The sequence below is a fragment of the Pagrus major genome, chromosome 7 (assembly GCF_040436345.1).
Source record: "Pagrus major chromosome 7, Pma_NU_1.0".
NCBI classification, from domain to species: domain Eukaryota; kingdom Metazoa; phylum Chordata; class Actinopteri; order Spariformes; family Sparidae; genus Pagrus; species Pagrus major.
In genome coordinates this window covers 22,951,334-23,005,402 of record NC_133221.1, presented here as the reverse complement: position 1 = coordinate 23,005,402, position 54,069 = coordinate 22,951,334, and the positions used below count along the sequence as shown (strand labels likewise).

Below are 54,069 nucleotides of genomic sequence, written 5' to 3'. Positions count from 1 at the left end.
GGCTGCTATGAAGGTTCTCTATAGATGTGTAGTTAATGGGCCGTTAGAGGGGGGAAGAAAATGTGAAAACTAGGCTTGATGAAAACATATTTCCATGGTAAATAATAATTGTGAGAGGAAAATTCAACATTTATCTCATAATTTTGATTTACCATCAAGTTTATCATAAACGTTTTCTTCTTGAACTGGCCGAAATGGGCTTCCGTAGAGAGGCTGAGACATTGTGCCAAAAACCACTCACCATAACTTTCTTAGCCGACCTGTTCACACAGTCACTGCACCAGCCGGTGAACCCCTGCAGGGCGAACACAACCATGAACCACATTTCCCACAAGTCTTTGCTCCTTCCTTCAATCGCTCCCGCTCCGTGTGTTTTTGCCAGGAAAGCACAAATTCCAGCGAGTGTAGTCCAAAGAGTTCAGTAACACAGCGGAAGTGCTTCAGGAGAGCGTGCGTCTGTGCGAGACTTCAGCGGGGACTCGGGCGGCATGATGTGGGCTCGGTTGATGGTCGGGGTCGGGGGCTCGGGGCTCGGGCTGCGGGCTTCCAGGGACGGCTTGCTGCGGGTCGCTGGGGCTGGATGTGCGGGGCAGCAGCAGCAGCAGCAGCAGCAGCAGAGACAGGCTTCAAGTGCGGAGGTTAGTGGAGCATGACTGTAAACTTCTGTCGATGCGAGTCATCCACAGTGCTTTAACATTAGTGTCGTTTAAAGCAGCTCAATCCCAGTTTTCTCACTGGAACATGATGATTGTATGTAAGTGTTGCATTCTTCAGCCACCTTAAACTGTCCAGGTCACATGTTACCAGTAGGTCTTCCAATTATACTGATCAGTTAATAGCTTTATTTTCATATGACATCACTTGTAAACTCCTATAATATTCTTTTTGTGGCCTGTAAAAGTTGTTTACATGTGTTGATTATCCTCAGTAGTCATTTTAATATGAATTCATCTCGTGCTTTATGTCAGGTTTTACATTTCTGCATCATATTTGACATTTTTGTTGTATAAATCCAAGTTTTTTAGGATCCAGAATGTGTTTTTGGAATATATATAAATATATATTGGAGCTATATCAGCCATCACTGGCTCTTTCAGTGTTACACTACACATTACAATAACAGCATCAGGGTCTGTGTGTCAGTTCATGCAGACTTAACATGCGTCTGTCCCGGCAGACTGCCATCCTCCCTCCCTCCCTCCCTCCATCCGCCTGCCTCACTTCACTCAGCTGCACAAGATGATTTTATTAAAAGCACGAGTGACTGGCTCCACAGTACTGTCAGCGCCGTCTCTGTGAGGCTTCGTTCATCAGGCAAAGGAGGTTATGAATGAGAAAATACAGCAGCATCTCATTCATCAAGCCGCTCAGATAAAGTCCATATCAGTGGGAACCTCTCAGGTATCAGTCCCTTTTATAATGTATCTGATTTATCTCAGTGTTGCACAAAGCAGAAAGACTAAAGTCCTACCCACGCCATGTGCTCTAATCTGTTCATTAAGTGCACGAGTGTGTGTGTGTGTGTGTGTGTGTGTGTGTGTGTGTGTGTGTGTGTGTGTGTATTACAACCAGAACAACCAGCTCTCCCTCCTTTCATTCATATTAATAGCTGACTTTGGACTTGGACAGTTTTGTAAAAAGTAATAGAGTCTTATGTAAAGTGCCCACACGCTCCCACTCCACATGTCCCATAATGCATTTCTGCTGCTGCTCTGATAAGCCTAAGGGTTCAAAGGTCGGAAGTCAGAACAGAGAGAACAGTCTGTCATTTGGCTGTCTGATAGATCAGACTTGAACCTGAGCTTTATATTTAACAAAGATTTGTTATTATGTCCCTCCTCACTCTGTTATCTGCAGAACAAACTGTTGTTGAATATAAAACAATCTCTCCGAACACGCTTATTTTAGTGTATGCATCTTCTCTGGAAGTGGTTGGACTGTTGTTATTCAATTGAAAAGGGCCACATAAAAATGAAACACTAAAAGAAATGTAACGTTTAATATTTAAAGCTGCAATATGTGAGAATTGGTCACCTGGCAAACTCATAGTCCAGACAGATAAGGAGCAGCGTATCACCAGAGTAACCGCTAACTGCTGCCAACTCTAGCCGCTGATGGCTAGTTAGCTCACTTAATCATGCTGCGAGCAGTCATGTAAGCTTGTATGATTTAAACTCACATTCTTACATATTGCATGATGGATACTTAAAATCCTACATGTAGCACCTTTTAAGATGCATCATTTCAACAACCATTTTACAATTAATACATACAATTTCACTTTATCTCGACCGTGGTTCTTGTATTCTCTGTGTTTTTAATGTTTTTGCAAACTCAGTGTCGTGTTTTATTTCCCCCAGGCTGCCTTGAAGAAGACTCAGCTGTTTGACTTCCACAGGGAGCAGGGGGGAAAGATGGTGGAGTTCGCAGGCTGGAGTATGCCTGTCCAGTACAAAGACAGCCACATCGCCTCACACATGCACACCAGAGAGCACTGCTCCATCTTTGATGTCAGCCACATGCTGCAGGTGAGAGGAGTCCAAACAGACACAAAGAAATACATAAAGTAGACTCCTGAAGGTAAACAAGCAGACATATACAAACTCACGTATCCCATCCATATAGAGAAATATAGTTCACATGCAGTACTTTGTCAGTTATGAGCAATTAATTGGTTGATTAATTATAAAAGAATCAACCCTTAATAAAAAAAGAAAACTGCCATTACTGTGTTTAAATACTTGTTTTTTTCCTTTTTGTGACAGACCAAAGTCCATGGCAAAGACAGGGTGAAGTTCATGGAGTCTCTAGTGGTTGCAGATATTGCAGAACTCAAAGACAACCAGGTGAGAAGAAGGATTGTTTCATGTTGAACCTGGAATTGTGTCCACTTAGTGAAAGCTATTCTTAAAGCAGAATTCTGTAACTTACCTTACAATAATAATAATAATAATAGTAATAATAATAATAACAATAATAATAAACTTTATTTATATAGCACTTTTTAAAAACACAGTTTACAAAGTGCTTTGACAAAACAAAGCAGAAGGGAGTAGATCAATAACAGCTTCAAAATCATTTTGATGGTACAGTGTCTTGTAATAGGGTGAGTGGCGTCTCCGCCCCCCTATCACTTGTTTCTGCACTATGTAACTTCAGTGAGAGGGTGGGATCACAGTGTTACATACATGTTTACTTCAACATACACGTTTCAACACATAACATTGTTATGATGTAATGAGTTTTGTTTGTAGTTAGCACCTACATTAGGTCTGACAAATTGTTATACACCTGGGATTTGTATATACAACAGTGGTGTTGCGCTCAGGACCTGTGGGGGGCGCCAAATCGCTCAAAACAACAATTTCAGCGTTTCAACGTTTCAGCTAATCATAGAGAATGCGGTATTAAATGTCCTCTTCTGTTTCCAAACTTCACATAACATTGACTAACAAATCTGCGCTATGTGAAAGAAACCAATAGAGAGAATTAGATTGCAATAACATCACATCCGCTCTGACCTTTTAATCCTTCACCCACTCATCTTTTTCTCCGCCCAGGGTACACTGACCCTCTTCACCAATGAGAAAGGAGGAATTATCGATGATCTCATAGTGACAAGGACGGACCAGTCCTACCTCTACGTCGTCTCCAACGCTGGCTGTGCCGACAAAGACTCGGCTCGCATGAAGGTGAGTACAGACAGAGAGCGTGTGGAGACAGACAGGTACGTTTGGAAGACTAATAGAAAGTGCCTGATGTGTGTGTGTGTGTGTGTGTGTGTGTGTGTGTGTGTGTGTGTTTTACCTGCAGGCCAGACTAGCAGAGTTCAAATCTGCAGGATTTGATGTGGATCTGGAGTTCCTTGATGAAGCGCTGATTGCTTTGCAAGGTAAAGTATTCTTCCTCTCTCCTTTTTTACTGTTTGCCTTTCCTCCACTTCACTATATTGTTCTTTCTTTCTTTCTTTCTTTCTTTCTTTCTTCCTTTCTTTCCTCCCATATGTCCGCCCATTTGTTGCCTTCTGCCTCCTCTTTAATCCTCGTTTTCCTCCCTCTATATGTTGTTCTTCCTCTCCCTTCTCCCAGGTTTTTGTTTCATTATCTCAGTTGCTTTCTTTTTTTTTTCTTTTTGCCCTTGCCAGTATTACTCTAATAATTTCATGTTTCTGTTTCACTTTGTTTCAGTTCTTTTCACTCTTTACTCACTGAATCCTTTTTTAAAGTTGTGTATGTGTGCTGTCAGGTCCGTCCATGTCTCAGGTGCTCCAGCAGGGGCTGAAGGAGGACCTCAGTAAGCTGACCTTCATGACATCCACCTTGGCCACTGTGTTCGGCATTCCTGGCTGCAGGGTCACCCGCTGTGGATACACAGGAGAGGACGGGGTGGAGGTCAGCATCTCTCTGTCTTTGCTTCCTTCCTCTGCTTTTTTAGCCCTTTGAAAGTGATCTTGAGGAAAGTTAAAAGTTAGCTCAGCTTAAAAGTTAATTAACCACTTCACACATTTTTCTGAGGCCTTGAGAAAACTTTAAATGACTAGATCTCAAACAGGACACCTCCACTCAACAGTTTGACTTTGGTTCTGAGTCTATACTCGGTTATGTTTGCATTTCAGGAAACCCAATCTTTTGCCATTGCTTACTTATAATGGACACTGGTAAGAACCAAAATCAAGAGTCTACAGGTTAGACGTTCTTTGAGATTGTATTTTGGCTTTGAGTCTGATGCTAATGTTAGCATCAGACTAAAGATGTACAAACAACAGTCACAACAGAGTTAACTAAGCTAGCAGTAATGCTAGTCACTGGCTAACTGCAAAGTAAACAAACTGTACCTAGCTCACATCTGTTTGTTGACATGGTTCAGCTGTTTAAAAAAGAGCTACAAACATTGCATGAAGTCTATGAGGGTATTTTTTATTTTGTCCAGGACACGATCTGCTGTTAAGTTAATGCAATTCATCGTGAGAGGAACATGAGCACGCCAAATTTCTCTGAGACATTTTATTATATACACAAATGTGAGCCTCATGATGACACTAGAGGAACAGTCAGTCAGGGGGAAACTGTAGAGGATGTTTAGCGTTTCTTTGTATCTGATAATTGTCTTGTGATTTACATGCCCCTAAACTTGTTGCATAATGTCATTGAACACACAGACCTTTTGTTGTTACTCACTTAACATAATGATAGAGGACGTCTCTTGTTCTCACTGTTCAACACAGCTGTTCTGTTTTGCGAGGAACCCACTCCTTGATTCCAGATTAATTGTTTACTACATGTAACTTTTTCTTGTCGGCCCGCTGTGCTGGAGCTCTGTAGAAAGCAGGATGGATGTGGGTTGGTCTTCTGACAAAAAGGAATGTGGGAGTTTGCTTTTGTTTGTTTGTTTGATTCCTTCCATCAGTCATTCCCTCACTGCTGAGACTCACAAGTACCCTCAAGTAGACCGACTCTACACTGTGTAATAAATTATTTAAATCATCTGCTTAATGAAAGTCCATCTTTATTGAAAAAGTTCCTGCCAACAGATGTGTTTTTATTTCAGTATTGATGACGAGGTAAAATAAACTGTTTCCACTTCATCGTTTCCATGAGAACTCTTGGATTGAGACTCAACCTCAGTGCATCTGTCTCTCTGTCCCAGATCTCCGTCCCTCAGTCCAGAGTGGTGGAGCTGACGGAGAAGCTGCTGACTAACAGCGAGGTGAAGCTGGCCGGTCTGGGCTCCAGGGACAGTCTGCGGCTGGAGGCGGGGCTTTGTCTCTATGGCAATGACATAGATGAGACCACCACACCTGTGGAGGCCACCCTAGTCTGGACCATAGGTGAGATTTGAATGTTCAGTCTGAAATATTTCCATGAGGTTGTTTTTGAGGAAGGCTGTGATGGAACGGGTGATTTTAGGACACGTCAATCTTTCTTTCTATATCTGGACTCTTGTCAAGCAGCGCGTTAGATAAGAAGATTGATGGAAAGATCTCTCTAATTAACATGTTATAAAAAAGACAATTTGCTGTTTTATGGGGGCTGTCAATTGGAATATTTTAGTTGGTGGGACCGGTTGCCAGGTAACCAGAAGAGACCAACCAAGACATGAACAAACAAACGAGGTGTCACGTGCTGAATCAGAAATGTTCAAGTCCGACACACAAGAGATTACGCACAGGAGCTCCCTTTAGCTCATTGTTTAGCTGTCCAGCCCACAACTTTAGTTTTAGTTCACTCTCACCACGCTCTAAGCATCATTTTTAGCCATAACATGCAGCTGATTTTAGTGAAAAATCTCTAGAACTGTACATTACCTGCTCAGCACCAAACAGCATACAGATGCAGTTAGCGATTAGCTGTTGAACTTAGTGGCGCATTTAGCAGCTAAAGAGCCAAAAATATCCCTATTGATGAAGACCATTCCCATTAAATGTGAAGAAGTTTCTCTGCGTGTTGTAGTGTCTTGCTGTGTTAGTCTGTTCTGTGTATTAACTCTGTTGCTCCGTCTTCTCACGCACAGGAAAGCGTCGGCGTAAGGACAAGGATTTCCCCGGCGCTGACATCATCGTACCTCAGATCAAAGCCAAGACAGCCAGGAAGAGAGTCGGTCTGGTGTCCACCGGCCCCCCCGTCAGACAACACACACCCATACTCAGCCCTGACGGAAAGGTCATAGGTAAGAAAGGACAACCACTGACGCACAAAAAAGATTTATTAGTAGAGCCTCTGTTTGATTCTATTATTTCTATTTTTTGTCACATGTTCACGTTATTTTGCATACATGCGTCAAATTGATATATGTTAATAATCAAAAGAAAACTCCTTATGAATTTAGGTATATTCCAGTCCTAACATTTAGTGATTGTGTGAATAAGGAAGTAAATGAACATAATGTGTGAACAGTTAAAAATTGAGTCAATCAACAAGTCAGTGTGCACCTCAGGGAGGAAATCTGAAGCACAGAGTAGCTACCAAAATGTTTTTATTCTGGCTCGCTATCTGTGTTTTTTCTGAAGATGTAGCCAGAATGGGTGTCAGACAGAGATTTGTAATCAATGACCGAATCTTTGCTGTTTAATTTAGGTGAGGTGACGAGCGGCTGTCCCTCTCCCTGCCTGAAAAAGAACGTTGCCATGGGTTACGTGGATGCGGCATTCGCTAAGAACGGTACGGCCATCCAGGTGGAGGTCCGGAAGAAAGCTGTGCCCGCCACCGTCAGCAAGATGCCCTTCGTCCCCACCAACTACTACACTGGATAGACACCCAGACACACAAACGCACATAAATACACAATACACACTGTATACTCTCACTGGAACATTCCTCCGTTCTGTCCCATATTCACCAATGCTGCCCCCTTCTGTTTACCTCCAGCAATGCAACACCAATGTAAGACTGAGTCTTCAAGGTAGAGTACACTGAAAGAAAATAATACAAAATGATAAGCTGTTATACAATACAGTATGTGTGCTGGTTTGATGTGTTCAGTCACTTTATTGTGAAGCACATTAAATGCACAATAGTTTGTATTTGAGACACTAAAGCAGAGACACAACAATATAAACTGACAGGTGGTTCGAGGACACCAGCACATAATACAAAGACTATGAGCAGGACACTTTATACAGACAAACAGTGTGCTACCTGTATGTGTCAAGCAACACAGCATCCAGGTTTCCCCTGTGGATGGGTGTGCATGAAATACATTACAAGCAGTGTTGTAGAGTCTGAGAATGTATGGGCCCAGATTCTCTTTTAACATGGTTTATAGACCAAGTTGTCGGTGGAAAGCAGGTTGAACTGAATCAACTTACTGCACTTACAGTAAGAATGAAAACAGTGAAGCCCTGTGGATCCATTAAACAGGAGTATTTAATTAACTTTTTGTTGTAGGACATAGGTTTTGCTAATGAAACATGACAGCATTTACTTTGTCACCGCTGGACCAAAACAAAGAGATTCCAAATGCTTCTTTTGATATTAATTCACTACATGTTGGCAGTGTTTTTAAGGTCTTTCAAATACCACAGAGCCAAATTTCCATGTGTATTATTATTATTAGGTGTAAACAGCTTAATCATGGGAGGTCAAACAGGGCCAGCTCATAATCCCTCCGACACAAAGCCCCTAACTGAAATAAGCCAATTATTAGATTTTCTCATCAAGTTCTTGTGTGGAGGGATTTTAAGGGAGTTCTGGTTTACTCTGTTGATATCATCAATAACCTGATCTCATCAGACTGTTGGAGGAATTACACTACATGAGGTACAATGATAACCTAACATGAAAATATGTTAATTGTCATTATATGTGTTCTGTCTGGCAACTAATGAAATGTAATTTCTGTATTAAACTAGGACATTGTCTTTGGACTTTCTGTGGCGCTCTGAATGTCTGATTTTCTGAAAATAATAACATAGTTATTATAGAAATAATACTACTGATTTATAGGTTTAAAGTTTGTTAACTCTGAGTCACTGTGAGTTTTAATTCTGAACTGAATTTCAATGTAAAAAAAATAAATAATATTGTTTATTTGATTAAAAAGTATAATTTCTCTATTAAAGACATTTTCACTTACCCTGAGCCATTGTGATTTTATTTATGGAAATGGACACTGACATGAAAAAAAGGTTGCACAGATGTTTTATATACAGCACATTCCTCATCATGTCACTGTGGTCGTAATTTTGGATGCTAAAGAAGGTCTGGGGGGTACTGACATATGGAATGGGATAAGGCCACATGTAAAGGACAAAGTATGAATTATGGATATAGACACATATAGTTAGTGATATAGTTTAATATCTATGGAATTTTGCCTCTTTTTTCCTTTTTGTCTCAAAATGTTCTCATAATAATGGCTTATAACAACTTTATATAGGACGATATCTGTTAGAAGTATTTGTAAATATGTTTATGTGTTGTATTAAACGTTTAATATACAATTTTGTCTCTCATTTCTTGTAAAAACAAGGGTTTCTTCCATTAGGTCTGGGGTTGGTTTAATTTAGACATACCGGAAACGGGGGATGCTAGGAGAACTAACCTGGCAACCTCGGCTGCCGGTCTGTTCAGTAGTTACTGAGAGGAAGATGGTGGACTTGGCGACAGCAGCGTGCTCAGAACTCCGTCCAGAACACTTTGGAAAATACTTAATATCTCAACCTGGTATTAGATATAGATTACCGGGGGACAATCACAGATAATACATTGTGAAAACCGTTGAGGAAAGTGACTTTTTCGCCGCCGGACAACTCTTATTCCGAGGCAGAAGACAGCGGGGAGTTGCGGAGCTTGGTGGTGGTGGTGGTGGTTTGTTGGTGCTCGTAAAGGAAGCTAGCCAACGTTAGCCAAAGTGTCAACAAAAGTGTGAAAGAAGGTGGGAGCTTTTTGCCCGGCTGTCGAGATAAACCTCGGAGGCCATCAAGCACTGTACTGCTGCTGCCTTCACACCAACTGTCAAATCAGTAAGGAGCGGGGCTGACAGTTGGACTGGCAGCAGGCTAACTCGGCTAGCTAACGCTCAGCTAGCTTTGTTGTGAACTGTGGATCAAAGCGCCGCTCAGAATGCCACGGAGTAAAAAGGGGAAACGTGGCTCCAGCAAGCCGGGTAAGTAGCTAACAGCCATGCTACCTCACCCTCCAGCCTCCGGCAATAAAACAGTAGGAGTGTTATGACAAGTGTGATTCAAGTATTAATTCACGCTTGATTGCCACACCTAAAACCCAGACAGGTGGTAGCAGTTTGTTTGTGAACCTGCTCCATGTGGCATGAATGGTAAAAAGACAGCTTGTTGCTACCTGACATGTAAAGTGTGTTGCTGTCAGACATGTTACAGCCATGTGGCTTAGCTATAAATAGTGCTGCAGCTTAGCAGTGCAGTCTGCATGTGTCTGTCACACTTTTCTGTTGAGGCCACTCACTTCGATGAGTTGAAGGATCACAGAAGAAAAGTGTGATTCATATCAGGGCTAACTGAAGATCTCTGCTAACGCTCAGGACACCTCATGCTACACTTAAGGTTAACCGCATGTTATTTTTAGCAGCAACGCCACTTAGCTGAAAACTGTTGAAGAGAAGCAACAAGTGCAACAGAGTCCCTGATTACATTTAAATGAGTTAATTTGCATGCAGTTAGGTTGCTGGTTGCTGCTTTGGGAGTCACAGCTACACGTTTTTAATCACCATACTGTACAGTAGTGGTGTGGATCATACATGTGCCAGGAGGGCGTTACAGCCCCCTCACGTTTTATGGAGTGACGTAGCCCTGGAGCACACACGTGCCAGCGTCTAAATGCACACACATTTATTTTTGTGGAGTGTACATTTCTGCTGGTTATTAAAAGGAGAATAAGGGGCAGGAGTCAGTGTTTGTTAATCCTGCATTATATTTGCAAATGTTTGTAAATTGTACGAGAACTTACTTTAACGTAAGGTTTCTGATTGTGCAGTATTGTCAAGTGTGCATGACTATTATGCAATGCATATGTTTCACCGATGGAAAAATGGAGCTCACTTCTGCTTTTTCTTCTCCATCATGCTCATTCATTCATTTTTCCCATCTTTCCATTCATTCATTCATTCATTGATGCATCCCTGCACCATTCTTCCTCCAATCCATTCACCCTATATTTCATCCATCTTTTCATTCATTCATTCCGTCGTCCACACGTCATCTCCAGGCTCTCTTCGTCAGGAGGTTCTTCAGCTGCAGCTGTCGTCTAAAGCCTCGCTGAAAGGTAACTCCTCTGACCCCTGACCTCAGCTTCGTGTCCAGCTCGAGGCCTGTCCAGCAGCTCTTGAACCTCACGGCAGTGCATGCAGTAATCCCAGCAGCCACTCTCATGCTAAACTCACCGTGTGTTTTTCTTATTCCCAACTGCGCTGAAAAGTTTTAACCCTCCCGTCCCTCATATCACCTGCTCATGCTGTGTACTGCATTGACTGACTGGTTGAATTTCCCATTACTTCTTAGTTTTTTCAGTCCTCATGCATGTCACACTTGAACACCACAAGTTAACACCCCACCTCATGCTGAGAGTAATGGCTGTTTCACATCTGACCGTCTCATCCACCCAACCTGCTCGCTTACAAACGGCTGCTGGTAATGAAGCAAGACTAGATACTGTCACCTACTCCCATCAAGCCATTCATTTGGCATCATCAAGCCTCATTTTCTTATCTGCGCTGACACCCGGAAAAGTTTTGTTGCAGGCACTCATTGCTTCTTAGAGTGACTCTTTCTCTTTGATGCACTGAGTTCATATCACGCAAACTTTGTAATTGTGTCATCCTCAATCATTGTGGCTTTCCCATCCCACATTTCCTTATTTATTCTAAACACATATTATGTTTTACTGATTGGTTGAGTTAGAGTTAAAGTCTGCGACTTTCCAGGAATCTCTACATACAGCAAATTTGACTGAATCTGAAGAAGACCAGGACTTATTCTATTCTGCCTGTTTAAGGAGTTGTTCTGGTGGGATCTACAGTTTAAAGACATTTAATTGGATCTTTACAGCATCAGAAAAGAACATATGGCGATGACTAGAACCTCAGCAAAATACTTGTAGTGAGGACACAGGTAAATTTACTCTTGTATTTAAAGCTTGTGCTACCAGGTCATGGCAAGGGGACTCGAGTGAGCTCCCACCCCTGCGGCTCAGAGTTCTGATTTGTCAGCCTCTTTGTCAGAGGAGCTGTGTGAGTGATTGCTATGTAAGCATAAAGTAGCAAAGTGGAGACGACACGTGAGTCGTGGCAGGGAGCTCACACTCACCATAGTGAGCTATGTGTGGGTGGGCTTGCGTGGGAAGGTGTGTAGCTGTGTTTTTCTGTGTGTGTGTTTGTGACTGCAGGGGAAAAGCTTGTACAGTGGACGGGGGTTCAAGGATGATGACCTGAAAATCACTGATTGATACAGACTCGCAGGGTGCGTTATCTCTGCTGTGAACATGAGAGCCCACAGGCTGTTTCTGTCAAAGAAATAAGAATATTGGATAAGGAAAGTGCCAGGTTGATCAGGGCTGCATTCATGTTTATGTTGTAACAACAAAATGTGTTTAACCTGCTTCTTCAATACATGTATATACATGTGTATATACATGTGTATATATATGTGTGTATATATATGTGTGTATATATATGTATGTATATATATATCTATATATATATATATATATATATATATATATATATTTTACTTTTTGTCTACTTGCTTGCATCTGGCGCATGTCAGAAAAAAGAAAAACAACAACTCTTGCAACCTTTGTGTGCTGCTGGACAGACACTACAAAAAGTGTGAGAAAACTCAAGCTGTTGTTGTAAAGTATCCTGCCAAATAGTGACTCTTCTGTTTGTTTTGTGTTTAACAGTTGACTGGTAATATGCTGTATTATATTTTAAATTTAAAGTTGACCAAAAAAAATATGGCGGTTATGCCCCACTTGATAACATGTAGCCTGTCTTGTTAAAGAATAACTAAAAAATATAAATGACGGTTGTCAGGGCAGAAAACTGATTATCTGTTGATCTTTACAATTAAAGACATGACATTCTAACAATGGCGTAGCCGTCAGTGCTGAAAATCAATATTTAAATCAAAAGTTTAATTGAATCTTAATCTTAAAATCGAATGTCAAATCAAATAGAGTTGGAGAATCATGGCATCCCTAATAAGACCCTATGTGTCATGTTACCTACTAGTGTATGTTTAGCAATATTTTTGAAATTCTTCTCTTATTTGAAATGAATCTGAAAGATGTGTCTGTGTTGAGATGCTTGGATGTTTTACTCTGATCTAAGGACTTTCTTGTCCCACTTGTGTTTTCCCAGAAATAGCAACTGTTATGATTTCCAAATGGGACCAGAGGCTTAACTTTTTATCGCCAGCTCAACACTATAAGCACTCACACACCCAGTTTTACAACTGAGTGTGTAATACTGACGCATTGGAAAAGGTGGCTATTAATAGGAACAATAGCAACATGCAACTATTGTGTCATTGTTGTACAGTACAGTTTGCATATTGAGCAGTTGCCCAGCTGTTACACAGTCAGCTCAGCTGTAAAATATTTCACAGGCAGAAAACAACAGTATGTATAGGTTTTACGCTATAATGGCCAAACATTAAGTGTAACAAATATTACTGCCTCTGCCACCATTTTGCCAGACATTGACAATTTCAGAAGAATACAAAAGAACCTTTACATGTCTAATACATAGTGGTATATTATTTGTCAGCCACAACAGAAATTCAGCAGCATGTGGCTGAAGATAACGTCCACCCTGAATGTGTAACTTCTGCAGTGTAAAGAAATGGCAGGCTATGACTCTACAATTGAGTCATCTGAACTTTAGCCTGGTTCACTGAGTTGACACATTATTGCTTTTCACACTGTGCATAGCCCCGGGCTAAGGGAGCTTTTAACCCCGGGCTAAGAAAGTGTTCACACTGGTACATTCCAAAGTGGGCTAACCCGACTCTAGCCTAGGACTTGCTGGCCCTGCTCCAGAGCAGAGTTAGCCCTGACTTTGTGGGGTTATCCCCATAAAATCAACTAAGCCTGGGGCTAAGAGGTGCCAGTATTAAGCGGGGCTAAATATAAAAGGAGTAGTAAGACAACATTCTGAAATGTGAAGAGGAGCTACGAATATGCAGTGTGAAAAGCCCTAACCTGAGCTCAGATATTGTTCTTTATCCAGTTACTCATTTAGCTTCAATTGATTTTTCTCCTCTGGAATTTTCTTACTACAAGAAGACAGGTTGAAACAGCTGAATGAATTGTCATATTTACAATGTAGGCATTGAGCGTGTACCTACAGCTGAGTGGAATGAATGAATGCCACTGCTGCAGTTAGTCTACAGTTGGTAACCTGAGAAAGTAAATGCATGCTTTCATTGAGAAAGTAACTCACAGCTATAACTTCCATGTTGCATTGCTGCAAAAATAACCGTGACCTCTGGGTTACCTCAACTGTCCTGTTTGACCTGAACATGAACACACACACACACATATATATACACACACACACACACACACACACACACACACACACACACATAGTCTGACCATTCTGGATGGTACACACTGAATGAATGAGTAAATGAATGGCCACTCTGGTCTCCAGTAATCCCACCAACAGTAGAAAGTCCTGAGCCAGCAGGAACCTGAGGGTTAGCTTAGCTTAGCTCGCCTGGCTCTTAACCCCTTTTCTGTTTTAGATCCAGTGTAACAAACCATCCCACTTCTTCTCTCACACACAGGACAGAGCTGTGTTGAAACATTGAAACATTGATCACCGCCCAGTCCTAATAAAAACATAAAAGATGACGAAATTCCTTCAGTTATCTGCTATTTCCTGTCATTATGGAGGAGAACATTAGCTGCTATGTGGACGAGATTGATAATAAAATGTGATGGTGGTATATTGGACGTTGTCTTTGGTTCTGAGTGTGTCCTTGTGTGTCTGTGTATAAGTAGAGCTCTGCTGGTGTACAGTTACTGACAAAGACAGACAGCTGAGCAGAAGCCCACAGTCAGCTTAATCACTGCTGGAGAATGGCCTCCAGCCAAATTCTGGTTAATTTTGGGATGCTTCCTGTTACTGTTTTTTTATTTCACTTTCAATGTTAAACAGCTGTCATTTTGAAGCTCTTTACCATTTTATAGACATTGTAACTGGGTGTTAAAACTAAAGATTGACCAATATGATTTATTAAGGGCCAATACAGATTTTTAGTAATCAACGAGACAGAAAAATGATATTTGGAACTGATATACATTTGCAATAAAATTATTTTCTTTGGCTTAAGATTTATAATGACAAGATAGAATATAACCAAACCTGAAGTACAATTTACTCCACGTGCTGTATTTAGTATAATTTTGAGGCACTTATCCTTTTATTTCCATATTCTGCTACATTATATTTCCACCCCGCTACATCCTGGATGGAAGTATTTTACTTTTTACTCCACTTTATTTATTTGCTAACTTTAGTTTCTTTGGTGGTTAGTTAGTGCTGGGGGTGAGACATTGAGCAAAACCACAGAGCGGTGACTACAGACAGAGAGAGGCGGCTGCATCAGAGCCAAAAAATAAATGTATTTAAAAGACACCGGTTCTGATAATCGGACATCACCATAGACTTTAAATTTGTCTTATGACCAGAACCTGGACATTGTAAGCTTTGAAAAAGTATTTATTGCAGGGTTCTTATACTGGAGAAGGTGTTTCTGCTATTCTGTCCACTCCCTTGTATTGCAGCCTGGTGTGGAAAAGCCAGTACTGAACTCTGCAACATTTTGGACAGTAAAGGGAGGAAGTAACTGTTGTTGCTCAAAAACATTGTGGCTTTTTATTTGGAAACTTTGACATCTAATTTGGACCTTGTGTTGCTCATTATTTCCTACTCCCATGAGCAAGCTTTTCTTGTACTCCGTCACTAACCAAACAACAGTTGGTGGTGAGCTTGTCACTCCTCACCATACCTGTCATTTTCGAGATGATCAGCATTATCTAGATCTGATGATTTTTAAGTCCCCCTACACAGAGCAACAGGCAGGCAGAAGGACATGGCTGTCTCTGAAAATAGCATTTAGACTTGTGTCGTTTGTATCACGATTCATGGATGATTCATTCACATTTGCTCCCCTCGGTGCTTGTTCAGACTCCCATAATCTAATTTACATCTGTAGTCCCTGGGCAGAAAACAGATAACATCTCTGCTAACAGGCTGTCAGTTTGTTGTGAACGTAAACACACTCCTTGCTCTTACCTTTTCCACTCCGGTCTCCATGTCCCTCATTTCTCTTTCAATCTTCCCTGTTCTCACTGTTTCCCCATCTCTCTTTGTAGGTATGAAAAATGGGGTGAAGGGAGAGTCTGGTGCCAGCGATGATGAGTTGATGTCTGATGTTCTCAGCCACTACAGCAGCACCAGCGAAACCGCCTCTGTGCTGGAAGATGGCACAGGTTTGTACACAAATGCAGTTAATCAAGCATACATATGCTTTTCAGAATCATATTTCTTCATAGATAATAGCCAAGGCACTGCTTTTGTACTTTTAAGGAAATATGTGACAGTAAAAACTGAAGTATTAAACTTGCATACAGTTTTTAACATCCTGTTTGCGTTGACTGGCCAAACACAGGAGGGGAGCAGGTGGATGAGCAGACTGCCCAGGAGGAAACGGAAGACAAACTCAAGCAGTGTATAGACAACCTGGCTGATAAGAGGTGAAGTTGTTTTATTTTTTGTCTTGCTTTTTTCCAGTCACTATCAAGAATACAAATCTGATATGTCAGGAATAAACAGGAAGACAAATGATGGTGCGACACCAGACTAATAGATTATTGCATGAAGTGATGTTGCAAAAAAAATAAACTTAAACTCTCTCCTTCTCTCCCAGTGCTAAGACGCGTCTTGCAGGTCTCGAGTCGTTGCGACAGGCCTTCTCCTCCAAAGTGCTGTACGACTTCCTGACGGAGAGACGCCTCACCATCAGCGACTGCCTGGAAAGGAGTCTTAAGAAAGGTGAGATGAAACAGAAATTCCACTGGTTTAGTTAAATATATTTCTGCGGACTCATTGAAGACACATGTAAACATTATATACATTCACAAAAAGATCACTTAAGTTTTTTCTTCCCCCAAGTGTTGCTGAAGGTGGAGCAGAAACACAGCCAACAGCAACTGCAGTCACTGACAAACAAATACTAACTTTTTGTTGCCTCCAGGCGGCGCGGAGGAGCAGGCAGCAGCAGCCACAGTCTTTGCCCTGCTCTGTATCCAGCTGGGGGGCGGAGACGAATCAGAGGAGGGCTTCAAGATGCTTCGCCCCATCCTCACCGCCATTCTGATTGACAGCAGTGCCAGCATAGCAGCCCGCCAGAGTGTGAGTAATCACATCCTCTGGTATAGTGCACAACTTTGGTTATAGAATGGCAACTTCTGGAAACACGAAATGCACATTGGCTTGGACATACATATATGTGAATGCTGGATCAAGAAATGAGACATGTGGACTGCAGCTTAAAGCTCAGTTAGCAATGTGACAATAGAAGTTGCAGAACAACCAACAATCCAAAATCATCTGGTTCAGAGTTCACTGAGTGCAAAGTCTGCAGTACAGCTCTGTCACCCAGCTGACCTCAGTCTCACCTCCATTGTTGTACAATGATCAAGAGAGTCATAGGTCACACATTCAGTTCACAAAATTAAAGGAAAATTCCTCTTAAAAAAAAAAAAAATTCTCTGGTGGGGATTCTGAGCAAATTCAGTTTTAAGGTGGACTATCGAGTTTGTAGCTCTGATGTGTTCTAACACCCTTTTCGACTACTGTTTTCTGTCCACTTTCTGTCAGTTTTGGAAACAAACAGAAGACATAAAGACACAACACCAGACAGTGTTTAGGGGACTCTTGAAGACCACGACCATGTAACCATGTAAAATCAACAGCAGCCATTTAGGACTCTCAGAGTCACGAATGCAGGCCAGTTTGACAGAGACATGTTCCTGCATTATACTGTCATTCATTTCCTTTCTTTTGTCCCAACAGTTGCCCATCTTAAAACAAGGTTACTTACCACATTGGTGTTTTTCAAAAAACTTTAACAAACCAGGGCAGAGTAACAACTCTAAGGTAGGCTAGGTTATCTAAAAAAAGAAATCGTATTAGGATCATTGTTGCAACCCTATTGTAAAGGTTATATGAGGTTTGAACTCAAGTTTGCTTCAGAGGAATCACCGCTTCACTGTCTGTCCATTCTTGTTTAATTAAATGTGTGGATATTTGACTTTTCTTGTTTCTGTCTCCATCAGTGTGCCAGAGCTTTGGGGATGTGCTGTTACGTCTCCTCTGCTGAAGATGGAGAGGTAAGAACAACTTAGGTCCGAGGCTCCAGTATCTGCTGTAATTTGGGATATTAATTGATGATATGACTATGGCAACAGCTTCAAAGTAGTATTTACCATCAGCAGTTTGTCCTTTTCAGCCTTCATCACATTTTCTTCTCTTTTTTCCCCCTTAACATCACCACTGAACCCTCCCAGGACTTGATCAAGTCTTTGGCCCTTCTGGAGAACGTGTTCATGTCTTCCTACCCCAACAGAGAGGGAACGCTGCCCACACCCAAACCAGGCAGTCCAGGCCTCCACAGCGCCGCCCTGCAGGCCTGGTCGCTGCTGGTCACTCTCTGTCCTGCATCTAGACTGACTGTGCTGCTCGACCTGTGAGTGAAACAAAACTTAATTTTTAATTCATTTCATTTCTAAACATTTCATTTCTATGGCTGTGACATTTTTATAAATCAGGATCTCATGAGGAGTAGTGTAACCAATAATGATTCTCTCCCTGTAGTCACCTCCCCAAACTGCAGGCGTGTCTGGAGAGCAGTGACGTCAACTACAGGATCACAGTGGGAGAGACCATCGCCCTGCTGGTGGAGCTGGGGCGAGATATAGATGAGGTAAACGCACACACACAGATTGTGTTTATATGTCTTTTACCATTATACCCATATCTCCAGTTTAAGGGTTTTTCTGGTTATAATTTTGCATTTCTGTGATATGTTTATGTCAATGGTGTGTGAAGGAATTCGAGGTTGAGGACAGTGAAAGTCTGTGTCGGTGTCTGAAGGGTTTAGCCACAGACGGCAACAAGCATCGGGCTAAGAATGACCGGCGGAAACAACGCTCCATTTTCAGAGAGGTGCTACATTACATAGAGGTATGTTTTACGCAATCGCCCTGATTTTTGTTGAAAGGTTTATTCTTGTTTCCATATGTCTTTTTTTGGCTTTTTGCAGAATGAGGACTTCACAGAGGAGAGGATCAGGTTCGGAGTGGAGAGTGTTTACATCGACAGCTGGATGAGGAGAAGAATCTACGATGCCTTCAAAGAGATCATGGAATCCGGAGTCAGACACCATCTACAGGTCAGGATAACACACAGAAGCCAGCAGTGACGTTAAAAAAAAAAAAAAAATTGTGTTCCTCGCATAAAGTGTTGTGAATTTTAGTTTTTACGTCTCTTCTGCTCTGGCGTGAACATCATTAAACAAACACCAGAAGCTGAGTAGGAACACTGATATTTGCCTGCAGAGCCAATTTCAGCGGCAGGCTGTGAGAACGGCAAATGAGACACACAATGAACACACCTACACATGCACCACATACGTGTGGGTGCTCCCCACTGCCTCGCTGTTACTTTATTGTGTTTAAATAAGCTGAACAATAATGCACTCTAAAATGAGACATCCGGCATTTTAGCAAAGTGGCACTTTGCTAAAATGTAACCGATGATGGTACATTAGAAAGGAAATGCTAATGGAGGTCACACTCCAGTTAATTGAATTACTGTAATTTCTCTATATTTTAGTAGACGTTGAAGGCATGTATTCCACATCCAGCTTGATCCTACTGATTTGTTCACCCATCCATCCATGACTGTTAGAGATCTTGAAATAACATAAACACAAAATCAGTAGTTTTACTGTTATACATGCACACATAAGTTTGTCCACGCATTTTGTTCATTTAGTGTGTGTTTTTCTTTTGGTGCAGTTCAACTCACTACTGAGAGACATCTTTGGCCTCGGCCCTCCCCTCATCCTGGACGCTGCTGTTAAAGTGAACAAGATTTCTCGGTTTGAGAAGGTAACGGCTTCTTTTCTATCCTTGAATCTCAACACGCGTTACCTCAGTGTGTAATTGCATTATGTCAGTATTTGTCTTGCATTTATGTTGCATTCCTGAGCTGCTGCTGTTGTGTGGCGAAATTGTTGCACTCATCTTTCTCTTTTGTTCTTCCACAGCATCTTTTCAACTCAGCTGCCTTCAAGGCCAGGACTAAACAGAGGAGCAAAGTCAGGGACAAACGTGCCGACGTCATGTGAGAGAAGGACGGGCTGTATTGTGATGGATACAAAATGATGCCTTCAGATGTCAGACACACAAAGACGCGACACCTCTTCACAGGGCTTTTTCACTTGTGCTCTTCACCTGCAAATGAATTCTCCAAGATTGAAGATGGCCAACATTTATTGTTTGCTCCCACAGGCAAAGGCAATTACTGCTCCTACTCGTAGGCATGTTAATGTCGGATTAAAACAAACATGATCTTTGGATATGAAAAAGGTCTTTTATTCATATTATCATAAAATACAGAGAAAGTAAAGTATTAAGTGTCACTGTAGGAGTTATTTTTAAAGCTTTATGGTACATTTGAGATGTATGGAAGCCTTTCACGTTACACTCACTGAAACCCTCTGGTGCTGATGGGTATTGTTTATACTCAGCTTGAAGTGCTGCTCTGTGACTTGACAGTCAAGTCTTTTTAATCCTAATTTCCGACTTCAGTAAAGTAAAGCCACTTTTCCAGGACATAACAGTCCTGGTTAGTCTCTGAAGCTTAATGTTGGAGCATCCACTTCTGCAAAAAGAGAGAGAAGAGCCACGGAAATACTGGTTATTCCCCTCTGTCGTCCTCCGTTTCAACAGCCAGAGTTGCTTCTTCAGCTGCCAAACCAGAAACTGACATTACAAACAATGCAACCTGAAGGAAAATGTGTGTGGTGTTTTGCGTGAGAGTGTGTTTTATTTGAATTTTATTTAACATCATGAAAATAAAACACTTAAAAATCCATATAAACAAGAAGATGCCTAATTAAAACATGATTTCAAAGAGTTAATATTGTCATCTTTGTATTAATATTTTTTGAGAGGAAAAATACATTTCAACCATTTCTGGTGGATAATTGAATTTTACTTTCTAATTTATTAAAGCAACAGTACTGTGTGATTTTTATTTTTATTTTTAAGAAAATTAAAAATGCTAAGAACTGTTTACAGTCACATTTATGGGATGACAAGAAGAATTTCTATTTTTTATTCTTTCATGTATATTTTTAATGCGGGTTGGGGGTCATACAATCTATCCATGTGTACAGTATGTATTGCAGATAGACTATATAGGGATTTGTGGTAAGATGTGTACTTGAATCATTAGATGCTCTTGAATGATTTTCCCTCTGATGAGCAGTAAATACACACAGGCCACTGACCAGAGCTGCTGATCAGAAGAGTTTGATGGTGGTGTTTGTAACGGTGGTCAGGTCAGCATGTAGAACTCCTGGGTGTGCTCCTGATTGTGGCAGAAGTATCAACATTTTTATTAAAGGGTTTTTGATTATATTGACACCTAACAGCTGCCTGTAAATTTCAGTACTTTGGTGAAAACCCTCCCGTTGCCTCTCATATTACAGCCTCACCAAGCTGTCTTTATCAGTGGTTCTGTTGTTGCAGCACATGGACAGAATATGGATCAAATGAAATAAAGATTATTTGAGCACGTTCTTTGCCTCTTTTTTGAAAGTTCTGTCAGGGCTCCTTCCATTTCCCCATGACCAGCTCTTATGTTGTAAACAATTCAAATATTAAAGGAGCAATATGTAAGAATTTTAGTGAAAACATTCAAGAATTAACCAAAATTATCAACAGAATGTGAATAAATACCAGTTCCTACGTTATTATGTCTATGTATTGTGTTGCAGAGATACCTACTGAAGTTAGCATGCTAACCAGCTAGCCCCAGCCTGTCCAAGTCCAAAGCTACTCAACTTTTCAACACTAACACTCCTCTGGTCCCTGAGTTCCCAGTCAGAACCGCTAGCTGCACAGCTAATTGAGCTAACAGCTACAGTAAGCAGCATTCAGTGGTTACTCTGCTGCCCCTTATTTGTTTTGAGTATGGAGCTGACAGGTGGTGATTCTTACATATTGCACCTTTAAGTTATACAATGTTAATAACTAAGACTCTCAACACATCTGAACAGAGGGGTACTCTTGAACGCACAGAGAAGAAAACTTCAAACAAATGAAATAAAAACGAAGATGAATATTGTACATTTAATAGCTGGTAATGAAATGTTAAATAAATCACAAGGTAATCATCCTTAGTGATCCTCTGCTGCCCCCTTGTGGCCACTCTCCTCTGCTACCTCCCCTCCAAACGGAACTAAAGTGGTATCGTCCATTCATGAATTCAACATGGAGGCGCTGGTGCAGTGAACATCATTGTTGTGAAATGTTGAATCAAGTCCACGGGAGCCGATAAAATCATTGACAGACTGGTGTGGATGGATCCATGAACGGAACCGCGCGGAAACCGAACCTGACGCCTGACTGAACCCTCCGAGCGGCTGACGGGACGCGGTTTGATGCTAATGTCCGACGCATGAGTTAGCACTTGTGTCCGAGCTGCTGGTGTTGACGGGGCCAGTGTGACAGGTCGGTGATGGCACAGATGGAGCCCGGACAGATCACCGGGGTGTACGGGGAGGTCAGCACCCTCCCTGCGCCTCTTTCCGCCCACGTGACTGAGGAGCAGCTCCCAGAGCTCCGCATCTTCACTGTGGCCGCAGGTGACCGTCCATTCGTAGTCAAGAAGCTAAAACTGTGGCACTTACAGGAGACATATTATGCTCATTTTCAGGTTCATAAAGTAGTCTGGGTTACTACTAGAATAGGTTTACATGCTATAGTTCTTCAAAAAACACATTATTTTTCTCATACTGTCCAGTGCTGCATCACTTTATTTCCCTTCTGTGTGAGACTCTCTGTTTTAGCTCCTGTCTCTTTAAGACCCAGTCTGCTCTGATTGGACAGCTCACACATGCCTGACCCAGCACTGCTCACCATGTCTCCTGTCAGCTCCGTCATGTTTTCAGCTTCACTTCTACCAGGAATATAGCCATAAATTATGCAAATGCCTGACATGGTGATGAAATTTGACATCGAAGTTGCGGAATTAAAGGCGGAGCTACTGACAGCGTTTCAGGAGCTTCAGGAGCAGTGTTTGTTGTGGGAGAGAGGAGCTCCCGTTGCCACAGATATGTGTTTTTTGACTTGCAAGTTCTTCACATGCACAAGAACCTATGACACACTGAAAGAAAGGAAAAAACTGATAAAGCACACTAGGGCTCCTTTTAAAGTTGAATGCCAGTTTGCCCAACACAGCTCATGTAGGGAAAGCTGACAATTTGGGCTGATGATGGCACAAGAAGAGAAAAACTAATAATGTCTAATATGGAAATAGTTCATCATCTGGGGACAATGAATGTATGAATATGAAAGCTTTATGGACATAATTTCCATTTGTGAATGTCCTTTCAAATGACCATGTGAGACCCTGATGTGAAAGTGAAGAGCTTTAATGACAGTTTGGACATTCATCCAGATATCTTGCTCTCCTCTTATAATCACGTTAACCTGAATCAGCTAGTAAATAATGCAAACAATTAAAGGCCATCGTGAGAGAAAAATAAAACACTTCCTCTGACTTTCAGCTTTTCTTTGGCTTCCGTGACCTGCCGCTCTGGGACTGACACCAGTGATCTTGTCTTAAGGGTTTAAAAAGGTTTACAGAGTAAACCCATCTGTTTGTCTGGGAGAGTACCTGACCGTTGTTTATTGGATACTGTGCAGTACATTGGATTGGGGGTTGAAGGAGGGACATGCAGGTCATCCAAACAAAGCACCTGTTTTAATGGCCTCAACATAACACGAACAACACAATAAATGTTCAAATCAACCAGTGTAATGATCATTTATACCAGGATGCTTGCATTTTCTGGCTAAGAATTGTCCTCTCTAAGTTTGTATCGCTTAGATTTGGATTATTGAAATAATCAAGCGTCCCTTTATTTACCCCAACTTTGTAAAATGTCTCATTGTGTCCACATCCAGAGTTGAGTCAGAGCGACCCGGTCCGAGGCTCCAGAATTCGCTACTCGCAGCAGTGGACTCTGATCGCAGACAGCAATGACCGCAAGAGCATCAAGACTGTCCTCCCGCCAGGACCCTGTGTCCCTGTGTCTGGAGAGTGAGTACACTCAAATATACATTCACAAAATACTCACTCAGATTTCACTGAGATCTTGCTACTGAATTGATTGAATGCTCGGACCATGTTGCTGCAGCCTGAATATGAGATCCGAGCAGCATACGATATGAACATTTGGTCATATATTTGGCATTGCTGACCAAAGGGCTGACATACTTCCGCACACACTGTTTTTATCCACATTTCCATTTGTTTATCCAGACCAACTGGAATATAAAACAATTTCCCAAATATTGTAGCAGCAGTTGTATCGTTTAATCTTTAACCAGAGAGGGCAGTGGAACATTGATTTTCAGCTTGCTGTTCATTTTTCTTTAATCAACAGTCTATTTCTCTTCTGCTCTTCAGATTACTGACCGGACTCTCTCCCATCCGAGGCCGGAGGGCTGTTGTCAGGGAAACAGGAGGCCACCAGCTCCTCGAGGTGAGGAAATTAGACGGAAATATCCTCTGTAAAGTCCATGTTTGAGCGTTTTGACAGACTGTTGTTGTTTATGGATGTTGCTGTTTAGATATGGGACCCCCAGGGCCTCAGGAAAAGCCTCAACCTGACTGCTCTCAATAGACACGGCAGAGTGTACGATGACGGTAAGACACACGTTTCAGGTTTGTCTTATTTCAGCAAGCTCAGCATCACTAACCAAGTCACATCAACCTATATAGTATTATCCACATTTGAGAAGTATGACTTATTGTGCGTCTGTATTGTTGTGTGTTCATGTGCCTATATATACTTTTTACTGTGTGTGTGTGTGTGTGTGTGTGTGTGTGTGTGTGTGTGTGTGTGTGTGTGTGTGTGTTTCCAGCCCAGTTTGGCTGTCTGTCCTGGTCGGAGTGTGAGAACAAACTGCTGTATGTAGCTGAGAAGAGCAAGAACACATCAGCAGAAACACATGATGGGAAATCTGCATGTTTGAAGGTATTACACACTCACACACACACACACACACATACACACACACATACACAAACAAAAGATGACATGCAATCATGTCATTAATTATACAGCGTTGCGTGTTTTTGTCTTTTATTTTGCTTGTGTGTGTAATTGTGCTCCAATAGGACCGGAGTGTGTACAGTGAAGACTGGGGCGAGGGTCTGACCAATAAGAGCGCTCCGGTGCTTTGTGCGGTGAATCTGCAGATCGGCTTTGTCAGCGTGCTGCAGGGCGTCCCGCCTGATGTCTCACCTGGACAGGTGAGAACAGATGAGGACAGAAAGACTTTCAGCTCCCTCACCTGACTCTGCAGGCTTTAGATGTTTTTGGACTGTTAATTTATGGATGTCAAGTGTGAAATCGGTATCCCAAAGTCTTTGTGTTGGAGTATAAATTCCAGTGCAGATTTACTGCCATCTGCAATAATACTGATACAAACAATAGGATGTTCTCTGCACTTTTTACACATGGATAGGTTTTTCTGTAATTATCAATCGGTGTGTGTGTGTGTGTGTGTGTGTGTGTGTGTGTGTGTGTGTGTGTGTGTGTGTTTTGTCCTCCAGGCTCTGTGGGCTCCCGGCAGTCAGTCTGTGTTTTTTGTCGGTTGGTACCACGAACCGTTCAGACTCGGACTGAAGTTCTGCTCCAACCGCAGGTGAGACAGCTGCTCTGTCTTCTGAATTCAGCCTGAGTCTGCATGAAGAACAGCATCAGCAACAACGTAACAGGCATTAAAATAAACCAAAATAATGTGAAGTGAGTTTTATTAACATTGCCGTAAAAATCATCCGTTAATTCGAGAAGTAATAAAAAGAAAAATATCAGAGAAAAAACTGGCATATAACTTCTTCTAATTTTTCCCCTTTAACAAACCCTTTAATCACTATTGGTCTTTTGTAAACAAACAAACAAACAAACAAACAAACAATGGACTTCTTGTTCTTGAAACCTATAGAAGCCTATTTCCTCCAAAAATTAATGAAAACCTAATCTCATAATTATTTAATTTTATGTTTTTAAGTTTAATGGCAGTTTCCATGGTTTACTTTCCTTTTTATCCCATAATTATGACTTACCATGGGGATTTAAAACAAGTTTTGATCAATTCTTTTCTTTAATTGGCCGAAATGGGCTTCCATATAAACACATACTCTGTATAAAAGCACTATAAATGATCATTTACATAATCGATCAATTGAAACTGTAAAGGAAAATGGAAAACAGAAGCGATTGAACAGAAAAAGCAGAAACGATGTTAAACCTTGTTTGTGTTTCCAGGCACCAAGTAGAAAACATTTAGTTCACTGAATCATGTAAAAATAGTTTATTTGTACAGCAGGCCTCAGACTAAACAGTGGAAACTTCATTTTGTGTCTCTTTCTCCAAAAACTGTGTTTCAGGTCAGCGTTATTCAAGCTGGACCTGGATGGAAACTGTGGTGAGCACTTTGTCTTTGTGTCTTTGTTAATGAACCAAACTCACACACTCTGTCTGCTCGGCTCATCTGATCCCTGCACATCCTCCTCCCTCCAAACCAGAGTGTCTGTCTGGACACAACCTGTCTGTGTCCAGTCCCAGGCTGAGTCCAGACGGGTCCACGCTCATCTACCTGCAGGGTCGAGTGTTTGGTCCTCACAGCCAGTGCCTCAGTCTGCAGCAGGTACTCTGTGTGTGTGTGTGTGTCTGTGCGTGTTTATGCATGTGTGTCTGTGCTTTTATTAACCATCACTGTTGATCCTCCACAGCTGGACCTGAAGAGCGGGAAGACTTCCACACTGCTGGATGTTGTCAACAGAGCACAGCCTGGTAGGTCACATACTGTTAGCTTTTAGCCACACTAGCGATTTGGCTCAAGGGATAACAGTGCCGTTTGTTTTTGTTTTTTTAAAACACACATTCATGGTCCCTGGACGATGACCCTACTAACTTCTCCTCTAGCACCATCCTGTGGTTGACATTAACAGTTTTGAGTGTACGGATGGATTTTTGAACTTTCGTCCAGTGACATCCTCAGGTCAAAATGATCCAACAGTCTGGCTTATGATCAAAGACTCAGCTGTACTTCGTGTTTAGTGCTTATAAGCAAATATTAGCAAGCTAACATGATAAGTTAAGATGGTGAATATGGTAAATGCCTGCTAAACATCAGTATGTTAACATTTTCATTGTGAGCATGCATGTGTCTCTGTTTCAGGTGAGTTTGCAGGTGTGTATGAAGCGCTGCCATCCTGCTGCTGGTCTGCAGACAGTCAGAGAGTGGTGTTCAGCAGCGCCCGCAGGAACTGGAAGGTAACAACCACATATTTAAGGAGTAGTTTGACATCACCATTTAACCTGTTTTGTTTTATTTGTGTGATCTGTACATAAGCCGAAATGTAAAGCCACAGCTTGTGTCCATCAGTGAGCTTTAGAAGATCTCATAGGCAGATTTTGTGACCTTGTAATAGAGCCAGGCTAGCTGTTTCCCTTCACTTCCAGTCTTTATGCTAAGCTAAGCTAAGCTAATCAACTCCTGGCTCCGGCAACATGATTAATACACAGACATGAGAGTAACTGTTACCTACAAAGCAAAGGTTTTTGTATTTTTATTTTTTTTTTATATCTTGTACACACCATAACTGGCTCACTCTCTTCCTCTCTCTCAGGATCTGTTTATGGTCGACAGAAGATCAAACAAAGTTACGTCCCTCTCTGATAGTAAGAGTCCTTCCTCTCCTCCACCTCCACCTCCTCCTCCTCCTCCTCCTCTTCTGTCCTCATCTCCATCTCTTAGTTTCCCTCCGCCTCCCTCTCCCTGCCCCCATCCTCCCCTCTCTCCTCTGCTTCCGCCTCCTCCTTCTCCCTGTTGGCCTCCCCATCATCCCCTATCCCCTGCTTTCCATGCATTTCATTTTCCTCCTCCTCCTCCTCCTGCTGCTGTTCCTCTGCCATCTCCTTTTTCTCCTGCTCCCCTTTCCCCTCTTCTTCCCCCTCCCCCTTCTCCTTTTACTCCACTTCCAGGTTCTCCCCTTTCTACTTACTCTCACCTTCCTCCTCCACCTCCTCCTCCTCCACCTCCAGATCCTCTTCCTGATCCTCCTCTCCCCCCTCCCCCTCCTCCACCTCCTCCTCATCTTCATCATCAGGAGCACAAGAGAGAACAGGAAGGTATGGCAAGACCAACAGGATGTTGCCACCAACATCCTATCGGGAAATTTCAAAATAAGAGGCAAAAGTTAAACAAACACCACAGGAGCACACATTGAATAAGTAAATAAAATAAAATAAAAGTCAGATACATTTAATAAATCACCACATTTGATCACATTTTTGTTGAGATTTATATTTTAAGAAGTGGTCAGATGAAGGTTGTATTGCAAGAGCTGAATGTCGCAGTCAGCAGAGCTTTAACTCTTTCCTTCATCATGTCTTTCTCTCTTTACTCCTGCCTTTGTTTCTCTGTGCTCCCTCCTCTCCTCTGCAGGTCTCTCTGATGTTTCCAAACAATATGGTAGCTGGAAGCTGCTGACACTCCAGAAAGACCTGATGGTCGTCTGTTGCTCCAGCCCCAACACACCTCCCACTCTGGTCAGACAGCACACACACATACACACACAAAGACAAACACAAATGTGGTTGATAAAACAAACTCATCTTGTTTCACAATGCAGTAAACTGTATTTTAGCATAGCAGTCATAGTAATCTGTGTTGTGTTTCTTATATCTGTGTGTGTGTGTGTGTGTGTGTGTGTGTGTGTGTGTGTGTGTGTGATTAGAGAGTGGGTTTCCTCCCCTCTGCAGGTGAGGATGTGACCTGGCGAACCCTGCAGCAGCCCATCACGACCTTTGACTTTCACTGGTCAGTTCTAGATGTTACACCTCAACCGGAGGAAGACAACACACACTTCTGTGAGGATGAGACACACACACACGCACACACACACACACACACACACCACTGCGTCAAAATTATGATAAATGTAAATTTGTGTGTGTGTGTGTGTGTGTGTGTGTGTGTGTCTCCTTTCATCAGCTGGTTTAGACTTCGGGGCCGTCCTGGTGAAACCACCTCGTCCCCTCCACGATGCCAAGACACCTCTGGTCGTCTTCATCCATGGTCTGCATTAACTTCACATATTTGACTGGTTGCTGTATTTCTGTTTACATGGTGGAAACATATTGAAACATTTTACTTGATTGTCTTTATAATATGATTATATGTGTGGTTGTTTGCTCCCCCAGGTGGCCCCCACTCCCAGTTCTCAGCAGAGTGGAACAGCACCACAGCTGGGCTGGTTAAACTTGGCTTAGCTGTGCTCATGGGTGAGACAGCTCAGTTTGTCAGACAGCTTCTCCACAGAATAAGTTTGACATGTTGGGTCATTTACTAATTTGCCTTCATAAATGAGAAGATTGACGCCACTGTTATGTGGGCACACTAAATATGAAGCTACAATCAGCAGCTAGCTTAGCTTTAGCATAGCGACTAGTTTCATTTTAGCACAAAAATATGAGAGACGTTTACTGTAAAAGTGGTCTGACTTTTTCTTGTGTGAGGAAAAACTGTTCAAATCGTTCTAGTTTTATTTGGTGTAAACCAGAACAGAACTAAAAACAAAATCCTGATAGATTCACATTATCAAAGACTTTTCCATTCCTCTTTCTTAGCTGTCTCTCCTCCTCTTTTTATTTTCTCTACCTAGTGAACTACAGAGGATCAACAGGGTTCGGCCAGGACAGCATTTTGTCTCTGATCGGTCGGATCGGGAGCCAGGATGTAAAAGATGTGCAGGTACTGACTCACACAGCATCTCAGGAGTCGTAATGATGAGGGAGGGAGGGAAAGGACGAATTGTAGGTAGAAGGCCTGCACACTCGTGCTGCCCTGCAGCTGAAAACGATTTCACCTGAGTGTCTTTCCCCAGAGGGCCGTGCTCACTGCGCTGCGGACGGACATCACCCTTGATCCCAAACGCTTGGCCGTGGTTGGCGGCTCACACGGGGGCTTCCTTTCCTGTCACCTGGTTGGTCAGTACCCAGACTTCTACAGAGCGTGTGCGGCCAGGAACCCCGTCATTAATGCTGCCACTTTACTGGGCACCAGTGACATTGTGGACTGGTGAGACATGTGCACGTACACAACAACTTATCCACAAACTGCAACACATCCCAACCACTTTAAAGTCAGAATCTTTCATCCTCTCTCTCTCTCTCTGTCTGCAGGCGTTACAGCAGTGTGGGGCTTCAGTATTCATATGACCAGATCCCTACTGCTGAGGCCCTGGCCACCATGTTGGAGAAGTCACCCATCACACATGCTGCTCAGGTCAGACAGACTTAAAATGTATTTAATATAATGTACAAATAACAACATATTCTTAGAAACAGATGTTATTTGTATTTGTCACTTTATGCAGCTGCCTCAATATCAAGGCTGGAAATCTAAAGTCTTACAAGCATCTTCTAGAGCCTGCAATGCTCATTAGACCTCAAACTACGAAAAATGATGTCATTTTGCTGTTCTTAGAGCCTTATCAGTAGTCGCCTAAAAATGTTTATGTTTTGCAGTTGGTAATAGAGAAAAAAAACACTTAAGAGGACATTATAAAGGAAAGTTTTTCCTTTAATTCCACGGCAGTCTGAGAATTAGATTTGTGTATTTTGACCTGACTGTTGAGCTGAAATAAAAGGTGCAGTTTTGGAGAAGATATTCAAAGTCAGAATTTTAATATTTACAATACTGATGAGTGTTACGCCCCTGGTCTAGGGGAACCCAGGACATAACAGGATGTGTGTCTCCCCATTCTTTTCACTCCCAAGAAAGCCAGTGTCACAGAGGAGTTATATTCAAAGTAGCATTTATTTTTGCTTCAGAGGGAGAACAAGGCCAACACAACAAACAAAAGAATCTGTTTACCCTAACTTCCTGCTGCAAATCAAAAATATAAGCAAAAGACAAAATCTTACCTAACTCCTAAATCAGTATAAACAGGAGAAAAGGGCTTCTCCCTCCTACTATGCTACAGCACCGTCTGTCTATTTACAAAATTACAAACTGTACTGCAGCTGAGTTACTCACAACTCGTTTACATCACAAATAAACCACTAGTCAAACTAGACACTGGTCCATGTTGGAAGTGGAAGATTGGTGGAGAGGGAGATTGCAGTCAGCTGGCTGTTCAAAAAGGGCTCCTCTCCTCCCTCTGACCAATCCCGTGTCAGCAATCAAGCTGAGCAAGCCAATCAGCAGGTCCAACCTGCTCTCAATCAGAAGCACACACACACTCAGAGAGAGAGAGAGACTGCTCATACACAACACTGAGGAGGAGAGACAGATCAGCAACAAATAAAGAGCAAAAGCATATTTTTTTTTTTTTATAAAGGAACTGTAGTTGTTCGTTGCATTCTTTGTAAGGCGACAAGAACCTACAGAAACCTCATCAAAATCTGCAGAAACTGCCATGAAGCCAAGTGTGTTGGTACAGTGTGTTTATCTGTGTGTATTGTAGATCAAGGCTCCAGTGCTGCTGATGCTGGGGGGCAGAGACAGGCGAGTGTCTCCTCACCAGGGTCTGGAGCTCTACAAAGCACTGAAGAGCAGAGCTTCACCTGTCAGGTACAACAGAGCATACAGAGGTTTTAAATCAGTCATGCTGTCCTCACCCTGTGTCTCATCGAAACTAATAATTGTGTGCCTGTTGTTCTGTTTGTCCCTCCAGATTGTTGTGGTTCCCAGACGATGGACATTCTCTGTCCAGAGTGGACACGCTGGCCGACTGCTTCCTCAACACGGTGCTGTGGCTGCAGCAGCATCTCCAAACACACACACACCAAAAGGAGTTCTGCTGCTGAATTAGCTGACCATCACAGCAGTTGACAGACTTGAACACACCACTGCCTTTTTAATAACAAAACAAAAAACATTCTGTATGTTACATTGTTCAACATTTTGTAAACTCATTTCTAAATCAAAGCATGTAATAAAGAAACTTTTACAAACCTGTAGTGATGTGTGGATTATGTTGTGTTTGATCACTCAGTTCAACAATCAAGTGATAATTATCATCACATTTATTATTCATTTTTCCAGACAAAAGATATTACTCCTCACTCATCTGGCAAGATGACTGCCTAATTGTATGCCTGTTGAGACTGTGTCACATGCAGTTTTACACGTACAGTGCAGTACATGTAATCAGCACACTGTCCAGCAGATGGCACACTCTGTCTATGTAACAGTTTTCCTTTTCTCTCAACATCTATTCCATTGAAAATATATAATTTAACATCATAAAACATATATACATGGATGCTTCAGTCTAAATGCACACAAATGCCATTGCACATTAAAATAAGTTGTTTTTTTTGTTGTGCAAGTGCGACCTTCTTGTTGGCCTGACTCACCATCATCAGAGTCAAAGAGATCCAGAGCTCAAAGTGCTGCATGAAACTTGAACAGTCACATTTCAAAATCTGACATCTGAGGCCTTGTAACCACACGGACCCACTACAGAGCTGTAAATCACCCAAACCACACGAAACCTCATCTGGACTCTTAAATTGAGGCTGTTGACCACCTTCCTTGCTGTGCTGCCCGAACAAATAATCCGTTGTAACAAAGTTCAAACTTACAGACAAGATCCGACAAAGTGATCTCTTCCTGACTCTGGCTGTTTCCCTCAGTTCTGGATTTTTTTTGTCATGGTGATCATCTCTTGAGGAAAATATCTGGCTCTCTTGCTTACCAGATATTTACGTCTCCTCACCAGACGCTGTTTCACATTGTCTTTCCTCCATTTGGCACTTGGCAGTTCAAATTGTGGGATTAGCATTACAGATTTTCTGTATCATTCAGCAAACCAACCCTGTCCACAAACACGCAGTATGTAATTTCTGCTGCTAGGGGGCTCTCAATCAAAACAAAAGACGTAAGTAGTGTGGGAGCATGGGCTTTCGTTGTTAAACAACCCCCATTCCTGATGAAAATCTAAGTGAATTGAGCAGAAATATTCACTGAAAAGGTAATGTTTTAAAGTTTTATTCACATTATGTTGTCTAATTTGCTGACTTCTTTCCTCAATCTTTGATGCATCCTCTGATGTTTTCCCAGGGGGTTATAGCAACAGGCGAAACAAATGAACTGCACCGTTCAATTACAGATTTTTTGGGCTTTGGACAATTTTGGCCGTTTCTTGCTGTATGCAGACTATGCGGTTGCGCAGGTTCCAAGAAGCCACCAGGGGGCCCCATGCTGAAACAAAATTGTGATGTATATAACTGATTGACTAAACTGGGTGTGTCTGATAGGATCAGGGGGCACCTCGTCGTGGTGACTCAGCACCAGGGCGACCAGCATCCTGAAAAATTTGGGACAGTCCTGAACTACGATCTGTTCTCAAATCCCGAATTCTGTCCTGTTTGTCCCGAAAATTAGTCGTAATAGATAATAAGAACAAGCTAAAACAAGAGCTATCTGTTTGTCTTGAGACTTGAAGGAAATAACACTGAGGAGACCAGACTCTGTTACACAGTAATACTGAAAATTATTTATTCTACCTTCCATCTTGCTGTGCTTTATGAGGACACTGTATATATAATTTTGTTCAAACAAATAAAATAGATAAAAAGCATATGGGATCCCCCCGACACACATAACACTTTCACAAAATATCAGCCAACATACAACATTTTGCATAGGTCCCCCCAAAAAGCTAGAATCAGCCCTGAACAAAGCTCCAGTCGTTTTTTTGGCATTTTAATGCACAAATGTTACCTCTGTCTCTAAAAGAATAGGGGCAACATGTGAAAACATCTGAGACGTGGGACACTGATAAGAGGTGCAGTTTCTGAGGAAAGCACTCCCTGTGTTTGTCAGTGCGTTGGTGGCTTTGTTGAGACTTCATAGCGACCTTCAACAGTCCCACCACTTTCATTTCCCAGACAACACAAGTGGTCATTCCTTCAACTGATACTGCTGACAAATGAATTTCACAGATGCAGATTTTCAAAGATTAAGTGCCTCAGATGGTATTAGGTCGAGGTGGTTGATATGTTCCAGAAGTTTCCTCTCAGCAGTCTCACCCTGGTGTCCCAGACACAGCGGCGGTGTTAATTGTCCCCTCCACCAACACTTTTTCTCTGCGGCCTTGAATGCAGCTGCCGCCTGATGAAGTCACTGTAATGTGGGTGTTGGGTGAGGTCACCAATTTGAGAGATGGAGGGAGAAAAGGATGCAGATTGAGAGACTGCGTTGATGAGGAAGCGACAGATAAAGAAAAGCGGAGCGAGACAAAGGCGACTGGGTGCCTGATAGCGGGAGAAGTTCGGGGCGCCCCGCTGTGGTATTCTGGTGTGTGGGCCGGGACACAGAGATGAGGCATTGTTGAGAGCTGAAGACAGGGGAAAGACTCATGCTCATGCTGGGTGGATGTAGGAGGTAGGCAGACAAAGGGAGGGAAGAGTGCAAGTGTGCTTTCTGACGCTGGAGGACAAAGAGCCCTTTGGATGTGGTTTGTTCTGGTGCTTCCCCTCTCCAGCCGGCTGCAGAGAAAGAAGACAGAGAAAACACAGCACGGCAGAGAATGATGGAAAAAGCTGAGGAGAATAAAACAGGGGAGAGCCAGGTCGGGTTAAATTGTCCGGCAAACAGACATCAGTGAGTGAAGGCTTCATTCCCAAGGATGCATGAATTCACTCAGCAAATTTCATGGTAAATCTTCCCATTAGAAGACATTCTGGCTCGAGGACGGAGCCAGAGGGAAGCTCCTGGAACGTGCACATGGAAAGTGTTCAATCATCGCCATTAAATGTTCCAGGCACATTTATACTGCTCAATCTGCAAATTAAATTTCATTTTGGTTCATTTTCATTGTCATTGTTTCTCTTTCACACAAGTGGAAACTGAAATTCATCATGTGCTGCTATGTAGTGCTCTGTCTATAAAACATTTTCTTTGGCAGTCTTGTGAGTACTTTAGATCAAACTGTTGTCTCCCATGAATTAAAGGAATATTAAGAATAAGAATATTATTAATATTAAGAGTTAAGAGTTAGATGAGAAGATTGATTCCAGTCTCATGTATTTATACTAAATATGATGCTACAACCAGCAGGTGGTTAGCATAGCTGAACATAAATAATGGAAAAGAGCAAACAGCTAGCGGGGCTGCGTCCCAAGATACCAAAAGTAAAATCAGACAGGTTAAAACAATATTTTATTTCTTTTTACATGGTTTTATATAAAATAACAATTTCTGTTGTGTGCAATAACTTCCTGGATTGTCTGTTTGCCTGGCAACCACACGCTGAGGACAAAACTCGTGGAAGGTGCTGATAGGTGGATTCTGTTACCTTTGAGCAAAGACAGGTTGGTTTCAAGGCTTTATCCTAAACTAAGCTAACCCGTTGCTAGCTAAAGCTTCATATTGACCGTATAAACATGAGAGTGGCATTGATCTTCTCTTTGCAAGAAAGCGAATGAGCTATATTTCCCACATACTGTGTGAAAAAAGCATATGCACTGGAATATATAGCTAGTGGCTAGTTTGGCATATAAGAAAATACTTTAACACAGCTGCTCTATTGTTGTAAGCAGTGTTGGCTCAGGCGTGTGACAGCTGACCAATCAGAGCAGACTGGGTATTTGGGGCTGCTGCACTGGACAGTATGAGTTTTTTGAGAACTAAAGCATGTAAACCTATTCTAGAAGTAACCCAACATGAAATTATGAACCTGAAAATGAGCATATGTCTCCTTTAATATGAATAATTATAGTGTTTATTATAGTATTGAATTTGAGTAAGAAGTGATGGGTCCTGGCTAAGGTCTAATATTAGACACACCTGTTAGTGCTTGAGGACTTAAACCCACAGAAGACAAGGCCTGGCTGTAATCGTTGACTGAGCTTTACTCCTCTGTGTGCTGACTCGCTAGAGGAAATGGGCCTTAAGTTACAGGGTTGAGAAAGTAATGTACTGTACTGGTGGAATTCCATGTGCTTTAAAGTCCAAAGAATAAAAAATGACTGGAATGGGCTGAAATTGGGTTTGGATGGGCTGTGAGGGCGTATGACTCACTTTAAGCTGTAAATGGCTGTTCAAACTTCCATTTCCTGCTTGACAAATGTAAAAACTGGTTTTACAAGGTAAATAAATCAAATCCTCCACCATAAAGTTCCAACATCTGCACACTTGGTAATGGCAACTTCCCCTCTTCTCATCCAAAGACTCCAACCATGTCCTTCACCTGTGGATAGTGGGCATGTGCCAAGATGTTACATCTCTACATGTGTGTAGAGTGTGTGTTTTTGAAAAGAGGCAGTCGGCAAAAGGATTCTTTTACAGTCTGACCTCACACGATTCATTAAATCGTGGCTTTTAGCTTCTCGTTCCTCGTTACATTTTCCCTTTGTCCCCCTCCTCTGAACCTCCATCCTCGTTATTTTCTTTGTCTTCCTGTTTTCACCATGAAACAGCATTTGTGTGTGTACACAGCGCTCATTCACAAGCCTGTGAACACAGGCCTTAACAGGGGAAGCAGCATTTTTACCATCTCCCTTTTGATTCACCCTTTGACTGTTAAAAGTTGTTTGAACAGCGAGGGCCCCGTTCAGGAAAGGACGGGACGTTCTTTTATGTCAGCGCTACGTGTGCTGTGACCTTTCACTTTTTTTTCCTTCTCATTCTTTCTCTCTGATCCGTTGATTCACCGGCCCTCTGTCTCTCTCACTACAACTATCTTTTCTTTTTTTGGTAAATCTGACGTTTGCTTTGTTAAATGCTGATGAGTCGCAGCAGACTGGTGGTTTTGTCTCTGGATAGAAATGGTTTAACAATGCAGCTGCCTGGGACTATGACGGTTTTGGGTTAGTCATCTATAACAGGTGGAGATATTGTCTATGTAGTGAGGGAGGTGGAGTGAGATGGTGGTGATGAGGATGCTGTAAATGCTTTGTGTTTTCTTGCAGGTTCTCTAGAGGTGTGTGTTAGCTGATATGGACATTTATGGCAAAACTGTAATATATTTTAAGTTCTTTTATAAATAATAATCAAAAAATCTTCCAGTGTAGTGACCGTTACAGCTGCTAACCTGTTTCCAGTGTGAATCAGCCAGTTTCATAAATTTGGAATAATCAAGTGTAATTGAATCTCCCTATGTGATCTGCTTTTCTTCAAACAAATTGATTTATATTGGAAACAGGATGGAATAATTCACTGCAGGGCCAGAATTGTTCCCTTGTTTAAAGAAAACAAGGTTTTTTAGCAGTGGCGGACTCAAGATGTGTGCGGGGCAGGGGCCAAAAAAATATAAAGGGCACCACATGGAGGGGGTGAAGAAAGGGCACATCACCACATTCATGGAAACATTGTTCACTACTCCACTAAATGGACAAACAAGACTAGTAAGCTAGCCAGCCGTGTCATCGTCCCAAAATCAATGTCAAGCTTTTTACTCAACAGTATAGGCCATGTGCACTGTCGGCTGCAGCCTGAAGTAACGTGTTGAATAGTGACTGGGATGTGAGATGATCGCTTATATGACAGAAGGTATCATTAAGTCCAGAGGGCAGTCACCATCCTGTGGTGATCAGAGGATGAGGCACCGAAGGATGCTACTGTCACAGACAATTTCACTGGAACTACTCAGTCGGCCTCCATTATCAGGAATTAATGGACACTGTGCAGCAAATCAGAATTGAGTATTCACCCAGACTATGGTATAAACATACATAAAGTCCAGATTTCTATATTGTTTTCCTCTGTTTGAGGTTTGATTGGCTCTCTCCCCTTCACGTGCTCTTTTGTCCCCTCTTCTTCACTGTTGTAAAAGCACCTGTATGCAGAATTCTAATATTCTGGAGTATACTGCTCAAATATTAATGGTAGTGGATATAAGTGAGCATAAATTCTCATTTTCTTTTGCTGATTTCCTTGAAATATGACTGGAATTAGTCAAAAAGCAGATGGATGGAAACACTGGCTTATTATAGACAAAAAAAGACTTCAAATGGGGAATTTCTGCAGTAGTGAGTCCTTAAATTTAACCTGAACTGTTCATAAACAATGTTGAACAGCTAATATATTAATCATTATTGCTTTCCATCGCATGTGCAGTAAATAAAGCACTTTAATGCTTTATTATCATGTCTGGAATATTAATTATTGTACTATCTACTGGCTAAGTCCACAGTACCCAGCAGATCATGGGAATTTTCCCTCCCTGCTCTTTTTAAAGTGTGGGAGCCATCTGAACTCCACACACACACACACACACACACACACACACACACACACACACACACACACACACACACACACACACGTCTTTCATCTCTCCCCCTCCATCCATTTGGCTCGCCTTCATCCTCCTTTTGTCACATTTATCTATCTCCCTATTCCCATGCTAAGCTACTTTTGTAGTGCTGCCATGCAGGATAAAATGGGGGGAGACATTTCTTGGCTCCCGTTTACAGTTTAAGCTTTTAGCATGATTCTCTTATCCGGGAACAACTTACACCAAAAGACGAACAAGACAGCTGCAGACCTCTTGCCCCAGTGATACAGTGATATCTCTCGACCTCAGTGTTGTTGCTGTTGTTTGTTGTTGTTGTTGTTGTTACTAGCAAGCGTAAGTGACGTATTGTAGAGAATATGTGATAATCGAAGGTAGATTTTTGTTTATATGAAACATTCCTTCACCTGAATTCGCTGATATGGGTGGTGAGAGCTCATGAGGGCCTTATCTAGTGTAAATGAAGAGGTGAATGGAAGATTGAAGAGGTTAGGAACAGTTCAGAGAGTTATTGATAGGAGAATTAAAGGGGCACTTCACTAAACTGTTTCAGAAAACAATTATTTCCGTGATAATTATCTTCACTTCAAGGACTGCAGATTTATTTACAAACTGAAGGGTCAAAGCTTTGAAAGACATTGTTGTTTACCACGCAGAGAGGGTTTAATAAAAGATGCTATTGCATGGTGGGAATTGTAGGATCAAGTGTTTTTGTATCCTGATTCATACTAGGGACTAAAAGTCACAATATCTTTGTTTTTGTTGCACCAATGACCATTGAGCATTATGTTTTAATCTGTTTCCCAACTTTATAGAGGTCCTTTAAAGTAGTGCCTGCACAATATGAGCTTTAGTGTGTTCTGTGATGACATTTTTGTAAGGTATTCATGTTACCCAGTCGCTTTTGAGCCACATTGGCTCAGCAGAAAATATTGTTACTAATAGTCCATAAGGCTATTTTCTAACTTCAGATCTGGCAAACCAGAGACCACTGTTCAAGATGCTGTTTCAATATTTGCAAGCTGGAAACCGCTGAAGAGTTTTAAGATATCAGAACAATTTGCAGCCATTTTTGTAGCATCAGAACCAGGTAAGCCAAAACATGATCTTTACTAACCCTAACCAATGTAAAGTCGCTACATAAAGAACATGAAGAAGTTTCTTTCAAACCAATGATGGCAATGGTAACGGGGACAAACCCAATCGTATTAACATTAACTTCAGTGAAAAGGAATTTTTTTATGCAATGACAATGAATCAAAGCTTTAACGGCTGTTTAATTTCAGGTGCCAAGTCACATTAAAATGTATCAAATCTTTATTAAATGTGATGATTTGAGCAGTTAAACACTTTCTCATTTTTGAAGCTGTCCACTGACCATCATCCATCAGCCTGTTGCATTGCAGTTCCTCTCTCCAGCTGTCAGCTCCTCTGATAACAAATATGGCCTGTGACTACTAGACTACTGCCATGATTCTGCTGTCAGCCAATAACGTTCACATCTCCAAAAAGTCAATGTCAGGACTCAGGAATGACAGGAATTCAGAAAAACAGCCGTGAGTGTTTTTCATGGCTCCTGCAGTTATTGAGACTCCCTCCGCAGTGAAAGGATCGTTCAAACCTTAAAAATATAAAAGCAAATAAAAAATGATTAATATTTCACTTTGCGAACATGCCTGTTATCACCTCAGCCATCAAGAGATACAACAACTCACACTAACTAAGATAATTCTTTACATCTCTGAATCATGTATGAACTTGTGTTTTCTAGCAACTATTTTCCACTTTCAAGCTTCTTAATAAAAAAGTTGCCACCTCGTCACGTCACTCAAACTTCCATGTACTCTTTTAGACTCAAGCTCATCTCAGTGAAGCCTAACACGACCCTGCCGAGTTCAAATATCACGACACCTGAAACTTGAGGAAAATAACACTAAACTCTGAGTTCAGGGAGTCTGTTCACGTTTGAGTGACGGGGAAGCTGCAAAGTCAGCTGGTTCGGACCCTCTGATGTTGGTGTCAGATCTTCAGACGTAGAAAACTGTCACCTTGTCTAAACAATTTAAACACCTATAAACCTCTCTGACACTGTAGCATCTCCCAGTGTTACGACATCTCTTTATGGGCACCAACAGAAAGCATTCACTTCAGGTACATAACACAGATAGTTATGTGTTTACTCTGCTCTGTAAGTCTGACGTACACTGCTTCAGTGTCTCAACACGTATTTGTCCTTTCTTAAACTCACACTGGCCATCTGTTAGAACTACTGCAAGCTAATAAACATGTCCTCAAACACTCATAAAAATACTTCCCTGCAGATGTGCAGATGAAGCTGCACTGTATTGTTAATTTTAAACGTCTCACACGATGCACTTTGTCGACTGCTTTCCTTCTTCAGACTGGATTTCTTTTTAATCTATCAAGTGTTTGAAGGAATTTTCTAAAGACTATTCTGCACAGTTTTACCTGAGGAAGTCCTGTAGACTGAATATTATCCATTAGCCCGGCATTTTGTCGGATAAATTTAGAAACTGTATTTACTTACGCTTGCTTTTTTATGTCGCAGCTCTTTGTTGTTGTTATTTTGTTTTCGCAGCTCTTTGTTGTTGTTATTTTGTTTTCTAGCATTTGGTGGGATTGTAGACAGATTTAGTCCATAAATGGGTTACTTTTCTCCTTCTAAGAGCCTGCAACATTACTAGCAGACATAATACTTCGAAGGATATTTTGGGCAGGACAACATTTTACCAATAGTTTATGGTTCTGCAGATCTTAGACAATGTCAACTGAATGAATGTTTTTTTTTTAAAAACTGCACAAAAAATATGTTTAGTACAGTTTTGTAATTTCTCCTCTCAGAACACACAGCAAAAACTCAACACCAATCACATGAATATTATACTCAATAAACCAGGCTCACAGTTCTTAGTTTGTTTGTTGACTTTATCTACCAACCTCAATAGAAGGGTTAAAAGCAGAAGGGGCTCCCCCTGTAAAATGTGACCAAGCACTTATAACCTTGTCTCTTTACACACAAATCATTTCAGGTATTCTCTCTCTGTCCTTTTAAATCATTCTTATGTCAGCAGGTGACAGCCTCATCGTTTAAGCTCTTGCCCAGTGAACATCTGTAAAGCATGCTGGGACTCACCGCAGGTTAAAAACAAACATTTTTCTACAGGTCTCTGTGTTACATAAGAGAAAATGTAACTCTGGCTCTCTTCTCATTATAAAATAGAACCTAAGAAAAACTGTTAATTTTAATAAAAAAAGAGAAAGTCTACAGAACTTACTGAACATTAGTATGACCAGCTCAGTGGATTTTGCTCTGGCAGTGTTTATGTTTTTGATTAGTTGTGGTGGTTGTTGCTGTGTTTTGTTCAACTTTTCACATGTATATAAAAAAACGTATAAAGTTTGAGATTATAATATATATAATTTTACTGTCTGGTGCAGATTCCCTTAAATATCAGAATATAAACAGAAAACCTGTAAAAAAAAAAAAAAAAATGCTGTACTGTAGTTAAAACACTATTACCATAAACACAAAATACAGTACTCAGAGATTACTGTATTTTATTTTTCGATTACATGCTTGTGACTGTAAATAAAAACACAGCACTGTTCTTCTACAGTAAGTTACTTGTCAATGGCTGACATGTTAATAACTGAATTTTCTTACATAGTTTCTTACAGTGTTAAGAGGTGGGACCTCTCCTCTCTCTGAGATTTAGATCATGCACAGTGTACATACTCTTGGCTGTACAATGCTGAGAGCCTTTAAATTCTGTCGTACTGTAAGTACAGTTAAATAATGCCGTTTTGTCATCATGCTCATCATGATGGATACTGCCATACTGCCACAGTGAATGCAGTAGTGATGAACAACGGTATTTCTCAGCAGCACAACGGGTCCTGTATACAGAAGGCATTGCTGGAATCCAGTGACAGCCTGAACAATTTAGATCAGAAAAAAATACCATATAAGTGAAACAGTAGTTGCCTTTGACTTGCAGGATTAACCTGGTTGCCTAATTTTGTTGCGCAATTTTCAATCCAAAATACAGTCAGTTACACTGCAGAGTGTCGCTTATTCTCTTTGAGTTAATCCACATGCTTTTAGCCTGGCTGAGCAGATGCAGAACACTTTTAATTCCAGCACGCTGCAGTTTTATTTAATATATCAAAACCTTCATTAAGCACATTTTTGGGGGCTTTTTTTGCCATTTGTGCAGGTTTTTTTCATGAGCTTTTTGTTTGTTTCAGCATTTTTTGTCAGCATGCCTGCATGTCTGTCTACACATGCATGCAGTGTGTGTGTCTCTGTCTCTCTCTCTGTGTGTGTGTGTATTAATAATCTATGCTGTGGAGCGTTTTGTAATATGTGTGATGCATAATTCATTGATAAGAGATGGGATGCTCTTTCATTAGTCAAACCAAAAGGGATGCTGCCCTGGACACACCTATCATTACACTGCTCAGTGATTCATACTGTGTGCATGTGTGTGTTCATTTATGTTTACCATTTTAAGTACATGATGAATATAATTTTGTCTTTTACTATGCAACATATATAAGAAGTACAACATAAATGAATTTTAGTTCTGTGTTTGTTTAGTAGATACTTAAAATGGTGTCAAGGTTTTCATCTTATGGTGATGCCAATAACAAGATTATCTTATATTTCATATACAGTAAGATTAGTGCTTTCCTTAGAGAGCATCTGGACACAGGGATTTAAAATCCCGACACACATTGCTGAATGTAGACAGTAACCATGAATTGGGCGCCATTTGCATAGTGTAACATGGTGAAAGTAAAGATCTGCCACTGGAACAAGTGAAAATGTCTAAAATCAAGTCCCTATATCTCACCGAAACATTGCTTTCTATGGGATTGTGTCTTATAGTAGGTGTAATGAGAAATACAAATGACAAATAATGAATATTGTTTTTTTATTTACATATTTTTAAAATATATGTTAAACATTGTTTAATATAAGCAGTTGATATTCTTGGCCCCTCTATCTGCGCCCCATAGTGGCAGGGAGGCCCTGGGCATGTGCCCAGATCCAGTCCATCGTACACCTTCTTTTGTTACTACGCAACATTCAGAAATGAGACCCCTGGATGTGTTGGGATGTTGTTCACTTTATAATCCTAGTAATTTATACTTTGATAATCTTAGTAAATGTATGTGTTCATGATGGCTGGTCAGTTAATGATAGTTTCTCTGCATTTGAAACCAGAGTTGAACTGATACTTCACAGATATTATGGTAACTGGTTGGTCTCAAACAAAACAAGCAACTTAACAAATGCACCAATAGATGTTCAGACATGTTTGCTTGATTTTAAATGTACAGAGTTACAGATTTCAGGTTTGAGCGGGAATTTTTGATACTATCGCTCTGTTTCTTCGATTTTTCCCTCTCTTTTTTTCTCTCCCCTTCTACCCTAATACTCCTATTGTTTGGTCTGTCTGGGGATTAACCTGCTATTGGCTGCTGAAGTCCATAACACTTTATCCATCAGTGGAGTGTTTGCCAACGGCTTCTGCTCCTTATTGGGGGAGCAGAGAGACAGAGAAAGAGCGAGGGGAGGGTTCAAATGTGTGTTTGCTCTCTCTTGCACTTGCGTATGTGCATGTGCATCTCAGTGTGTGTGTGTGCGTGTGTGTATATACCTTGGCTGGTGTATGTCGGCTCATGCAGGGTTGGTTTCAGACAGTGAGGGTGTGTGAGGACATTGTGTGTGTGTCTTTCATAAATGCAGGATTACCCCGTCGCCCCTTTCTGCACAAAGACAAACAGGCAGGGGCTGAGTTCCACTTAATGAAACGCACACACACACACACACACACACACACACACACACACACACACACACACACACACACACACACACACACTACTTTTATACAGTATGTCTACAGTGTGTGTGCCATGTTTTTGGTCTTTCCTTGACCTTTCATTAAAACTGTATAAATGTGCACTGACTGTGACTGTGGATATATTCTAGATTAATGTATGTTGACCCTGAACAGTGTATGTGTGTGTGCATGTGTGTGTGTTCATCCCTCTGCACCTATGTTAAGATTCAGCAGGCAGCACATGTGCAGCAGTGGTGTTTACATTCTGTCCGCTGTTCTAAAAGGGATGTGTGTGTGTGTGTGTGTGTGTGTGTGCGTTGCATAAATGTCCCTCCTCATGTTTATTCATCAGCTGCTCAAACTTCACCGCAGTGTTCGTCTAACTCTCCGTACTTTGATCTCTGGATCACTCAAAGAGCTGAGTCAGGAGAAAAACTAAGGATACACACAAACACACACTGCTGGATACAGACGCTGAACATGGACACACTCTATCGGTACAAATATACTGACGTACACACTGTACCAGCATTGTAGATGCATTTTAAATTCACACACACAGCCATGTTAAGGCACTGCAGGTACAAACATACTGATGTAATACAGTTCATACAAGACTTACACACACTAATAAACACTAATATTGATCTGTTTCTAATTAAAACACACATGACTCAACACTGTGCTAAAATTGCTGACTTGTAATAAAGCCAAACTCCCTCAACTCAAAAGTACAGTAATAGAAAGTAGAAAATCAAGTTAAATGTGTTTTTTAAAAAATGTTATTCTGACATTTGTCTTTTTTCTTTATGTTTTGCTTGTTGCTTGGTGTTTCCAGCGGTAGGGTGGTGTACTATGGCTTCCATGTAATATACAGTAAGTGCATGAATGCCATCTGTGTCATTGTTGTAAAGAATATGTCAATAACTATTTGATGGATTGGCACAGGTGCCCACATTAATCCTCTGTAACATCAGAATGTTAGCATCGTCATTTTGAGCATGTTAGCATGCTGACATTAGACTTTTAGCTTTTAGCTCAAAGTGCCACTAGCATGACTTGTTTTCTGACAGTGACTTTGTTGTGTTTACATCATATATGTCGTGATGGATTCACTTGATCATATGTGAATGTTTGACTCATGCGTTGCTGCATTCGTCATTATTATTACTGTAAATCATTGACAATAAGGATTGGTGTGAGAGTAACTGAAGTTTTTTTGAGTAAATGCCCCAAAATTAGTTTGCATTCATATATAAATATATTCACATATATATATATATATATATATATATATATGTATATATATATATATATATATATATATATATATATATATATATATATATATATATATATATATATATATATATATATAAATTTGCTTATTTTGGTAAATAATTAATATTATTGTTATGGTGAACTGTCCTAGGTTATGAGGTTGCTTTTGATCCTTCAAGACAAGGTCGATGACTTTGGATGCAGCCTAGCAGCAACACTTAAGAAACTCCCCCTGCAAAGAAGTGTCTGCTGAGGTGCCACATTGAACAGATAGTATACGAGGTTGATTTTGGGGATGGACAGTGATGCACTACCATATAAATGCAATATTTACATGTTAAATCAAACACTTATGTTAAGATGGTTGCACAAGGTGTTGGGTTAGTCTTTTTCTTTGAAATATGGCTGACACTGTGCGCTATCCAGGCGTTCATAAACCAAACGATGATGCTCATCCAGTTGTGTTGTAGCTTGGTTTATTTCATGTACCCATCTTTTGTTTTTCTTTGTCTTTTGCAATATTTTGTGATCTATACTCTATAAGAAACACCTGTTTCTGTTCTTTTCAATACTGTTAACCCTTGAATAGTCTGGCCTCTGTTGTGAGTAGTAATGACACTATTGTTTGTTGGACTTTATTAGCATATACAATATGTTTTTTTGCGTCTATTTCGGTCCTATCATATTCAGAGCTTTTGCTTTTGCTACATGTCCGCAAGACTTTCTGATGTGAAAAATCTTAGTACTTAATAGTAATTCTCATTATCTGCAGTACTGATCCTGAGTCTGAGTTGCAGTTCTTGCTTGCTTTTACTTTTTTAAGTGTGCAACGTGTGCGTTTTATGTAGTTAGTGTTTGACTGAGTGTGTGTGTGTGTGTGTGTGAGGATGGTGTTTCTGCGTAGTGGCCCCTCCTGGATTTGTTTTCAGTGAAAGGTTGCATGGTCGTCCAGTCAGCAGGGTGGTCCAAACTAATGGCCTTGACCCAGGAGCAAGGAAAGCACTCTGACGCTGACAACACTGATGTGTGCTTTTGTGTAGGTGTTTGTCGGTGTTTATTCATGTATATTCTGTGTGAGTGAAAGAGACCAGACTGGTGAAGTGATGGATAGCTTAGTTTTTTGTTTTAGTGAGACAGACCTCTGAGTTAATTGGTTTTACTGATTGAAGTCTTGATTGAATGTCAGCTGGTAGGGCACTGGGGATAAAGAAAGCTCAGTGTGTGTGTGTGTGTGTGAGAAAAAGAAAGTGTGTTTTAGAGAGAGAGAGAGAGAGAGAGGGAGAGAGAGAGAGAGAGAGGGAGAGAGAGATAGATAGATAGATAGAGAGAGAGAGAGAGAGAGAGAGAGAGAGAGAGAGAGAGAGAGAGAGAGAGAGAGAGAGAGAGAGAGAGACTGTATACCTACTTGGACTACAAGTTCTTGGAGATTGTTCTGTACCCCAAATATGTGGATAAAGTCTTGATTCCAGCAACATACTGCCTTCCTTTCTTGTGTCACAGATAAAGTTGAAAGCCTTTGTGATTAATTGTTACTCTAATTTTAAAACCTTTTTTCAGTTTAGATCAGATTTTTATATCTGCTGATGACAAGTAATTAAGGTTTAAGGTTTATTTCAACCTGACATTGTTGCAAGATGGAGAAGGTCTTCAAAATCAGTAAAAATTATCCTCTGGGAGCCATAAATATTACACTCAATAGACAGGGAAGGCCTGTTTAATTCCGTCCTGTTTGCTCCTCAGCCCTCTGAGTCAGCAAGAAGATATCATAACTGATTTCTCTCTGCCAAACACCCGAGGGTTCAGCCTCTTGAACTTGGCAAGAGTATTAAAATGCACAACACAGTTCTACTTTGGTTCTACTAAAGTTCCATCTTATCATGTAGTATCTCATGTATTTACACGTGTATGAGTCTGAGTGGGCAAATGTATTCTTTCATGTCAGCACAAGCTTATATTAGCAGTTGCAGCTGGTCCGAAGTTACTGTTTGCAAATTGTGCATGTGAGCGTCAGGTGAAACACTATATAGAGATGAACAGACCCTCTGGGGTTGTGTCACTATGGGCCCCTGCCAGCTGGCACCAGAGGCCCTGTGTCATCAGCATTTTGGTGCGAGATTCATGTGTCGCGGGATTCAGTGAAGGTGCCCGTCACGCTTGGCAAACACACATCAGCACCATAAAATACACTCTCCTGCTTTTTTCCAGTCCAAGGGTGCGCTCATTTGCATACACACAGTGGTTTCTATGTGGATTGTAACATTTGTGCCAATGTAAGTGGAAGATTCCTCTGGATTATTGCATTACAGGCAAGGAACGTCAGGGACTTTAATAAATAGCTGAGAAAGGCAATGAAATTCAAATTTAATGGCATTTCTCACAGGTGTACTGTGACTTCTAAGGTGGTTAACACTCAACTGCTCCAGTGGGAAACAGCAGCTGTGGCATGTGAATATGAGATGCTGAATAAATGTGGTGCATGGAAATGGAGCTAAATGGTCAATAAAAAATCCTGCCAGAGAACACATGGTTGTGTTTGAGGCTCATTTGTGTCGCAGGTGGATGGATGGTCTCTCATTGCTCCTGTAAGACGCTCACTGGTTACACCTGGCAGCACCGCTCAGGGTGTCAGCTGTAATGAGAAATAAATATTGATACAGGACAGATTAATGCAGTATTGAACTGTTAAGAAGTATAGTGGAGGATGATCAACCTGCTCAAGTTCTTCGTCCCTTCGATGTCCTGTTTGTCCCTTTTGAATTATTATTTCACCCACATCTAGAGGTTGAATTTGCACTTTTAAATCCCAGTGTCACATCTGCTTACCTCTGCCTTTTACCCCCCTCAAAACCACATCCCATGATAAAAAACTACAGGGGAGCATTTCATTGTTCATAGTATTTCTTAGATGGCGGTACTTTAAATACCATGATATGCGGCCAACGTTTATAAGAGCAAGGGTCAAAACAATGGGGTTCATTGTAGAAGAAGTAAAAAATAAAAACATGTTATATTACAGTAAAATGTTACAATAAAAATGTGCCTCTGTCCTTGGAATATCCTTTAAAGAAAGACATAATGTAAGCAAACCCCCACAGAGAATATTTCCTCCAAACAGTCCGGAGTTATGAAGTTGAACAAACAAGGCTAGTGTACTCAGGGGCATTTTAAGGATGATGATATTATTATTACTTCTTTCTATTGCTGGCACATTCTTCTGGAGCACTGGCCCATGTTTTTGAACATTCGTTCGGCCTAGAGCGACAGACTGACTCTCTGTCCTATTAGTGAGATTCTCCTTTTTTCTGTGTTTATTAATGTATCAGTGTGTGCATATATGTGTGTGTGTGTGTGTTTCAAAACAGAGAAAGAGACAAATAAGTGTGCATAAAAAGAGATAAAAGCCCCTGAAGCAGCCTCTCCTGCAGCTTGTCTAATTTCTGTGGACAGATGCCTGTCTAACATGAAATAACAAGAGTTGTGTTTCAATCAGCTGCTCCAGCCAACGTTTTCACAGTGGTTTCAATGTCAGGGTGTGTTCATATTCATCTGCTTTTAAAAGACATTGTAGATTGTTGCAGATCAAGACAAAACAAACAAAATAGTTACTCATTAAAATTAGATTATGAAGCCTCATCTGAGCCTCATTTATAAATCTCCTGTGAGAGCTAATGTAGCCTGGAGAGCTGTGTTAGCTCAGCTAGTTAAGCCGCGGGTTTCTCAAGGGGGGGTAGTGAGTTTGCATCCAGCAGTCATAAATTATATGATTAGTCACTTATTGAGTAATTTTTGTATCAAAGTCTAATCAAGAGATTATTCTTTACTTATGTTTCTGCTAAACAAAAGGATTTAAGAGTTTCGTAAGGCAATTTTTGCCTGTTTTAAATTATTTTTTGGATAAACAAAACAAAAACAATAGAATGATAGTTTAACTGGAAAAGTAATACAACATATTTCCAGGAACCATTCGAAATGGGACCGGTGTTTTTCAGATGTGACGCTGTCGGACCCCACTGTTGGCTAATCTCAAAGACCCCAAAAAGGGATACGATTTTTGACGCTTTAAAGTTAATTATTCACCCATATCTTCTCCTGTACCTGCCTGCACCTGTCCCTTTCACCTCACACACTATTTCTGCCTCAAGTTTTTCCCTCTGCGTCCCCCCTTAACTCTCCTGCGGCCCCACGCTGAGACACAATTCAAAGTTTTGGGTCAAATATAGAATAACAATAATAGCCTCAAGACTTTGTACCATTAACCTCTCCAAACATTAAACACACCATGTGTCATCTCGTATGCCCTGCATTTTTCTGCAACGACTTTCAGTGAGTTTTACTTTTCTGTCAACACTCTGGACATTTACAAATTGCATCTGCAATGCTGCTTTCCCACTGTAAACAAAATACCCTGCTTCCACTTTTTGCCCTCGAGTCAGCTGTTTCCCTCCCCAACTCGTGTTTGTGGAACACATGACCTTATCCTACCATCTTCTTCTCTGCCATTCCTCGCTTCATCCATCACACCTTTCCCTCCTCTGTCAGTTCAGTGAGCTGAGAAAGGATTTAGTGCTTACAAACACGAACATGGTGTTCGAGTCATCCACATCCACGTGGTACAATTCGGACACAGAAGCAACCACTTTTTGTATCAGCATTGTGAGTTCAACGAATATACTCACATCTCACAATGACAATTTGGACTAGCAAGGCGTTAATGCAGAAATAAGCATAACAATTTTAAACCAAGGACAATCTCTTGAATTTACTCTGTAGTTACATTAATGAACAATTTTCAATGTGTGGCATGTTTTAAGTCAATAGACCACTGTGGTCAAGCGCGTGCAAATAATCCATGGAAGTTACGTATGCTTTCAGTCTGAATACCACATTCAGCTAATAATAAAGCTCTTGTGAGTTGGATTTAAGAGGATTTACGAGGATCTGTTTGCAGAAATGGAATGTAACATTCACAATTATGCTTTCATTAGTGTATAATTACCTTGAAATCATAATCGTTGCGCAGCATTTAACCATATCAGAGGGTGAAACGAGGGGTATTCAGTTGTTTGCAGTCTACAACCACCACTGCTAGATGCCATTAATCCTACACACTAGACCTTTAATCGAATATGTAGGGCAGTAAAAATACCTAATTTAGTCTTAACTATAATTTAGCATTAGGGATAAGCATTTGCCAGAATTTGGCATCAATACTCTACAAGTCAAAACAAAGGAAGGTTTTCCCTTCCTGACATTTTGCTAACATGGCACAAATTCACCATCACTGCTGCTAGAAGGCACTAATTTGTCACAGGCTAAAGTATCTGCATCATATCAAACATAAAATGCTAGACATAAACACAGATGAGATTATTACCAGATCAATCATAAGCTGTCTATATAATTAGCAATGTGCTAATGGAGTAATTTCATTACTACAATATTTGAAATTTATGAGCTGATAAAAAAAATCAGTTGTCTCTTATTCTGTCACTCAGCTTTAACGTCTGACATGTAGTCCTGAGACAGATTTAAGAACACGTTGGAATTATTATGTCCTTAATGCTTAAGAAAATATCAGCGCTACTGTCGGAGTTATGATTCATGACTTGCCAGGTGTGTGGAAACAGACCGTCGACTGACGTAATGTGTAACAGAAGGATTTATAGGCTTAGGGGGGAATAGAGATGAAGAAAAATTATGTTGCAGCTGACAAAAAGAAGAACTTCTCTCTCTCTCTACAGCCGTATGTTAATTCCTTTACAGAAACGTAATGGCACTTCACGTACCAGGTTATTTATCCTCCAGCAGAAGTGACAGTTATTACTCAGAAGTGCATTACAGCTCTGTGAGGTCCAAACTGTTTCTAAAGGATGTGCTTTCACAACACAGCTGAATAACACAGCTGTGTGAGTGTTTTTCTGTGTTTCTGTGTGAGTGCGCTTGTATACCGGCATGCATTTTTATGACCTGTTACCTAATACATGTACCTCATATACCTGCCTGCCTTTGTGTGTATGTGTGTGTGTGTGTGTGGATGGAGGCTCTTGCAGAGTGTAGCTTTATATTACACTTATGTTACAATCTTTTATGTGATCTGTGGCATTAAGTGCATATGGGAGATGTTTGTTTTTGGACTTAGTGCCTACTTCAAACCCTGGAGAGAAGCTCTGTCTGAACGATACATTAAAGGAACAACAGTCCCTCTCCTACCTGTTGTTCTATAACCTGCAAGCTTTGTGATGGGGTATGAAATGGATGGGTGTAATTAATTGGGATGAGCAAGTACGCCATTATTTCAATCTATTCCACCAACTAAATTATCCGTGTCCGTATCCATACTCGAATTGAGTGGGGCTTAAACTGAAAGTGGGTGGCGTTTAAATCAGAAGTGGGTGGAACCCACAAATCACAATAGTAATCACAATAGTAAGAAATCATACACTCTTACAGAACAAGTTTTTTTATAAACTTGGATGAATAAACTTCAGTCAGATACTGACTAGGACAAAACTCAGACTCTTAAAAAGTACATTATCTCTACCAGATACTGGTTTCAGCTGAGGTCTTGCTCAACCCTAACAGTTCAAACACTACTGGCTACCTCAGCCACATTACAGCACATGTAAAAATATGAAGCAAACACACCAAAACACATCATTGATCCTTATTAAAGACATGAAACTGTCTCAGAATGACACCATTCACAGTATACCTTCAAACCAAGACACCTACACCACTGCTCAAACAACAGATTTTGGGTATAGACTAAGAAACAACAAGCATTTCAGAATGACAAAATCAATGCATATCCATGGTTCTGTAGTGCTCTTTGTTTCTTCTTTCTTCAAAAGCAAAAACTCGCATCTTTGGATAGAACGCCTCCTGTAGTCATTAGGGGAATAAACCAGTCAATCCTTAAATTGAAGATAGATCTTGTGCTTCTTCAGTCTCTTGTCTGAAAGATGTCAGGGGACACAAGAAAAATCCTGAAACATACTTTAGAACTGTGGCACGAACACACTTTCTCCCCTTGGTTGGTTCTTTGCACAAAGCAATGACTATGACGGTGCCATAAACGGTTTATCAGAGATTTTTGACACAACTGCAAAGACTTAATGAAGTGCCTCCGTTTTTCATACAGTGTGTGATCAAGTAAATCCTATTTAGACCGAGGCCTGCAGGTGAGAAGGCCTGTCTGAACCTGCCTCTCAGCAGAGGGTGACCAGAGGTGGGGGGAAAGGAGGCCCCTTGGATGGATGGAGGTGAATTGATAGACAGAAAGAGAACGATGCTGGAAGGAGAGGCCCGGAGCTGTGATGAGATTGGATGACGGAGGAGGCAGCTATTTCCATGTGAGGACAGATTAACTGAGGGGTTAAGTGAAAAGTCTTCACTCTTCATTTTCTCCGTTCGCCTCTCAGCTTATTATCTAAAAGGGCTGCAGATTTATGTGACAGTTCCTCTGTTCCTCCTCCTGCTCTGACTATGTCCTTTCCCTCTCAATTTAATTTAGCTGATGTTGCTCTTGTACCCCTCTTGCTTTGCTTTCTCCTCTTGACCGGCTCCCCCCAATTCACCCCCGTCTTACTCCCCATGACCTTTCTCTGCAGATGATAAGCATTAAGCCTTGAGTACGATAGCTACGAACCACAATTTCAGCTCACATTGTCTTATCACAGCCAATAAAGGAAAGACTTTGCAAGAGTGTAGAAGAAGTCAAGCTTTACTTTAAGACTGAGGGACAACTTTCTGAATCTGGCACTCTCAAATCCACAGATTTTATTAAAAAGTCACATTTGCACATGAAAAAGTTCCTTGTGTTTAAGTATTTAAGAATCCCCTTCAGTCTGGGGCCTCCTAAATGTTTTGACCCTCTCTCCAACAGTGCCCCTGGGTGCTGAAGTTAATATGCTGAAGTGCAACAGACGGGGTATCTTTCATCTTGTCAGTGACAGAGATTATGTAGTGTTAGAGAGCTGGTGCAGGTGATAAGAATCAAGTTGAGGAAATGCAGGTAATCCTCCACCCACATCCACAGAAAACTTAACGTCAGCACCCTCAGCCGAGGCTGAATTTGATACACACCTGATACACACATACAGCCAGGTGGGCTCTCACATAAACACAAACAGGAAGACAAGAAGGCACGTAGGCATACTTAGATTGGTTTGTAGGATGAGCTTTATGCAGGTTTATATGTCAGGAGGGTTTTGGATTAAAGAAATTGTTTACCAAGTTTGTAAAATTTAAACCAATCCACTGATTCATGAAGGTTCCACTGATAACATGGCTGATCAATTAGGTCGATTATCTGAAATGTGTGAAAAATTAACACAATAAAGAATTAATAGTGAGAAGAATCAGAATCAACTTTATCTGTAGGTTCCATACAAAGAACACAAGGAACACATTTACAGAAGGATACAAGTGTGTCCACCTCATATTACCCACATGACTTTGATCACCTGGTTATTTGTGTTTATTGGCGTTACCTGCGCAGGTGGTTATCTGCTGAAAACAGCCATAATACCGTACTGTATGTGGCAGGTTGGGTGCTGCTCCACCTCCACTCTCAATTAGTATCACCTGGGCCTGATTGCGCAGTGGTGCCACCTGCTTAATTGGTCATGCTTTCACTGGTGCACACACTGTTGCCTGGCGTTCACCTGGCAAGGGCTCTGTCTGGCCTGCTCCAGTTGTTGGTACCAAGAGGTGATTTGTATGTAGGCATGGGTGCTGCTATACTTGTGTAATTTTATAGCGCATCATGGTGTGACAGCTGCCGCGATTTTGTCGATTTTGTGTGCAG

At 41.2% G+C, this 54,069-nt stretch overlaps 3 protein-coding genes across 4 annotated transcripts; all 3 read left to right on the top strand.

Annotated features, from left to right (window-relative positions):
• The first annotated feature begins 432 nt into the window (after positions 1–432).
• Positions 433–8,570, top strand: amt (aminomethyltransferase). Of its 2 annotated transcripts, none has more exons than XM_073470285.1 (9): positions 433–638; positions 2,361–2,528; positions 2,766–2,846; positions 3,561–3,692; positions 3,814–3,892; positions 4,246–4,391; positions 5,647–5,827; positions 6,511–6,666; positions 7,074–8,570. In XM_073470285.1, exons 1-9 carry the CDS (start codon positions 489–491, stop codon positions 7,247–7,249), a joined length of 1,269 nt encoding a protein of 422 aa, XP_073326386.1. In that variant the 5' UTR covers positions 433–488; the 3' UTR covers positions 7,250–8,570. The 2 variants fall into 2 exon arrangements, with proteins under 2 accessions (XP_073326386.1, XP_073326385.1); XM_073470284.1 differs by lacking the exon at positions 433–638 and adding an exon at positions 1,286–1,401.
• A 496-nt stretch (positions 8,571–9,066) lies between these two features.
• Positions 9,067–21,348, top strand: ifrd2 (interferon-related developmental regulator 2). The gene is made up of 12 exons (XM_073470950.1): positions 9,067–9,603; positions 15,855–15,971; positions 16,151–16,235; positions 16,409–16,533; positions 16,736–16,893; positions 17,820–17,873; positions 18,051–18,229; positions 18,358–18,466; positions 18,592–18,726; positions 18,806–18,934; positions 19,563–19,655; positions 19,814–21,348. Exons 1-12 carry the CDS (start codon positions 9,561–9,563, stop codon positions 19,892–19,894), a joined length of 1,308 nt encoding a protein of 435 aa, XP_073327051.1. The 5' UTR covers positions 9,067–9,560; the 3' UTR covers positions 19,895–21,348.
• A 695-nt stretch (positions 21,349–22,043) lies between these two features.
• LOC141000352 (acylamino-acid-releasing enzyme) lies at positions 22,044–31,822 on the top strand. The gene is made up of 21 exons (XM_073471059.1): positions 22,044–22,420; positions 23,745–23,880; positions 24,250–24,325; positions 24,414–24,489; positions 24,708–24,820; positions 24,964–25,098; positions 25,402–25,493; positions 26,239–26,276; positions 26,377–26,498; positions 26,584–26,644; positions 27,033–27,127; positions 27,484–27,535; positions 28,302–28,405; positions 28,594–28,726; positions 28,851–28,934; positions 29,060–29,140; positions 29,521–29,609; positions 29,743–29,936; positions 30,041–30,143; positions 31,327–31,433; positions 31,537–31,822. The coding sequence occupies exons 1-21, from the start codon at positions 22,294–22,296 to the stop codon at positions 31,667–31,669; spliced, it is 2,151 nt and encodes a 716-aa protein (XP_073327160.1). The 5' UTR covers positions 22,044–22,293; the 3' UTR covers positions 31,670–31,822.
• Positions 31,823–54,069: the final 22,247 nt, after the last annotated feature.

Bases quoted from the DNA above. Each gene is read 5' to 3' on its own strand.
- amt (XM_073470285.1), top strand. From the start codon at position 489: ATGATGTGGGCTCGGTTGATGGTCGGGGTCGGGGGCTCGGGGCTCGGG. The intron at 2,847-3,560 runs GTGAGAAGAAGG...TTCTCCGCCCAG, and splicing joins CAGAACTCAAAGACAACCAG to GGTACACTGACCCTCTTCAC. The intron at 6,667-7,073 runs GTAAGAAAGGAC...TGTTTAATTTAG, and splicing joins CCCTGACGGAAAGGTCATAG to GTGAGGTGACGAGCGGCTGT.
- ifrd2 (XM_073470950.1), top strand. From the start codon at position 9,561: ATGCCACGGAGTAAAAAGGGGAAACGTGGCTCCAGCAAGCCGG. The intron at 15,972-16,150 runs GTTTGTACACAA...GGCCAAACACAG, and splicing joins TGTGCTGGAAGATGGCACAG to GAGGGGAGCAGGTGGATGAG. The intron at 16,236-16,408 runs GTGAAGTTGTTT...CTTCTCTCCCAG, and splicing joins GACAACCTGGCTGATAAGAG to TGCTAAGACGCGTCTTGCAG.
- LOC141000352 (XM_073471059.1), top strand. From the start codon at position 22,294: ATGGCACAGATGGAGCCCGGACAGATCACCGGGGTGTACGGGGAGGTC. The intron at 23,881-24,249 runs GTGAGTACACTC...TCTGCTCTTCAG, and splicing joins TGTGTCCCTGTGTCTGGAGA to ATTACTGACCGGACTCTCTC. The intron at 26,499-26,583 runs GTACTCTGTGTG...GATCCTCCACAG, and splicing joins AGTGCCTCAGTCTGCAGCAG to CTGGACCTGAAGAGCGGGAA.